At 41.7% G+C, this 72,089-nt stretch overlaps 2 protein-coding genes across 7 annotated transcripts; one reads left to right on the top strand and one right to left on the bottom strand.

The window, feature by feature from the left end:
• Nucleotides 1–29,479: 29,479 nt before the first annotated feature.
• Nucleotides 29,480–53,169, bottom strand: slc25a25.S (solute carrier family 25 (mitochondrial carrier; phosphate carrier), member 25 S homeolog). 6 transcript variants are annotated; one of them, XM_041575233.1, is made up of 12 exons: nt 52,553–52,691; nt 42,303–42,936; nt 36,122–36,248; nt 35,287–35,374; nt 34,900–34,932; nt 34,652–34,763; nt 34,027–34,185; nt 32,991–33,143; nt 32,596–32,703; nt 32,345–32,512; nt 32,084–32,234; nt 29,480–31,021 (listed from the first exon to the last, which is right to left on the bottom strand). In XM_041575233.1, the coding sequence occupies exons 2-12, from the start codon at nt 42,498–42,500 to the stop codon at nt 30,837–30,839; spliced, it is 1,482 nt and encodes a 493-aa protein (XP_041431167.1). In that variant the 5' UTR covers nt 42,501–42,936; nt 52,553–52,691; the 3' UTR covers nt 29,480–30,836. The 6 variants fall into 6 exon arrangements, with proteins under 6 accessions (XP_041431167.1, XP_041431169.1, XP_018088234.1 ...); XM_041575235.1 differs by lacking the exons at nt 42,303–42,936; nt 52,553–52,691 and adding exons at nt 37,613–37,701; nt 38,318–38,927; XM_018232745.2 differs by lacking the exon at nt 42,303–42,936 and having other exon boundaries at nt 52,553–53,169.
• A 346-nt stretch (nt 53,170–53,515) lies between these two features.
• Nucleotides 53,516–58,001, top strand: naif1.S (nuclear apoptosis inducing factor 1 S homeolog). Its single transcript, NM_001096902.1, has 2 exons — nt 53,516–54,015; nt 57,085–58,001. The coding sequence occupies exons 1-2, from the start codon at nt 53,589–53,591 to the stop codon at nt 57,558–57,560; spliced, it is 903 nt and encodes a 300-aa protein (NP_001090371.1). The 5' UTR covers nt 53,516–53,588; the 3' UTR covers nt 57,561–58,001.
• The last annotated feature ends 14,088 nt before the right edge of the window (nt 58,002–72,089 follow it).

The following is a 72,089-nucleotide window of genomic DNA, read 5'->3' as shown; positions in this document are numbered from 1 at the left end:
GCCACAACACCAGAGCCCCTGCCTCCAGCTCCACAACACTAGGGCCCCTGGCTCCTGGCCCTCAACAGCAGGACCACCTGCCTCCGGCCCCACAACATCAGGACCACCCCAACACCGGGGCCTCTGGAACCTCCCCACCATCCCCCTGCCTCCTGTGCACCACATTGGCCCTCTGCTTTTGGCCCACCAGCATGCCCCTCCCCATCCTACTTTACTCCCGCCTTTAGCCACACCATTGATCTCCTCCTTCTGGCCCACACTATCCACCTCCTGTATGTATGTATGTGTATGTGTATGTGTATGTGTGTATATATATATATATATATATATATATATATATATATATATATATATATATATATATATATATATATATATATATATATATATATATATATATTCCAAGGGATGCCAGCACTCACGAAAAAACGTGCCTGGGTGCACGATCAAAAAATAAACTATACAAAACAAAAAAGGGGGATCAGCACTCACAGGTCTTAGAAAAATAATAGATAAAATAGAGCTATGGACTAATGTTTCGGCTCTTCCAGAGCCTTTCTCAAAGTAGCTAAACAGACAGTGAACATTGTTTAAATACACTTACTGGCGGGAAACACACAGCACTGATTGCGTATATGTATCGTCATATGTTCAGCGACTATCATTAACCCATCACACTGATGTTGCAATCTATAATCCATAAAGAATTAAAACTTACCCATATCTACATAAATTGTATCATAATAACAAGTAAGAATAAAAACAACCATATGTAACATTCTTATCTCTAGTAATTAGTAACTTTGTATCAATCTCGTAAAAGATCCTACTTTACAGATAAACTCAGTGACCTGTGTTACAATATGTTATAATGAGAAAAAAAAAATCTAATACATGGCCCATGGGTATTCGTATTCTCTGCTCACCAAAACATCTTCTTGTTGCCCAACTAAACTTCACTTATAAATGCCCTGTCCATATAAATACTGTATATCTATGTTTTTTATTATTTATTGTTTAATGCCCTTACCCTACTGCACTGATGGTCTACTACAGTCTTTTTTCTCATTATAACATATTGTAACACAGGTCACTGAGTTTATCTGTAAAGTAGGATCGTTTACGAGATTGATACAAAGTTACTAATTACTAGAGATAAGAATGTTACATATGGTTGTTTTTATTCTTACTTGTTATTATGATACAATTTATGTAGATATGGGTAAGTTTTAATTCTTTATGGATTATAGATTGCAACATCAGTGTGATGGGTTAATGATAGTCGCTGAACATATGACGATACATATACGCAATCAGTGCTGTGTGTTTCCTGCCAGTAAGTGTATTTAAACAATGTTCACTGTCTGTTTAGCTACTTTGAGAAAGGCTCTGGAAGAGCCGAAACGTTAGTCCATAGCTCTTTAATAAATTATTTTTATTTTTCTAAGACCTGTGAGTGCTGATCCCCCCTTTTTTTTTGTTTGTTTTGTGTATATATATATATATATATATATATATATATATATATATATATATATATATATATATATATATATATATATATATATATATATATATATATATATATATATATACATATATACATATAGTATACCACTGTACTCTGCTTCTGATTTACACCATCATCTTCCTTCATTTACCACCACCCACATCTAGCTCATATCATAGCCCCTTGCTTTACTCCTATATAACTGTTCCCCCTGCTTCCCAACTACACTACTGACCTCCCTCAACCTTCATCCGCACATCTCACAACATCGGCATATTGATCCTGGGAGTAATCCTGATCAACGTTAAGGGGTCAAGAAGGATTTTTTCCCTCTAGTGAAGCAGATCTTCTTAGAGGTTGTTCGCCTTCCTCTGAATCAAAGAGCCAAGTGAGTGTTCATAGGAAGGGATTCCTATCTGTCTGTGGCTTCCGACAAGGGAAGTAAAACAGACTTTTCCTTAAACTTTGTGTTTAGGCTAGGGCCAGATGGACCGAAACTCAGGACCTACTGCTAGCAGTATCCTCCTTTTTCATTCACATCTGGAACCCTTGTTTGGCTCCAGCCGAACACATAGGGGAGCTTTCCACCAAGAAACGCAAGACTTTGCATTTTGTGCTGAAATCTGCCCAGTGTGTTTGCGTCAGAGTAGACACAAGGGTTCTGGATGCAAATTAAGTAGGAGTATACTACTAGCTGTAGGTCTGAAATCAGTCAATGGATTTTGGCCCAATCTGGCCCTAGCCTTAGGCTGGCATTGCCATGAGGGGTCACTTTTGGAGCCAAAGATGGTAGGGAACCACAATTATTTACCTATCTTTTTTTATGAATAAAGTTGTGGTTTCCACACATTAACCCTAAAGATGTTGTATGTGTCATTATTCTGGGGTTTTAGGGGACTTGAGGTAGTAGTAGAGTAAGCTTAATATATATATAAAGAGACCCTTTACTAAATCCTTCCTCCTTAAAGGGAACCAAAGAACCAGAGCCAGATTTGTTCATAGATTTTGTTTCATGAAACAAAGTGTATGAAGTGTATAGCTTCCAAGATAACCAGTCTCATGTAAAATACAACTGCCAACTCTCTTTGGAATTCAGAGGTTACTGTCTTTGCTTTTGTGTCACTGTTTTTCATAACCGACTTGACAGAAAAGTGTCAATTTTATGACCAGAAATCAGATCTCAGTCTCTGGTTACAACCTGTATTTATTGGGGAAAAAAGGTTCTTAACTGCAATGGAATAGTTATTACTATAACCTTTACAATGTATAATACAGGTATGGGATCTCTTATTAGAAGACCCAATATCCAGAAAGCTCAGGATTATGGGAAGGCTATCTCTCATAGAGTCCATTTTACTAACAATTCTAATTTTATTTCTATTTTATTTTATTTTAATACAGTACCTTAAACAGGAATGAGATCTATTATCCACAATGATTGGGCATTTTCAGTAATTTCAGTTATTTCACCATACCTTAAGTCTATTTCAAACATTCAAACTTTAGGTAGGATTTTTTTTCCAGGTACTGTTTTTATTATAAAAAAAAAAATAGGGTAAGCCGAAGGCAGAACATTGTGATTTGGGCCCAGTTCTGTTACATTGGACCTCTGTTATGTAGTTTATTTGCAATTAGTATATGTATTGGTCAAAACTGGTCTACTGAGTGTTTGTCATGGCTCTTGCAGTTAGTCATGGCTGAAAAATCTGGTGAGCAAGTCTTTCAACAAATTGTGAAAAAACACAAGTTAAAAAAAAACACAAGTTACTGACACATGAGCTCTCTGTGCAAACAGTTTTGAATAAAGGATTGTTTTTGTTTACATGGCCAAAAATAATTAATCGGGTGCTGGGTCTGCACTGGGGTGGGGGGGCTTTTTATATAATACTGAATGCCATGCTAATTTATTAGACATATGTGTGTTTAGTTATGAATAATGAGTATATAAATACAGTATGAATGATACATTGATAAGGATCAGGTGGTCAGTTGTATATAAAGGTGACAAGATTTCAGCAGGAAGTTTTAGGTAATTTCCCAGCGATCCATCAGAAAGGGTTCCCTATTAGCCATTTCCAGCTGTTTGGAAAAGGAAAGCAAGAAACAGAAGAGCTGTAGACATCTCATAAATAATACCGGATTGTGGGACCCATTTCAGCGTAAGTTTGTATTCTCATAGTGTAGTAATGACCCACCCAGTCGCGTGGGCATACACGTAAACAAGCATGCACGTGTGCGATAAGGCTCACATAGGAGCACTTGTAATATGTTAGGAAATGCACCAAAACCTACATATGGATATTTGAAATAGACGGAGGCCTAGACCTACATGTTCATCTCTGTTATGCTTTCAATAATATCTTATCTTAGAAATTGTATTGGGATTTTTATTTTAGTACCCCATGGGGCACTAAAACATGCTCCTGATACCGCAACCATCCCAATGTGTTGGCGCTTCCACCAGTGTAAATATCTGGCTCCTTTACTATAGCTGTATTTGTGTAGGAGAATCTTTCATCTTTCAAACAGGGTTCCTCTAACAGCCACAGGCTGACCCACTAAATTGGAATAAAGCACAGTCTGCATTGCCATTAACAGAAGGGAGTAGCAAAATCAGAATTAAAGCAGCTCCCTGGGGACTGGTCCAGCTTACACAAACGATCACAGGCAAAAGGCAAGAAATAACACATGCCTAAATTTACAGTATATATTTGGCTTAAATTGAGGCATGGGGGTGAAAATGTAATTTTTTTTACTTGGACTACTACAAGATGGTATATATATATATATATATATATATATATATATATATATATATATATACAATTCCAACGTTTATGATGCACTAATCCCAATGTATATCAAAGTCAAGGGTGCTGATCCCAATAGCAGTGAGTAATTCCGCTTCTTAGTTATATTGGTCCAACCAGATCGCACTCCATATTTAAAACATAGCTTTTATTAGCTTGTTAAAATGTATCACAAAATGGCATTCTTCACAACATAGTAGCAGCGTCATTTGTATCAAGACACTTATCTGTTAAAAGTCCAGCATAAACGCTATATTCATCCACACTCACGCGACGTTTCGGGACACATCCGTTCCCTTTCTCAAGCGTATGTATCGTGTAGTAGCGTGTAGGACTCCATTGCACACACTTTCTGCTTCCTCGTTAGGCGGGGCATACGTGGTAAGTAACTGTGATGATGCTTCCTCACCTGGAGGCCAGATCTGCACGTCAGTCACCACATATCTCCACCCTCCCGTTACTATGCAAAGTCCATAGTTACCAAAGAAAAGAAATATATCAGTAACAGCAAATTACATGGGCATTTTTCACTATATCTGATGATTGTAGTTGTTTGAGCAGATTATGCCAAAATGAAAAGCAAAAGTTAACAGATGAATGGCAAAAAAGAAAAACATTTTTTTTTAAAAAAATACAAAAATACTTATAAAGAAAATATTCAAAAAATATACACAAAATAATATTAGTTGCCCGAAATATTACTACTCACCCTAAATGAGTACTTTACAGAAATAAATGCAAGTCAAAATCACGATTTAGACCTATTGGACTGAGAGTCCCTAGCCTGTCAATCCATTTAACTTCTGCTCTTTTTAGTGCTAGAACACGATCTCCTCCTCTTTTTAGAGGTGAGACGTGTTGGATAACTCTGAATTTCAGCTCCTCTGATGTATGTCCTTGTTCTAAACAATGTCTAGAGACTGGCAATGATCTATTGCCCACGTGTATAGTTGATCTATGTTGAGAGAACCTATCCTTCACCTTCTGGGTGGTTTCTCCAACACAGAACCAACCCACATGGGCACACCAGCATATATACAACAAAATTGGTATCACACGTATTATAACCCCTAATTTGATACTTCTGATCCCTATGTGGAGGGTCAAAATCAGGACCTACCAATACAAATCGACACTGGGCACAACCCTTACATCTATACATGCCCTCTTTCTTGGGACCCCAAAACATTGCCTTATTAGGTGGTTTCCGTATGTCTGCATTCACTAATCTACTCCCTATGGTTGCTCCTCTGCGATAGGACATCATAGGGCCTTGTTGAAACTCTGGAATTGAAGGATATGCATCTTTTAATAAGTGCCAATGTTTATCTAATATGCATTTAAATTTGGAACTGGCAGAATTATACTGGGATACATAAACTAATCTGTTACCTGTAGTATGCCGATCTCTTGATGTACATCCAAGAATCCCTTCCTTAGCAGCCTGTTGGTTTTTTTTTATATATATATATAAAATTTGCAAATAAACTGCACAACCAGGTCTTGCATAAAGTGTAAAAATCAAAAACTTATTTTATTATCGACGTTTCAGCTCCAAACTTAAGCCGTCTTCATATATATATATATATATATATATATATATATATATATATATATATATATATATAGTGAATAAAGTACCCCCTCTTGTAAAATATAAGGATATTATTAGTTACCGAGGAGTTTCATGACCATATAAAAACACGAGGCCGAAGGCCGAGTGTTTTTATACAGGTCATGGAACTCCGAGGTAACTTCTAATATCCTCATATTTTACAACTGGGGGTACTTTATTTATTATAATACACAAATTTTAGTGAGTCATGTGACAGAAATGACATCACTACTCACCGTTTATAACTGATGACATCACTACTCACCGTTTATAAGGATATAATTTACAGGCTATTCATGGCTTTTGTGTATTATATATATATACACACACACATAGTATGTTAAAGGGGTTGTTCACCTTCCAATACTTTTTTCGGTTCAGTTGGTTTCAGACAGTACACCAGAAATAAAGACTTTTTCAAAATACTTTCTATGTTCTATGTGTGACCATTCTTCTAATATTGAAGTGTAAAGTTTCATTTTTTAACCTTCTAAAGCAGCTCTGGGAAGGGGGGGTCACTGACCCTCTAAACTGTTCTAAATTTATTCATTTCGTTGGTCCATTTCTTATCTTTATCCCTGCTGAGCAGAATCCCTGAGTTTCATTAAAGGCAGCTGTTAGAACTGATACAATAGTTGCTAATACTCCAGAGATGCTGCTGAAAAATGTATCAACTAAACGTTGCAAAATTATAACAGTTTAGAGTCTGCGCCTGAATTACTGAGTTGCCAGACTCAAACACCAGAGACAGGAACATTAAACTAAAAAAGTGAAAAAAAAGTATTTATTTCTGGTGAACAATTTAAAAACAACTCTTTAATATTTAAAAACACATGTTTAACCTTAAGGAGGTTGCAAAGTAGATTGCCAACAGTGAGAAATACTGCACAAGCTTTCCGCACGCTACAAATAGTATGTTTTCATGAACAAACGCCCCAGAACACCAAATACCTGTTAGATAAATGATGTTTATGTAACAGAGACATTTAGGTTCCCATATATTCTGCCCAAGTAAAATAATGCTCCTTTCTCCCAATATACACTAAAGGGCTTATCAGTGCTCATAATTACCAATCAACACCCATCCCTCTACTTGGCATGATACAGATGAATGTACCTGCCGGTGTATTTCAATATCATGGTCAATAAGTAGAGAGGATCAGCTGAACGGCAGCACAGTATAAATGGCATACCTGCACAAATAAAGAGAACTTTCTTTTTAAAACCTATTCACAAGCTTGTATAACCCTCGTGGCTATTATAAAAGCAAGTGGCATTTAAAAAAATACAGGAAAAGTTTTAGGTTAAAGACTGGTGGAATCCAAGTATTGTATATTCCCTATTTATATCCAGTGTCGGACTGGCCCACTGGGATACCAGGAACAGGCCCGGTGGGCCCAAGTGGCCCTCTTGCTTCTAACCATTTAGCATATTTCATGGTCATTCCCTATTTCTTTATTATGGGAAAAAATGCTTAATATTAGAAGGACATACTAAATATATATATAAAAGACTAGGAGAATAAAGAGGTTGAGTGAGGAGAGGAGGAATAATATGGGCCCACGGTCTAAGGATTTCTGTCTAATGTTTTCTAGAGGGCCCCTGGCATCCCAGTCGAACACTGTTTACTGTATATCTAAGTATGTTCGGTGGCACAAAGTGTATTTATTTTCATGGAGGGGTGCAATAACCCCATATAGACTGGACAGCTACTGTTTGATAATCAGCTATACAGTCTGTGGTGCTACAGAATCATGGTGCTCTAAGAATTATTTAAGGATTCTGCAACCTTTCCGCCTATCACACATTAAGTAAAATCCCTTTGATTTCTTTAGCCATGACCCCTGTCAGTCGTATAGGATACACAATGCAAATAGCCAAGTATTCACTCAAAGACAAAGGAGGGGAAAAAAAGCTGAGGGAGAGGAAATCTGATACATTTCAGGATATGTTTTGACGTCTGGAATATTTCTAGGGTCCCGCTTGCAAACCGTCTCTATTCCACTGATGTCACAGGGCTCAAGTTATTACTTGAGGGGCTTTCCTTAAATACATGCTTGGGACGGTCAGGAGGCCAGCTGTGGGCCAACCAGGCAGATCAAGTTCTCAGTGAGAAAAGTCACGTAACAGAATGCTCAGGGCTATGGGGAAGGGAATACATAGGTCACACTAAATAAAAATAGCCCAAATGTGAAGAACAAAAGACACCATTCCTAGAAGAACACCAAATGTTTTTTGTTTAAGTGGAGGTATTATCATCAAAGCGCGTTAGAACAAGAATAGCTTGGATAGTAACCATTTTTCTTGCATTCCTATTGGAAGAGTGATAGTACACTAGTATACATCTGCCTTTCTACAAGATGATTCTTTTAAAATATTTTGCAGTGTAAGAGAGGGTCTATAGCTCTACCGAGCTATATGTTGGGAGGAAATCTTTTCCATAGGCCTCTTCATTCTATATTTCTGCAGAGAGCCAAGTTTAGCATTTGACCCTGTTTATTGTCATGTGGGAACCTCAACGTACACATATGATACAAAATGAAGTTTGGGATATATATGCTGGCCTGATGATCCTGACCTATTTACCTACCATAGATTGAAGTCAGTTCTTCGATAAGGCAGGTTTGAAAATTTAATTTCCTGATGCACCTTGTTGGTCGGTGTATAGTGCAGTGATCCCCAACCAGTAGCTCGCGAGTAACATGTTGCTCTCCAAACCCTTGGATGTTGCTCCCAGTGGCCTGAAAACAGGTGCGTATTTTTGAATTCCAGGCTTGGAGGCAAGTTTTTGTTGTATAAAAACCAGGTGCAATTCCAAACAGAGCCTTAATGTAGGTTTACAATCCACATAGGGGCTAACAAATGGCCAATCACAGCCCTTATTTGGCAGCCCAAGAACATTTTTCATGCATGTGTTGCTCCCCAACTCCTTTTACTTCTGAATGTTGCTCATGGGTTCAAATGGTTCGGGATCCCTGGTAAACTGCATGAGCAGATGAGGAACGAAGGCCAGATCATGAATGGTCCATCATAGCTAGCCCATGGCCAATCACAATTTTATAATATCATAGTGCAGAAAAATAACACGAGGAGTTGACTGTTTCAAGCTTATCAATAGAAAAAGAATGCATTTTAGTTGCAGGGGACTCTGAAAATATGTGCATAGTGGAAAAAGTCAGAGTTGAAGAACCCATACTGCAAATGTACACATTGCTCGGCCCAACCCAGTTGTCAGTGGCAGATCAAGGACACTGTACTTTAAGGTTTAAGCAGGTTAATGTGAATAAGAGCCCAGAGCCTTATGGAATAGACCCTCGAGTACTTACATTTGGGCCAGGTGACTTTTTCTGATTTTCTTAGAATCCCTTTCAAATGGAGAAAAGCTGGTTTAACTCCTTTATTTAAAAATGGATTGCAATGTCAACCTAGCAATTATAGGCCTATACGTTTGACATCTGCTTTGGGCAAGTTATTTAGGTTTGCTAAGGCATCACATTCAAGATTATGTTGTGAGGAATGACATTATAAGCAGTAATCACCATGGCTTTAACAAATATAATTGCTTTTTATGATGAAGTAAGTAGGAATTTGGACAGGAGAGTTGCAGCAGATGTGATCAACTTGCTTATTGCCAAAGCTTGCGAAACAGTGAAAACTTTGCTTTGTTGTTCTTGGTAACTTGTCTGTACCTTAATAGAAAACTGGGTTAAAGGGGCGGGTCACCTTCAGGTTAACTTTTAGTATGTCATAGAATGGCCTAGTCTAAGCAACTTTATAATTGGTCTTCATTATTTATGTTTTATAGTTTTTTTATTAATTGCCTTCTTCTTGTCAAGTCAAGTCAAGTCAAGTGGATTTTATTGTCATTTCAGCCATATACAGTAAATAAAGTACATAGTAGAAACGAAATGACATTCCTCCAGAACACTCTCCAGCTTTCAAATGGGGGTCACTGTCCCCATTTAAACAGCAAATGCTTTTTAAGACTACACATTTATTGTTCTGTTTCCATTCAGGAAACTCTTATTCATATTCCAGTCTCTTGTTCAAATCAGTGCATGGTTGCTATGGGGAATTTGGACCGTAGCAACTAAATTAAATTGTAAACTAAAGAGCTGCTGAATAAAAAGGTAAATAACTCAAAAGCCACAAATAATAAAAAATGAAAACCAAATTGCAAATTGTCTCTATCACACTCTACATCATACTAAAAGTTAAATTAAATGTGCACAACCGCTTTAAGGATCATGTTCAAAGAGTAGGTGACAATGATACCGTATATGGTCTGCTTGGAGTAAGGTTCTTAGAAGAGCGCCACTTCGGCCACTTTTATTTGTCAAGGATATTGGCACAGGAGTCAGTTTTACTATGAAATACAATATTAGTATTTTAGTAATTTAAACCTCAACATTCACTAAAACTATCATTCACAGAGGACACATTTTTGACGTAGAAATTAGTAAAAAGCACTTATTGACATGAATTATATAAATTGAGGGGACTGGAAAAAATGCTAAATGCTTGTAAGTTGTAAGTTGTAAATTAGTGGTGTGCTAATATAATAAGTGGGGACCACAAGTTCTGGATTTCCTGATACCCCTTCAGCATTTCCCATTAGGTCAAACAACGAACTCTTTTTAACCTGTTTAAATCCCACAACTGCCTCCCTGAACTGCATCATTGATTAATATATTCATAATGACCTAACCAGCAGCTCAATTTAACCAGATCAAGGGCCCATCCTCTTTGTTAACTGCAAACACATTAACAATACAGACATATATAAACAGAATTTTAAGAATCACAACAAACGAATCATCTGTTTTCATCCCACTTTTACCTGCCTAGAAAATGAACAGGCAGAACACAGAATCTGGCACTGAAGGGCCACAGCATGTTCATCAGAAATCCAAAAATAGAACTAATATTTGCACTTTGTACTTCCCTGGAACTGTTTCCTTCAAAACACATGGAGGCAGATGCAACAAACACAGGACTTAGTTCAATGTATGTGTAATACATGTTTTTAAAATGGCAAATACAAGAGGGGTTCAAAATAAAGATAAGCATTCCAAATTCTCACCAATCACTTGTGGCAGTGGCAGATTGGAATTGTTTGTAAACAAGTAAATAAATACTAATATTAACAGTCACGAAACAAGTAAGTATGAGAAATTCACACAAAGCATCCTCTTAAATCACTGCCCTGCCCCACGCTCCTCCTCTGCTTCCTCCCCCAACCCGCCCCCTTTTTTCCCGCCGTGGCTAGCCCCTTCCTTTGTTCTACCTAAGGGGCTAGCTGGGAAGGGTTGGGGGAGGCTAACAACACGCACCTTAGGGGGAAGGGGGGCCTGGCCTATCTTCATTCTTACCTATGCGGTCTTCATTCCCCCTTGTGGCAGTGGCAGATTGGAATTGTTTGTAAACAAGTAAATAAATACTAATATTAACAGTCACGAATGGAGTAAGTAATGCACTGCACAATCCTCCATATATTAGGATGAATTGTTTCAGCAATAGTTTGAATTTGATGGATACATCAAACAACAAAATGGAAAAAGGCAATATAAAGGTGTGAATTTTTTTCCTTTTAATAACTGCAGAGAAAAGCATTTATTTGTGTAAGGGCTGAACTCCACTGGTGTTTTTCGTTAGATTGGTGCATAGCGCCGAAACGCAGACGGCATGTTGGATGCAATTGCAGGCAGCAAAATATAATTGGACTCAACAAAAAGTCACAGGTAAAAGCTACATTACATATGACACGACATGACTGTCAGATGTGAACACAGATAGCAGCTTTTTCATCTGACAGTTGTACTGTTGTTTTACAGTAGATTTTTTGTTGAGTCCAATTATATTTTGCCGCCTATGATTGCATTTAACTTGTCGCCTGCGTTTCATCACTGCTTGCCGATCCGACGTAGAGTTCAGCCCTTAGGTTAGGACTCCACGAGCGTTTTCAGCCCAATCCGACACATGCGACAAAAATAAGGTAAGTAATAGAATTGTCGCATGGCATCGCAGCGTTGATCCAACGCGATACGACTGTCGGATGCAGACGCAGCGTGCAGTGTCTGCATCCAACAGTCGCATCGGATGCTGCGATGCCATGCGACAATTCAATTACTTACCTTATTTTTGTCACATGCGACAAGTCACAGCGCCTCGGATTGCGCCCGAAAACGCTTGTGGAATATGAACTAAACAGGAGGCCCGCATTAATGGTTGGAAAGTAAGGGGGGGTAAAGATAAATGGATTTTTTGGTCTGTATATTGCATGTCCTGTTAGGGCCTGCTCTCTCTACTCAAATATTTGAAAGCCAGGCCAGCTCCTTTTGTAACACTTAATTAACAGATAGTGTCTGCCCTGAGGACTTTCATGATGGAAGAGAAAAGGTCTGGCAAAGTACAGCCTGCTGCATAAATACCCTAGCCATTTCCAAGATATGGGATCCTATTTTGATGGCAAGTGTGCTCTAATGAGAACCATTAATCTCCATCATCCAATGAACACATTCGGTAGCAGTTGCACTGGGTATAGCATTAACTCCAAAAAAACAACAAAAGCCCTTGTTTATAACCAACATAGCAAGAAGTGATGCTAACCATAAACAGAAGTGCAGCAAAACAAGGTAAAAGAAAAAAAATAGATACCAATTGGCAAACCAGAATTTAGCAGAAATGTTGACACTTTCAATGGTTAATTTTACATAAAACAACATCTGCTGTAAGAAATCAATATCAATACAACCATGGTCTCTTGTGTCAGTAAGTAAAAATACCTTAATTGTTTAACTAAAGTCTTTAGATCCCTTATAAATTCAGCATTTCAGCCTCCTTGTTAGATAATAAAAATCTATGTTGACTCATACGCGGAACTGATGCCCAAAGCAATGATTTCTCTTCCCAATAGGTTTTGTTGTGAATTTTGGATGCCGGAATTTAGAGTTTCTTTGGGGCAATCTACGAAGTGATTTTTTTTTCATCATGAACATTGAGCAGCATTCCAAAAATATTTATAAAAAGCTTGCACTACTGACAAAGTCAGTTATAGAAAAACTATAGGAGAAAAGCAACAAATTCCTTTGTACTGCACAATGTATGTTGACAGATAGGGATGTATCTCCGGATTTGGAAGCTATAGCTCCCTGTAGTACAGCCAAAAGTATGCTTACTTACTATAGCTATCTCTAGTAGAGCCACAAGCAGGGCCAGAACTAGGGGTAGGCAGCAGAGGCATGTGTCTTGGGCGCAACTCTGGCGGCATTTTTAGTAGGTAAGTGCATCGGCCTTGATTGCAGCAGGAGCATGGGGTTACCTTAGGCTTCTGTGGGGACCAGGAGGGAAGGAAGTAAGGGGGTAGTATTTGAGTGAGCTTGGCTCCTGAGCTTAAGGGTCTGGCCACACAGGCAGATTCGGGGAGATTAGTCGCCAGGCGACAAATCTCCTCTTCTTCGCGGTGACTAATCTCCCCAATCTGCCTTCCCCTGCCTTCCGCAGACTTAAATGTAAATTGCCTGGGGGCAGGTACACGGAACGCTTTGTTTTTCAAAGCGCCTGTAATTGCCTCACAAGGAAACTCCGGGCGACTTCGGAAAACAAAGCGATTGGAAGAAGAGGAGATTTGTCGCCTGGCGACTAATCTGCCCTAATCTGTCCCTGTGGCCAGACCCTAAAGGAGAAGTAGGCTAGAAATATTGTACATTATGTTTTGGGCTCCTATACCAGCTCAAGGCAACCACAGCCCTTTAGCAGTAAAGATCTGTGTCTCCAAAGATGCCCCAGTAGCTCCCCATCTTCTTTTCTGCTGATTCACTGCACATGCTCTGTGGTGCTGTCACTTACTGAGTTTAGGGACCCACTCACAATATACAGTACACATAGAATAGAAATGTTACAATATAAGGCTGATTAGTAATTAATACAGATAATTACTACATGGCAGCACAGAAATCAGTGCAACTAGAATCAGAATTTAATAATCAGTCCTGTAACATCATCTTATATTACAGACAAACCTCATTTTCTGCTTGATGATTTGCAATGGCCCTTAAACTTAGCTTCTCAACAGCTGCTCAGAGCCCACTGAGCATGTGAGTGTCGCAGATACTTTCCAAGATGGTGACCCCCTGTGACAAATTTGAATTCCTGGATCATTTGAGAAGCTGAAACTTTAGGCTGGTGCAATAAATACCGTATATAACATATGGCATTTTTAGCCATATTCATTTTAGCGTTTAGTTCTCCTTTAAACTCCTGTCTTAAGGAAAGCCACAAAAATGCTGATTTACTAGAGCTCTCTAGAACAGCAATCTTTTACTATAGCTCCCTCCAGTATGTTGCTTTACTTACTACAACTCTATGTACGCTCTAGTACAGCCATAATTATTTTGCTTTACTATAGCAACCTCAAGCACATTCCTAAATATGTTGCTGCTCTCTTACAAGCATAAACGCAGTATTCTTCTGCTATCATATACTTACCGCTGCACACAAATAGTCAAAGGTGAATGGGAGGGTGCAGTTCCCTCATACTGTGCACCTGACCATTTTATCACAAGAGGCCAGAGTGTGTTGGTGGGTTATTTTCTATATATGGGATAGTTACCATTACAGATCCTTTAAATCTAGTATAAAAAGCTACATACATGGCTTACCATTTTTTTAGATTGTAAGCTCATTTTGGCAGGACCCTCTTTACCTATTGTATTGGTTATTGGTTGCTTCTGTATCTTAATCTGCATATTCAGGGTATAGACCTGTTATCCAAAATGCTCGGGGCCTGGTTTTTTTCAGATCTTTCTGTAAATTGGATCTTCATACCTTAAAGGTGGCCATAGAGGTAACAATTACGATCGTTCTTGGAAAAGATCTTTCCAAGAAAGATCGTTTGTTTCAGTACACACGTGTAGAGCTGAATCGTCAGATATACAGGTAGATATACGGGAAGAAACAATAGAATTCTACCTGTATCTGATGATTCAGCACTAACAATGGCTGATATCTGGGTTCCTTCAAAGGCACCCGTTCAAAATTTTCCGTCCAGCCCGATCGACGAGCCGGACGATATCCAAGTCTTCTGCCGATATCGGTCGGCTCTTTTTCCACCATACACGCACCGAATATCGGACGAAAATTTGTTTAGTACGATATTATCTGTGCGTCTATGGCCACCTTTAGTCTACTAGAAAATCATGTAAACATTAAAGAAATCCTAAAGGCTGTTTTTGTATCTGAAGGATTAATCATATCTTAGTTTGGATCAAGTACAAGGTACTGTTTTATTAGTACAGAGAAAAAGGAAATCATTTGAACAATTTGGATAAAATGGAGTCTATGTGCCTTCCTGTAATTCTAGTGATGTGGAACAGATTAGTGCTTTATAAATACAGGTATAGGATTTGTTATCCAGAAACCCGTTATCCAAAAATCTAGGAATTACCGAAAGGCTGTCCTCCATAGCCTCCTTTATAATCAAATAATTTTAAAAAATTGAAATGACTTCCTTTTTCTCTGTAGTAATGAAACAGTACCTTGTACTTGATCCCAGCTAAGGTCTGATTTATCTTTACTGGAGGCAAAACAATGCTATTCGGTTTAAATGCTTTTTATGGTATGGAGATCCACATTACAGGAAGATCCCTTATCTGGAACACCCCAGGTCCCGAGCACTCTGCATAACAAGTCTCATACCTGTATATAATAACTAATAATAGTGCTAGGTTTAATAAGCACACGGGCATCCCAGAGAATATTCTCACTGGCATCAGCTCAGAAAGCTGCTTATGAATCCAGCCAGAACAAGTTCTCAGCGACATTCACTAGGAGCCAGAAAGCTGAACAGACAGGATAGGCTTTCCAGTCAAAGGCCAAGGCAATGACCTGTCACAAGAGTAATTGGTTGCACTCCAGTATATGTACATGACTCCTATCACATAAAGGCCATCCAAAAATGTCAGCACTCACATGTGATTTAAATGTGGGTTCTCCACTCCACACATTTCCCAACACGAATGCATTGCTAACTAATACCCAATGTTTTTCGGCAGAACTTAAATAATCTGATGTAATACCGGCAGAGAATCGTGTGACACTAGTCCAAGGGGTCCATGTCATTGATAAATGTCATGTTATAGTGCTCGTCTGCACCACTGAATCTTTCATAGATACAGAAGTAGCAACTTCATGGAAAAGTAAATGTGATTAATATCATTAAAAAAAAAAACTCACCATGAATAGTACATAGTAATACAATCCAGACCACCAATATATTCCTTAAAGGGGTTCACCTTTATATTAGCTTTTAGTCTGTTAAATAATGGCTAATTCTAAGAAACTTTTCAATTGGGTTTCATTTTTCTTTTTTTATAGTTTTTTAATGATTTGCCTTCTTCCTTTGGCTCTTTCCAGCTTTCAAATGGAGGACCCTGGCCCCATTCTAAAAAACAAATGTAAGGCTATCGCCACTTTTTATTGCATGTCTTTCTTATCCGGCCTCTCCTATTCATATTCCAGTCCCTGATTCCAATCAATGCATGGTTGCTGTGGTAACTTGGACCCTAGCAACCAGATTGCTGAAATTACAAACTGGAGAGCTGAATAGAAAGCTCAATAACTCAAAAAACATAAACAATAAAAAAATGAAACCCTAAGGCAAATTGTCTCAGAATATCCCTCTCTACAGCATACTGAAAGGTAGTTTAAAGGTGAGCAACCCATTTAAGTATTTCTTGATTGTTACAGAACGGTTTGCAGAATCCGGGTCCCAATTTAATCTTGACTATTGCTGCACCTCCAACCTGTGATGCTTGCCCTTTCTGTTGCTCCTTGTTTTAGTCTGATACACATGAGCAACTTTCCCAAATTCTGCTACAGTGCATGTACAGCTTCCCAGACTTCCTTATTGTGCATGAACTCATCTCCAAAAACAAAGAGGAGGAGTCAGCCATGGTGTCATCCAAGGACTGCACAAGACTACCAATACGCAAGCGGGGGAAAAAAGACTGCTAGTAGAACAGTAAAAGTGTGCCTACTCCACTTGTTACTACTTGGTAACTCTAAGTCAGTTGCAAAATAGGGCCACATTTATAAGGATTTTTGTAAAAAGTATGTCAAAATGTTATTCAGTTTTAAGATAAGATATACAGGTATAGGACCTATTATCAAGAATGCTCGGGACCTGGGGTTTTCTGGATAACGGATCTTTCCATAATTTGGCTCTTTATACCTTAAGTCTACTATAAAATAATTTAAACAATAAATAAACACAATAGGCTTGTCTTTCCTTCAATAAAGATGAATTATATCTAAATCTGGATCAAGTACAAGGTACTGTTTCATTCACGGTCAGACTGGGGGGCCTGGGGCCCCCCCTGCCGCACCGGCAATGCCAGTCGAGCCTGTGCGCACGCATTTGTGTGCACAAATATTTTCTTTACACAATCTCCTTCAAAGGGGGTCGCGGCATGAAGAAGAAGATGTGGGTGCGGACCTGGGCCAGAGGGGCCCACAAGAGTCGGGGACCCACCGGGTTTTTTCCTGGTGCCCCGCCGGCCCAGTCTGGCCCTGGGACAATGGAGTCTATGGGAGCCAACCTACCCGTAATTTGTAGCTTTCTGGATAACGGGTTTCCAGGTAACAGATCCCATACCTACAGCATATAGTGAACAATGTACCCCATATTGTCAATTATGAGAATATAATAAGTCACTAAGGAGTTCCACAGCCATTTTAAAGCACAAGACCGCAGGGTGTTCTTATATAGGTCATATTTTACAAGCAGGAGGATATTAGTCATTAAAATACTTCATTCATGTGACAGAAATTACACCACTAAGCACTCTTATTAATCATGGGATTACTATGCACCGTTTATAAGCATTTCATTTACAGGCTATTATAGTTGTTCTTTATTGTTTCGTTTTTACCCTGTATAATTTTTTTTTCAACCATTTTTAAAAAATAATTTTGAAAGAAGAACTGCATTTCCTCCTCCGATAACCTGGGGTTTCATCCTAGGCTTCTTCTTTTTTTCTTTTTAACAACTGTTTTCAATTATAATTCTTTCAATCCGGGAATACCTGAACGACAATAATGCATTAAAATAAATGAGCATTGAGTTAGTGTTAAACTGTACTGTATACATTTCTGTACATCCAAGAATGAGCAAGTGTGTGTCTCTGCAGTGACATGGGTACAGGTGTGGATATTAATATTCCAACTGCAGGTCCGTGTACTGTATCGTACTTGTCAGTATAATTATAGCAACTGACAAATAACCAAATTCAAAATCATACACATAAAACTGAATAGAAAATAACCAGAAAACCAGATAATAATGTGTCTGTCCGAGAGTGCAGTCGTATTCTAGAAGGAGCAGGGCAGCCATCAGGGGGGGGACAGGGGGGAGAGTTGTAGGGGGCCCCGAGGGTAAGGGGGGCCCGGCCATGCCACACATACTTGATTAGCCGGGCCCCCCATCTTTGAGAGCTGCTGACTTCCGGAAGGCATGGACGTTTAAGGGGCCCTGGCCACCAATTTTCTTATAATGTGGGGGGGGGGCTGGCTCACTACAATTTCTACTCTTTATTAGGGATGAGCGAATTTTTTCGGCTTGTTTCACTGCGGAAATGACGCCCATAGACTTGTATGGCATTTGTGCGTCAAAAAAAAAAAAGCACGTCAAAAAATGGGCCTCGACGACATTTCGCTGGCAGCGAACTTTTAAAAACGCAAAAACCACAGATAATAAAAAATGAAAACCAATTGCAAATTGTCTCACAATGGCTGATTCTTTTCAGCTTTCAAATAGGGGTCACTGCCCTCGGTATCCCATAAAGAGTTGCTCTGTCAGGTGACAGGTCTACTCAGGTCCTCTAATATTCATATTCCACTTTCACATTCATCACTACCTGGTTGCTAGGATAATTTAAACCCTATCAACCAGACAGATGCTGAAATTCCAAGCTGAAGAGCAGCTGAACAAAGAGCAGGGTCGAACTGGGAGGCCCAAGGCCCACTGGGGCTGCTGTCTTAGGGCCCAACCAGTCCCCCAGCTTCACGTTGCCGGGCGCACTGTGTTCTTTGGGCCTTGGGCCGTACTTCAGGCAGGTGGCACCCGGAAGAGTAAGCGCAGGGAGCAGATCTGGGCCAGAGGGGCCCACCAGGTTTTTTCCCGGTGTCCCACGAGCCCAGTACGACCCTGACATAGAGCTAATAAACTATTGCTCCGAGTCTCCATTTTTACTGTTATTGTTGCTTTTTTCAAAACGCTGAATTCAAAGCCACAAAAAAAAATAAAAACCAATTGCTAACAGTCTCACATTATCACTCACAGCCAGGTTGATAGGGTTCATTAGCCTGTAGCATTCCATAACCTATGAGGGACATTTGCAAATGTACGGAAATCTGACCCGCGCCAGCCCACACCCGGCTTTCCCCCTCATTTCTAGACCCACAAAAGGGGTGGGGCAGGCGTGTGATATAAAACCGGAAGCTGGAAATATAAGGTCACAGGCAGGGAGAGCAGACAGAAGAGCTCAACCTGAATCTACCTGCCCCCCCCGCAAAAGGTGCAACCTGCCCCACCAGCGGTTATTGGCCCAGCCCAAACATCATTACTTTCCTCATAAATCCAGCTGAGGGGGTGAGGGGCATAGGGCCTTCTGTGCAGTGCGGTGGATGTGACGTATGCTGGAAGTGATGTCACAGGCAGTTGTATGCAGTTGAAGGCACTGCTAGTTCCAGTGTCTAGGGTGGCCCAGACCTAAATACATCACTGCTTCCAGCCCCGCATGTGCGGCAACATAGTCCGAAGAGTAATCCAGCCCGTGGCCCCCATATTGACGGAGAAGTCAATAACCAGACAAATCTGCAATCAACACAGGGCCCCCACACTGTTTTTTTTCCCAAGCACTGGGCTCAAGGCAGCTGCTCCACTTTTTCCCATCCCCAGGGCTGTATTTAGGTCAAGCTCTGTCCTAGGCACAAGATCTCAGGCCTAAGTACTGTGAATAAACAAATGACTGAGCCTCTAGACACCCCCTATCCCTCTGGGGTTGCCACCTGGCCAGTATTTTACCAGCCTGGCCGGTAAAAATGATGGCAGCAGCGAACTGGGGGGCAGGGGTGTAACTACAGAGGAAGCCGACCCTGTGACCCAGGAGGTACAGAGGGACCCATGAGGACCTAATTAATGAGCAATTTCAACATTGATTGGTAAAACAGCTCAACCACGGGATATGTTGGGGGCCCTAAAATTAATTTGCTGTGGGGCCCAGTAACATCAAGTTACACCACTGGGGGGGGTTCTTTTTCACCCCACAATTTATGTTTTCCAAAGGCCATCCTTCCAAACTTGCTGTCCTAGTCATGGGCCCTTAAGTGCTTTTATGGTAAATACAGTCTGACCACCCCAAAATGACAGCTTTATTGTGCTGGGAGTGGGAACTCTTTTAGGCTCAAGACTCTTTATTATACTACTACTATCCCCCATGTCTATAGTCAGGTCCAAGTACATCCTATTAAATTCCACTGCTACAGAGTCTGAGGCACCTTGCAATGGTTGCAATACACACATGCAACATAAACTGTCAGGTATCATTCAGTGAAACAGTCACGCTTTTTTTGAACCTGCCGCTAGGGCTGGAAGTCACGTCGCCTCCAGACCCGACGCTACATAGCAGAGACCAGGTAACAGTGAGTCATGGGGATTGGCAAAATGTCACATAGATCGTGTCACGGAAGGGATATTTATTTTTCTCACGGCACTTTGCAAATTCCACCTGTGAATGAATTTGCCCATTGTCCAAGAGCTGACAATTAAAAAAGGGCCTCAGAGACCTTTGAAAGTGACACATAAAACTAGGGATGCATTGAATCCAAGATTCGGTTCGGGATTTGGCCTTTTTCAGCAGGATTCAGATTCGGCCAAAACCTTCTGAACGGCCGAGCCGAATCTGAATCCTAATTTGCATATGCAAATTAGGGACAGGAATGAAATTGTGGGACTTTTTGTCACAAAACAAGGAAGTAAAAAATGTTTCCCCTTCCCCCCTAATTTGCATATGCGAATTAGGATTCCGATTCAGTTCGGGGGTTCGACTGAATCCAAAATAGTGAATTCCGTGCATCCCTACATAAAAGCCTCACGTTGCATGGACCCTATGGCACATTATTTACATGTAGGGTTGCCACCTGGCCGGTAAAAATGATGGTTGATCCCGATGTTATTAATAGGGAAAAAGATAAATATATAGGAAGGCCAGTATTTTTTTTACAGAAAAGGTGGTAACCCTATTTACATGCAGTCTGTGCAGCAGATTAATTTACTGCAAACCAGCAATGCAGGAGCAGGAGCTTCTGCTGGCAGGTTTTAGGGGGTAAAAATGAAAGCTTTCATCAACCCTCTGTGAGGAACATACGGCAATAACTAATTGGTAACTACTGACCATTTATACAAAGGAAAGCTTTGCCCACCTGGCCATGCAGAAATTTAATGGCAAACATTTCAGCTGAGCAGTCTCGGTGCATGAATCCCAGCGCCAATAGCTTGCGGGGCGGAACTGTAGAAATAGGACGAGCAGTTCAAAGAAAAATCTATACGTGACAATTGATATTGTTCTCTTAAGAAAGTGAATGTGAAGGACACGAGAGCTACTGCCACCAATGATTTAATGTGCTGCCACTTTTGCAATGTTTCTTGCCCATTCTTCGTGCCTGTGTCTGGCGGAAGCAGCGCTGGGTGGCAATGCTGGGTAGAAGTACTGGAACTATGTTGAGGGGAGCCTATGAATACACACATTTCATGAACTATCCTGTAATTGCTTGACCCTCATTGTGCCAGCTTAATAGAAGGGCAAAAGGCCCGCTGATTTACCCAGGGTTCTCTGTGCCTGTGGATGACATTTAACATCTGCCAGTCTCTCACCCATAAGTCCACAATGTGACTCCTTCATTGTCAGCAGCCACCTGTGAGCTCCATTCCTTCTCCCCACTTTGCTCCACTTCATCTGCGCCACATAACGTTTACCAGAGCAGTCCTAAACTGATATTGCTGTGGGGCCCAGAGACTTCTAGTTATACCACTGGACATCAGCAAACTGATTAACCGCAGTGTCCAGTTCTGCAGGCTTCGGCCTTTTTGGCTAAACCAGTTAGCTGAGTTTTGTTTTGGCACATTTGGCACCCCCAATTGCACTTTCCTTCTCCTTTAAGACCCTTTGAGCAGAGTCAGACTGGGCTGTCCAGGGCCCACTGGGACTGCAACTGAAGGACCCTCTTCCCAGTATGGCACTTATCTTACCCTTAATTTGCTGGCTAGCAGGTGGAGCGGGTTGGGTTGCTGGGCCTGGCCCATGAAGGCATCCATGTTTTTTTCCTGTTGTCTCTGCAGCCCAGTCCAACACTGGCTTGGAGATCTTTGGTTAGGACCAGGGCCATATTTATATATAGGTCCCCGAGGGCCTGTGCCTAGGGCGGCCCGGTTTTAGGGTGGCCCTCGAGGTGCCTATTTTTTCATTTTTTTTTCCTTTAAAAAAACCCTGCCCACCCCATGCCAAAGATTTCCATAGGAAATCCAGTGACAAAGCTGAAGGTGTAAGGGGTAGGGGGTCCGAGGAAGAATATAGCCCTGTTAGGACCCCACTTAGCTCATAACAAAGTTAGTTCTTTAGGCATACATTGGGGTGTTAGTCATTCAGCCACATTTCTAAGAATATGTAGGAAAGTAAATAACTGTTCAGCACACCCTAAGTGACCTTCTAGCTGGGCTTTAATAAGTATCTAGGAAAGCAAATAGCTATTATACCCAAATCCCACTCACAGATTTTAGCTTCTTATCATACAAACAATCATATGGCCATATCTCACAACCTGCAACTAACCAGGTCAAATACAGTACAAAATCAGATGATGTTCGGGCCATGACATCAATCATAAGAAAGTTATATCTGACAAATACTAGTGACAGTCACTCCACGCAGAGAAATTATCATTAGCCGACAGAAATCTTCTAACCTATCCGTTCAACTAAATGACTGATCGCCATTGTACGGAAAATGACAATCCGGTCTGAAAATTGTGAAAAGTGATTTTTCATGCAACTTTATCTTTGGGTCTATGGCCAGCTTAACTGGCCTTCAGGTTGAGCTCTCTTGCTACTTCTCCAGGCCCAACAGTTTGGGAACTGGTGCCTGTCTGAAACTGCCTGTCTTTATATGCTCATGTGTGTCAAGATGTATTGAGTATGTATATAAGAAAAAATGGGCACAGGTTAGAGCAGTTATGTGCCAAAACAAATAATGCACATAAGTAACAAAGTCCTGGGGAGAGAAAAGAAAAAGACAAGAAAAAAAGTTCCAGGTACTCCAAAGATTAAATACAATTAGTTTGATACTCCAAGGGTAAAATGCAAATGGCCCACTAGCTCCAACAGGTGTTCCAGGTGGGGTGCTGCCTCCTTAATATGCTGGTCCCCAGCAGGCAAAGTCTACAAATAAAAGAAGGGGCACACTCCCAATCCCATTGTGTAAAATTGTATCAGCAACTTTATTCAAATAAAGCTATATTGCACAATTCCTTGGGGAATAACCGTTCCTCAGAAAAGTCCATCAAATATGCTCCCAACCGAGTGAAAATGACGCCCATAGTCTCTAATGGGTAAAAAAATTTTGTTGTGCATCTGAAAAAATGTCGCCCATAGACTTCAATGCTTTTCAGCAAATCTTTGCCATTTTGCAAATTCCTGGCATAGCAAAACAGGCCAGATTCGCTCATCACAATTCCCAACGCGTTTCGCCATGTCCCTACTTTCTTAAGGGTGGTGGAGTGCTGTATCCAGGTGCTGTAAAAGGTGCTGATACAATTTTAAACAATGGGAGTGCACCCCTTGTTTTATATTTATAAGATGTATTGAGCACCTTGGCTAGCTGTTTCATAAGCAGAACAGGCCAGATACATCAGCTAGTCATGAGGGAGATAGTGATCCACATTGGGCCTTTTTTAGACCTTATTTAGGCTAGGGCGACAAGACACAGAGAATCCTCTGCCCGTTGTTGTTCCTCTTCTGCTGCACTGCCTGCACCTGTAATCATTACCTGCACTCTTCACTCAAGTGCACGCAGAAGTGGTGGATTTCAGTGTGTGGAGAATGGCTGTCATTTGGCCCTAGCCTTAAAGGAGCAGGAAAGTTATTTTTACCCCAAGTAATCGCATTTACCAACCCAGGGCCGTAACTAGGGGTACACAGAAGAGGCAGCTGCCTAGGGCACAACAATTGGGGTGCGCTGGGCAGGTACCTCTTTAGCCTACTCCTAGTCCGAACTCGCCTGTAATTCAGCTTGCGCACTTTGCGAGTCACGTTATTGCATGTTTCCTTGGATGCAAGCATGAACAGTGTTACCATGCATGCTCGTGCGACTGCTTTTCCGTGCACTATGGGGAAAGGGACAAGGGCGAGCTGGCTGGGCTGCCTAGGACGCCCGGCCCACCTCTGTACCTACCTGACACCCTGGGCCGGTGCTCCAATCAGGAGAAAACTGCACAGGCCCAGGGTTATTCTAGCAAACAACATGGAGCTATCATTTTACGGGTCCTTCTTTCTTCAAATTTCCCGGGGGGCAACGCATGTCCTGTAGAAGGAAATAGCTATTTTTTTTCCTTAAAGTTCGGCTTTCCGCTCTATTGCGCATGCGCAGCTGCAAGAGAAAAGGAGAAACCAAAGACGATTGCTCTGTGGTGCTTGCTGGAATAACTTCAGGACGGTGCAGATTTCTGCTGATAGGAGCACTGACCAGGGGTGTCAAAACATTACAGGAATGCACCCTGTGCATTGTCCAACATGTTCTAGAATTTACACAGCAGCTTCCATTAGACCTGCACCCCAGAGAGCTTAGCCACACACACACACACACACTGCAGTGTATTATATAACACTAGTACTGCTTGTGCTGTGCATGGTCACCATGATCTTATCATTGCTGGAATATTAAGAAGGATTAGGAGCATGCATCCATGATTCCAATGTTAGGTATGCAGCGCCTGTATTTCAGGAAAACGGTGTAATTATTTAAGTTGGAATTCATGAGCACATAATTATATCAGTGTGAACTTTTTGATTTATGATGGAGCATACTGTTATCATGTAGGACTGAAGTTTCTTCCCAGTACTGTTATTGTTGCCCTGGCATGTGGCTCACAACTGGATGTAGAAGCCATTCTCTGCTGGTGCTTGCTAAGGCTAGCATGGGGTGGTTCTAGTTCTGCAATTGCCCGAGGACTAAAAAGGTTGTTCATGGACTGATATTTCTTGCTGTATGCAGTACAGTCAAATACCAGGAATAATTGTATAATGTTCTTGGCATAACTTTGCATGCACCCTAACATGGCTGAAAAGCTGTTCCTCCTGTCTTGCAGCACAATATCATCACCCCTTTTTATTTCACACCCATCATACCTTGGCACAAGCAAGTTAGTGCAAGTAAACACTTGTCCGTGGCTCACATAGTTGCACGCCTCTCCAACAGTAGACAGGTTGATGATACTTATCAACATACTGTCTGTCATTGTGTAGACCAGAGGTTTCCAAAACTGTGGGCTAGGCCCTCCTGTTGGGTTTGAAGCAGAGGCTGAGGGGGCTCAACCTGCAGGTCGATAAGGGTGAGATTTGAGGAGAATGTCTATTTGCTCTCCTAGATACACGAGAGTCCAGCTTTGAAGGCCAGTTAGGGTGAGAATTGACTGATACAACAACATTATCCTTAAGCCCAGCTTGGTCAATTTGGAAGAGAACTGGGGTGAACACATATTTGCAATCTTAGATGTTTGTAACTATGGCTAAATGACTGATACAACAACATTATCCTTAAGGTTGGACTTTCAAATAGGGCTTGAACTGAACTGTACTGGTCTAGACTGTGTTTATAAGAGTCAGGTGTCAGCATTTAAACTCACAGATAAAAGTGCCAAGGGCAGAGCTAGGTGATGCTTTAGCATTAATGTGAATATGGCTGAGAGACAGAAGGCAATCATTGTAATCACCCACAAATGATTCTATCCTAATGGCCAGCATACGGGTCTTGTTTTGTTCAGTGTTACGTATTAATGTTCTAGGAACTGCCTATTAAAGTGACCTCTTTCAAAATTCCATCCTTTTGACGTACAGATTACATCTAAAGATAAACACCAGTAGCTGGAACAGGCCCAGAGGTGGAGCAAGAAAACAACCTGTCACAAAGAAACAGGGATTTAGCACATTATTGAAATGTTTCCTGGAAACAGCTTGGTGTTCTCTGCATTCTTTTATCTGACCCTCATTCACATTCCTAACCCAACTCTTGTCATGATCAGAATGAGACCCAGCTTCTATCTAGGACTGATTATGTGTAGATTTACCCCATGTTAATAGGGTGTCGTATGCCTGGAAATGAAAGACAATCGCTCCGTGGTGCTCGCTGGAATAACCCCGGGTCGGTGCAGTTTTCTGTTGATAGGAGCTCCGGCCCAGGGTTTCAAGTAAGTAAATGTGATCACTTGGAGGTGCCTAACTTGTGGCACCCCAAGTAAAAGATTTTTCCTTCGCCTTTAATACCTCCCTGAAGGGTGATGCAATATTCTGCTGCTTAAGTTAACTCAGCAGAGAAAACTCTTACAAGGAAAGAATTGATGTTCTCCCCTTGCAAGGATAATATGGCATTGGATAGGGTAGTTTCTACTTCAGGATGAACAGAACCATTAAGCAAACTGAGCACCTGCCTAGCGCCCATTTATACAAGGCACCCAAGAAAGGCAAAGCCACAAAAGCGATGACATGGACCCAGTTCTGCTGAAAATACACTCTGAAAAAATTCTCCCTTTGCACAATATTGCTTTTGGATTGGACGAGAGGTTTAACTTCAATTCTTCTGTATCCTCCCAGACTAGAATGCAGTTTGTGCATGGAGATATTTTTGCCAAGTACATTGTAAAAAAAAAAAAAAAAAGTGGTATGGGACCCAATACACTACCATGCCTAGGGCCCCCATTCAGTGTTAACCCAACTTTGCACAACAGCATTGATACAAGCAGAACTGGGTCAATGTAACATGGTGAAATGTTATATTACAGTGGACTGGATTTTTTAACAGTACTATTTAAGGAACATAAAAAAATAAAAGCTGCCATATAGTGGTAGGGAGGGCCTAGGAGGAATACTAGTGGCACACCTCTCCTGCTGAGTTCATCTCCTCCGCTCTCATTATACACAGTGAGTGATGTGCTGATGTCATGGAGACAACACAGAGCAAATAAAAGGCACTGGAGTGTTAGCAGCAAGGAGAAAAGGCTCCAGTTAACACCACTGCGTGTCAGTACAGCAGCCCCTGCTCTAGGACATTTATACCTTCTATTTAATAGGCATTCACTTGCCAGCAAAGCAACTGTACCCAACTTTATCTATCAAGCGCTTAACTGATGGAAGTCTGGAGTGTTGGGGGTTAATTACCAAAAGTATGTCACCCATTGCTTTGCCCTTTAGTGGCACAAAGGAGCTTCCAAATGCAGTCCCCATCCTCCAACAAAAATGCCTTTGCCTAAAAAAAATACACAAAAAGGCAAAAGTTCAGTAAGTTAAATACGCTAAATATAAATGTATGGGCCAGACTAATCTTCATAGTTTCCAGGGGCATAAAGGCAGGGTTCCACTGTATTCAACTTAAATACACTGACATTTCTAAATGACTTTATAATGGAACGTTGCTTAGAAGACCAGAAATTTTTCTTTTAGGAGACCAAAAAAAACCTTCTTGAGTGGTTTCCCCCATTAATATCCACATACAGTGTGACCTCCCTTGCTCCTTATTCTATGCTCAAAGGTTAATATATAGAATGGACCCCAATACTTTATCACTCTAAGCTTGGGGTTGGCATGTTGACATATACAAGGGGCCTTACCTTGGCTACACAGACGTCAGTTGGACAACTTTGCTCCCTCTATTACAATTCCTTGTTCTCCTGTTAGACCTCAGCTCTCTTCTACTCTGTACTATAAAGCACGAAAAAAATTGTTAGGGATAATTTACCTTTAACATATAGTATGGTACAAAATGGCCTAATCTTGGAAACGTTTTAATTAGTCTTCATTTTTTTTTTTCCATCGTTTTTTTTGTTCAGCTTTCAAATGTGGGTCACGGACCTCAGCAGCCACAAATAATAACATGTACTTTTTGTTCCTTATCATTCTATTTAGGCCCTCTTCTATTCACATATCCAAACCAGGGCCTGGTTACTAGGCTAAATTGGACCCTGGTAAGCAGGCAGTTGCTGAAATTCCAAGCTGGAGAGCTGCTGAACAAAAAGCTAAACATTCAACTACAAAAGTGAAGGCCAACTGCAAAGTGTCAGTATATCACTGTCCACATCATAATAAACTACCACTGAAAATACGAGTGATTCAGTTTGCCAGCCTTAAAGCCCTCTGTAGATTCCTACCACTTCAAACACAGGGTCAATCCCACCCTAAGCAGTTTAGTTTTTGTTTTGACATGAGACAAATATGTTGTTGTGCAAAAGGGGAAAGAACTAGGCTAATCTAGTGTAGGCTGGAAAGAATATAGAGACACCTTAGGTTTTTGAGGCAGGAATTTTCACATGTAGTGCACTATAAATGATCAAGACGTGTTGTGTGCAGTGTCGGACTGGGACACCAGGGACCCACCCAATAAATATTTATTTACTAAACCAACTGATCGAAATCAGCTGCTAGCGTATTATAGTTTTCATCCCCCAAAGGTTCATAAATCTATACCTTCCAGTCAGTTCACCAGGGTTTGTTGAATTACAAATGAACCATCCATGCTGGAACAGGATTTTACAAAAATGAAAAATTTTTTCCTTTTTCTCTGTAATAATAAAACAGTACTAAGATATAATATATCCTTATCGGAAGCAAAATCAGCCTATTGGGTTTATTTAATGTTTACATGTTTTTCTAGTAGACTTAAGGTATGAAGATCCAAATTACAGAAAGATCCATTATCCGGAATGCCCCAGGTCCTGAGCATTCTGGATAACAGGTCCCATACCTGTACCAATAAAAAAAGAATGATAAACAATGTATGACCTTTGTTGGTCAATAGATATTGTTTTGTTGATATTCCTGCAACCAACAGGGATAACCCAAGCCTATTATCTTTGCTTACTAATTAATGTCTGGTATTCACATAAAATAAGGAAACAGATGCTACAAACAGCAATGTCATTGGCTGATCGTTGTCCTTTCTATGCTCTGATGTAACAGCGCCCTGCAGTTACTCATTTCCAGCATTCATTGTGGCAGACTAAGTGCAAAGAACAATTCTCAGGAAACCTCGAACTCCAAGTTACCCATTAACAGACATCTGCTTCCTTCTCCTTGTAAGGATTTAGGCAGTTTCTTGCCGTCAGCCCAGTCTATCCGGTTTCAAGCAGGACGTACTGGAGTGGGAAAGTCTTGAGGCATGTTCTCTGCTCCATAACCAACCGGGAACGCAGACACAATAAAAAAAAAAAAGTCACAAGAACCTTTAGTACAATATAGAGAACTTTTATTTGACTGATTCTACAACAAGCTCTCATGGCATGTGTTCCATAGATTCCGCATTATAACAGGCAAGCGATTTCTTTTTTTTTGCATTGAATCTTGCTAACTATTCCATGGACTCATTCTCAATAGTTTTGGGAGCAGCAGAACTGAATGAAACAGGCCAAACTAAGAAAGGGGAGATAAAAAAAAAAAAAAAAGAAAGAAAAGAAAGCTGCATCATGCAATGGCGCCCTACCGGCTGCATTAGTACAGCACCAAAACCATTCACTCTAACTGCAAAGATAAGTTCCCTACTGCATAAAGTGCAACATTTCCTAGTGAGGTCCGAACAGATCAATAATCTGTTTGTGAAACTAAAAAAGAACAGCCCAATGACGTGAAATGTGATCTCAGTGACCCACTGATTTTCTGTTCCCCTCCCACCGCCAACATTCAACAGAAAGGTTAAAGTTTGTTTCTGCCACATAGCGAGAACTTTAGATTTAGGGCAGCGGTCATGGTGTACGGACAGACAAAGCGCTCGCTGCTCCACAGTCTGTCCTGACACTTGTCCTCAGCAAAAAGCATTGAAGCCTAAAACAATTTAGTGAAATAATAAAAAAAAGGCCACAATACTCTAATAATAATTAAACATTCTGTAAAAATAGCTCAATGTTAGATAATTCTTCTTCTTCTTAAATAAATATGTAATAAATATACAGGGCTAGGCAGTAAAAACACTGACATAAAGGAGGAATGTGAGAAATGTGTCAGTCTTGGGCATACTTGCTGGGAAGAGTCGCCCAAGTGCCATGTCAAAAAGGCAACATTCCAAGCAGCAAATGGGCCGAGTTAGGTGGTACTGCGCATTCATATATAGACGGGCACACATGGGTCACATTGCAGCAAATCACAAGTCTACAGAAGAAGCAAATACGCTGCATTCTCAGCATCAGACTCTCATCGCATACATACACAGAGGGCAAACAAGGAGCCTTCAAAAAAAAGACTATATACAAATATATATGTATATTAAAAAAAAAAGTGGGAGGTTTGAACGAGGATTTGTTAAAGATGACAAACTTAAAATATGGACCAAAACAGTCAAAATGTAAACAAAGCTCCAGCGTGGAAGATGCTACAGCCCCCCCCAAGCAGGGGGTGGAATGAGAGCGTTGTGCCAGGAGCTACTAGTGCTCTGAAGCAGCCTCGCGTCCCTGTGTCTCTGGGGATTATCACAGCTTTACTCAGTCGCTTAGTGTTAAACGCATTCACAGAATGAAGACGAGACCTTTCACATCCAGGGAGTTACAGCCCAAGAAAGCAGTCTAATGTCCATTAACAGTTTTCCACGTTCGCACATCACCGTGACTGTACTCCCAGAGTGAGCTTCAGATTTTCGTAGACCACGTAACTGATGCTGACAGCAGGGATCACCTTCATGAAATTGGGTGCCAGTCCCCTGTATAGTCCAAATGCTCCCTCGGTTTTCACAATGTGCTTGAACAGTTTGCTCATGGTCATCTGGGGGCCACCTTCAACAGAAGCTGCAGTAAAGCAAAGATATGGTAAGAAATAGCACTCCATCTCCAAATGACAACTCCAAGCAAAACCCTGCCAAAGAATGGGACTTGTAGTTCTGGAACACCCTAACAAGAAACAAACCATCCCAAACACCATACAAATCATTCTAGGTGTGGCACAACACCAATTACTATTACACCACACTATACAGGAATAATGCAGCTCAGACAGGAGATACAGGGATGCACATAGTGCGTTGTCATCTTTTGTTAAAGGACAAAACAAAACAGTTTTTGTAAGGGGGGGGTTAAAGGGATTCTGTCGTGATTTTTATGATATAGTTTTTATTTCTAAATTACACTGTGAATAATTCACTCTACAATATAAAATTTAATTCCTGAACGAGCAAGTGTTTTCAATTTATAATATTGGTGTGTAGGCAGCCACCTAAGGTAATTTTGCCTGGTCATCTGCTTTCGGAAAGAGCCAGCACTTTAGGATGGAACTGCTTTCTTGCAGGCTGTTGTAACTGAATGTGTCTCAGTTGGACCTGGATTTTTACTATTGGGTGCTATTCTTAGATCTACCAGGGAGCTGTTATCTTGTGTTAGGGAGCCGTTGTCTGGTTACCTTCCCATTGTTCTGTTGTTAGGCTGCTGGTGGGGGAAAGGGAGGGGGTGATATCACTCCAACTTGCAAAGAGTGACCGAAGTTTATCAGAGCACAAGTCAAATGGCATGGGGCAGCTGGGAAACAGACAATATGTCTAACCCCATGTCAGATTTTAAAATTAAATATAAAAAAAAATCTGTTTGCTCTTTTGAGAAATGGTTTTCAGTGCAGAATTCTGCTGGAGCAGCACTATTAACTGATGTGTTTGGGGGGGGGAACATTTTTTCACATGAAAGTATCCCTTTAACATGTTTATATTTGTATTCAAGTTTAGAACCAGGCCAGTAGTGAAGCAACTGGTTCCACCATTGACCAAGACCCATCAGCTGTCACGTGGCTGGAAATTGTAGTTCAGATCTGTCTGAAAGGCTATAGGTTGCTTGACATTCTCTAGTAACAAAGCTGAAGCTCACCTTCTGCCTGCATGCGTGTCCTGACGAGAGCTAGCGGGTAGCTGGCAAGTTGGCCACATGTGCTAGATATGGTCCCGCAGGCTAGCAAGACAAACACTCCAGGATCAGCACTGCTTGTGGCATACCGCTGCAGCCATGCATTCTTTAAGGTCTGACAAAAAAAAGTGGGTTGACTATTTGGTGGGACCACAGATAATCTTCATTAAGCATTCCTAAAGCTTCCGAAGAACAATATGAAAAATAAAGCCACAACTGTCTTACCTCATATACTGCCAAGTCAATGCCAGCATAGGGGATGATCCCCAACATATTTGGGACATATCCCTTATAGAATGCCGACAACCCCTCTTTCAGTAGCATTTTTTTGCCGCAGTCAAGCATGCCTTGATACTGGCCTGTCTTGCGTAGGGCCATACGAGTTTTCAGTACCTGTTGCAGGACAGAGTCTGGGATCAGTATGGATCAATGGCAGTTTATGACCACTGTGAAACTCTCAGAGAATAAAAACTCACCTCCATAGGGTAGATGCTGCTTTGGGCAATTACACCAGCAAGAGACCCAGCTACCAATCTCTCATGAATCCCAAGAGTCTCCTGATCGCTGCCAATAATACGTTTCATCTGCAAAATAAAAAAAAAAGGAGGAGGAGGTTAGGGGGTTCAAAGTCACTTTTATTGAAAAGAATAAATATTTATGCAATTCTAACAGAATACTATTATTATGCCACAGTATGAAATGGTTATCAGATTCCAAACAGGCTAGTTTCCCATATGAAAGAAGCCTTAGGCAAAAAGAGGAAGCCTGATTTGCATAGAACTATGGACCTCGCCCTTAAATTAAAGCCTTATCTCAGTCCTTTGTACCTGCATCAAATCTGAAAAACAGAACCATTCTAAAAATCGCTCACCTGCTCATATGCCATGAATTTGATTGCGGACTCTGGTGCAATTTTGATCACATTGATGCCGTTTCCTCTCCAGAGGGAGCGAAAACCCCCTTCCCGAATCATTTGGGTGAAGCCCCCCAGGATGGACATGTTGTTGCTGCGGGAAGCATGGACCTGACAAGGAGAACACGAGACAGATCAGAAACTGGGACTAATCTGGGGACAATGACTGCATTTTGTTTAGGAAAACAAGACATAATCCTAACAGGAGTGCTCAGTGTAAGCTTTATTAAAAATAAGCAGTCCTGGCAGATACGGATGTCGCAGAGTAGTGCCTGCGTCACCATTCTAATGCGCCATCAAAACATTGCCTATAAATAGGTCTGACAGTGAGAAAATTGCAGCTAAGATTTCTCCAGACTAAAATGGGCAGAACAAGCAGATCACACAGCCACAAGCATATTAGACGCTCCTGACTAGATTCAGTGTATTTAAAAGGTAATTGCAGGGGCACAGTAAAGCTAATGCAGCCTCTGACCTGAGGGGAAGCATTTTAGTGATCTGCCAAGTACATTGCACTTGAGACAAGACTCAACAGTCATAGCACTGCTAAACACTGATGCTCGATGCTTTCTTTTTTCCTTCACAGCAGCTATCGTTGGCAATACCGACACATTATATTTGAGACTATTTCTAATACCACTTTTTCTTTCCATCCTGTAATAAAATCCAACCCAGTCTCTGGTTAAACGGTGCACCTAACAAGAATTATAGGTAAAATGTTTGCCATAAAGGAGACCTGATCTCTGAACTGGGATAAATTATAAAAGTAGATGCAATTTGTACTGTGCAAAGTCCCCATTTTCTGTTTTATCTGTCATTAAGGTTAAGCAATGTTCTCTGCCTTTAGGAATGCATATTGTGTAAAGGCTGGAGCTGTCACCGTTTACAGTTCTACCTTCAACTTTTACCTATAGAGCTCAAAGCGGGAACCATGTGATGCTATAAAATGGATAGTGCAAAAATAATTACATTGACTAACTTTTTGAAAACGTACCTGCATTAGTACTTTGAGTCTGTCTAGAGGAGCTGTACAAGTTCGCGAAACAGCCCCTGCCCCTCCTCCAGCGACTAAGTGTCTCCACCACATTCCAGTCTGTTTCTCTTCTACAGTAAACTCATCTGGGACTATCAAGTTTTCTCCCACATCAAATATCTGTATAGGGATAAGAATAACTGAATCAGGTTCTGTTATTTCGGCGCTCAGCCAATGGCTGCAATCCATAACTCAGCACAAAAGGAGAGAAGAAGCCGCTGCTTTCTTTTTCTGTTAGGTATTGTGACTCAACAGTGTTCATGCAAACAACTTCAAATGAATATGAAAGGCATGCGAAAGGTGCTGCTATATTAATGGTCACTGGTAGCTGTAGGGGGTGGACCAAACCAGAGTGGACTGACAAGAACCAGTCATTCTGCATCCTGATTTGTCCCAAGTCTCGAAGGCTTGGCACTCCATTACAAGCAACTGCCAAATAAATATAATGGATACCTGACACATTAAGTAAACAAATATAAGAAAACGCCTGGAGACATTTAGCAGTTGAACTATAGCTCCCACTACAACTGGGTTGGATTATGGTTGAGCAAGTAAAGCAAAAACATAGCTCTGCAAATGAACCTACCGTTGAGTGCTTCCAGTAAAGGATGATCTCTGGAATATTCTCTGCTGGGTGCAAAAGGTGATAGTCTCTCCACTCATTCCAGTCAATTGTCATTGTTCCATTTTTATCCATGCTGTAAAACATAGACATAGGGACAGTCAGAAAGGGTGATCATTACTTCAAAGCCAGGTTATCATGCAGATAAAAGGGGATGCATTGCATAGAATGAGACACGTGGGGTAGGAGAGACAAGAGGAGGGCATACTTACTGAGTGACAGGACCCCAACGGCCAGTCCTAATTCTGACAGTCACACAGACAGAAGCAAAGAGGGGGAAACAGTACAAACAAAACAATTACTACTTTCTAGTCCTATACAAATTCAGTATTTTCTGGCAGCTGAAAGGTTTGCAGTGGTGCTTGAAATAATTCTGCCAATAGCAGCAGCTGACTAAGCCAGCTGTGTAAGTAAAGCAAGCCAACATCACACAAGTCCTCGAGCTATTTGGAGCAGTGTCAGGGTTATTGCATTACTCCCCTGGAAGGCTTCCCATCAAACGCAATGAGGTAACATAAGAGAGGGCTCAGCACGATAAAGGCACAGAGTACAGAACTAGGCCAAGTAAGATTCATTCAAATCACACCCCCCACACATACCTCATCAGGATCTTCTCTGCTTGCTGCTCAGATATGTTCACCCCCAAGTCTCGGAGGGACTGCATGATCTCCTGGGCATCGATTCGACCTGAGGGTAGAAAAAGGCAAGGACAATAGTTATAATAATAGAAACAACTTTCAGAAACATCTTGTAAAATAATTACAGCCACACAAAACAATTACAGATCCACTTATGAATTACTATACAGGTATGGGATCCGTTATATGGAAACCCATTATCCAGAAAGCTCCAAATTACCGACGAGCTGTCTCTCAGACTCCATTTTATCCACATTTTTAAAAATGATTTCCTTTTTTCTCTGTAATAATGAAACAGTAGCTTGTACTTGATTCAAGCTAAGATATAATTAATCCTTATTGGAAGCAAAACCAGCCTATTGTGTTTTTTTCATGTTTACATGATTTTCTAGTAGACTTAAGGTATAAAGATCCAAATTACAGAAAGATCAGTTATCCGGAAAACTCCAGGTCCTGAGCATTCTGGATAACAGGTCCCATAGCTGTACCATGTGTTACCAGAAAACATATGCGGTGCAGCTGTTTTATTCAAAGCTTATGGCAGCTGCAAAAGCTGAATTCATATATTTGCCATTTGTAGTAATAAAAGGAGAATAGCTTCTATAAATGAAAGCACTTCCCCTTTAAAAATGAACTATAAATTATATTTGCTTAATCAGACGGGTTTGGGAACATGATCCGGATCTGGTTACAGATATTATGTAACTTCTGCCCTTGTTGAACAGTCGCTGGTTTGTGTCTGTCTAAACATGCATATTCTGAAAGATCAAGGGATGCCGCAGTACAGGTGACTAACCATCATTTTTCTTGTCCAAGCTCTTGAAAACCAGTCGGAGCTTCTTCTCGTGATCACGGAGGTAGTGCACAAACTCTTCAAAGTCCAGCTGTCCATCCTGGTCTTTGTCCCCAGCTTTTACTATTTTCTGTTGGGAAGGGGGGGGGGAGATAATAATTAGTATTTCCTTCACAAGTAACTAATAAAGTCAGTTAAATTGAGAGATTGAAAAGGCTGAGATAGCACTTTTCTTATAGAACGTTCTGTCCACATGGGGAAGCTGGGAGCAACTGATAAGAAACAAGAGACAGAATGACTCATGGATAAGTAGAAAAGGAACAAGGAAACATTGGGGAGTCGATATGAATCAAAAGTAGGCAAAAGAACATATAAAACTGCCTGGTAACTAATGGGTTAATGGCTGCTGAAGGGGCCTCTGCCAGCCAGAGAGGGGTCAGAAGGATGAATTACAGTGACCTTTGTAAACTGTCTGAGCTACAGTCAGACGGCTCCCTCAAGGGACAGAGAGTACTGAAATCTAAAGATATTTGGCATTTGTCAAGTGTAAAAGCCCTGAATTCCCGGGCAAACCCACAAGGCACAAAGCACTAATAGGTACAAATAAAATATACAATACTCGTAAATTAGAAAATATTTTTGACTTAAGTATTTGCCTTATATTTAGAATGCTGCTTGGAATGTTGGTTCAATAATCGTCTCTAAAGACCACCTGTGAGTGCAGTGTTATATGTTGTGTGTATGTGTGCGTGTGTATATATATATATATATATATATATATATATATATCAGCAAACGCTCGCACTCTGATCCAGTCTTGAAGTCACTGTGGGTGCTGGGCCAAAGCTTTAGCATACAATGTTTAGATAGGGACCCGCACTCCAATGTTTCCGTGAAAAAAGGTTTTTATTTTAACTTGTGCATCCAACGTTTCGGCCCATGTTTGGGCCTTTATCAAGGATATATATATATATATATATATATTCCCCAAGTTTTATTTTTGAAAACACGGTCTTTTAAAAATAAAACTTAAATTTTAATTAGCAAGACCTGTGAGTGCGGATTCTTCTTGATATATTTCATTTAATTTGCTGTCTCTGCACCCAGGCACATTTACCGCAGTTATCAAGAGTGCCGGTATCAGAGTGAAATGGATATCTGTGTGTGTGTGTGTGTGTGTGTGTGTGTGTGTGTGTGTGTGTGTGTGTGTGTGTGTGTGTGTGTGTGTGTGTGTGTGTGTGTGTGTGTGTGTGTGTGTGTGTGTGTGTGTGTGTGTGTGTGTGTGTGTGTGTGTGTGTGTGTGTGTGTGTGTGTGTGTGTGTGTGTGTAGGTGTATGTATATATATATATATATATACATACATACATACATATACATACACATACACACAATCTCTAGATACCCCTACTCTACACAAAGAGACACCAGGGAGCCCCACTGAGGTTCTGCACAGAATGCAGTAAGTGGCCAGCAAGTGCCCAACAGTAACCTACCTGCCTCCACTGCCGATAGGTGGAAAACTCCTGGGACGGAATTAAAAGGCTCAGGCTGAAAATTGACTTCAGCTCGGAAGGGAGCTCATCTGACTCAAAATACTGGAATTCTGCCTGAGACTGGTCAAAAACGGGCACGTAAAGACTATTTTTGAAAACACGGTCTTTTAAAAATAAAACTTAAATTTTAATTAGCAAGACCTGTGAGTGCGGATTCTTCTGGATATATTTCATTTAATTTGCTGTCTCGGCACCCAGGCACATTTACCGCAGTTATCAAGAGTGCCGGTATCAGAGTGAAATGGATATCTATATGTATGTATGTATGCATGTATGTATGTATGTATGCATGTATGTGTGTGTGTGTGTGTATGTATGTGTGTGTGTGTGTGTGTGTATGTATGTGTGTATGTGTATGTGTGTGTATGTATGTGTATATATATATATATATATATATATATATATACACACATACATACATACATACATACATACATACACACACACACACAATCTCTAGATACCCCTACTCTACACAAAGAGACACCAGGGAGCCCCACTGAGGTTCTGCACAGAATGCAGTTAAGTGGCCAGCAAGTGCCCAACAGTAACCTACCTGCCTCCACTGCCGATAGTTGGAAAACTCCTGGGACGGAATTAAAAGGCTCAAGCTGAAAATTGACTTCAGCTCGGAAGGGAGCTCATCTGACTCAAAATACTGGAATTCTGCCTGAGACTGGTCAAAAACGGGCACGTAAAGACTCAGGCAGAGCATGGCGGAATCCAGAGGGCACAGGCTTATGTTGCCCTTGCAGCACCACGTTAGTTCCTCACTAAGAGCAAAAGCCGGCAATCCTAAAGCCTTGGGTGTCCAGTATGAGCAGCTATTGGCTGGGCTAGACCTACCCCTTCTCTTACTGCACAGACGTAAGCAACCAAACCGGCCTCCAAAACTCAGCCAATCCCCTTAAAGGAGATTTGCATCACTGCTTATTCTCCAGCCCTGTAAATCACATACACAGTGTGGGCTGCCAGGAGGGAGACACTAAAACAGCAGCTGAGGAAGCTCCCGGGGTAAGGGATGCCGCTTCCATGTGACAGAGTAATTCTAGATGTACAGCACAAGGTAAAGCACTCACAGCACATTTATAATGATGCCCCTGTGTCACTTGGATAAAGGTGGTCACATCTGAAGTGATATAAAGTAACCGCTCCGACTCACCGCAGTTTCTGTAAATTCAAAAGCCGGCAAATTGCTGATCAAGTCCAGGTGCAGGAACTTCGGCATCCCACGCCATGTGCAAATAGAGATGAAAAGGAAAGTAGATTCCGCACACCGGCTTGTCAGTTAAAAAACATCATCTTTATTCGACCATGTTAAAACACACGCTGCAGCGTGTGTTTTAACATGGTCGAATAAAGATGATGTTTTTTAACTGACAAGCCGGTGTGCGGAATCTACTTTCCTTTTCATCTCTATTTGCACATCTGAAGTGAGCCATACTGATATAATGAGCCAAGGCTTTTACATGAAGTCTATGCTGTATTCTATCAAGGCAAATAGAGAAAAAGCTGCTGTCCTTGTGCATTTGCAGGGACACGGACATAAAGTCACTCAGCATAAAGCAAATGAATCCAGGCAAAGCAAAGCCATCAGGCCTGTGCCACACACAGCATGTCCCCCACTGGCGTTGATACTTTGGAAACTGCGTAGCAAAAGCCAGTAGATATATATAGAAAAAAATACAGGGCTGGCATCTGCTACAGTGTTTCCATGGACAGAACCAGCAGTGCAGAAAGACAGGAAAAAAAATACTGTTTCCCTTTACAAATACTGTATGTGGGGAAATTTGGTTAGAATGAATTCTTTAAAGGGGTTCAAACACTTTTTCCAGTTCAGTTGGTTTCAGATTGAATTAAATGACTTTTTCCAATTACTTTCTATTTTCTGTTTGTGACTGCTTTTCTAAAATTAAAGTGTAAAGTTTTGTTTTTCACCTTCTAAAGCAGTTCTGGGGGGTTCGCCGACTCTTTAATGGGGTGGTTCACCTTTAAGTTTACTTTTAGTATGTTACAGAATGTTACAGAATGATTTATTCTAAGCAATTTTTCAATTGGCCTTAATTTTTCATTTTTAATAGTTTTTGCATGATTTGCCTTCTTCTTCTGACGCTTTCCAACTTTCAAATGGGGGTCACTGATCCATCTAAAAACAAATGCTCTGTAAGGCTACAAATGTATTGTTATTGCTACTTTTTATTATTCATCTTTCTATTCAGGCCCTCTCCTATTCATAATCCAGTCTCTTTCTCATACCAATGCATGGGGAATTTGGACCCTAGCAACCAGATTTTGCTGAAATTGTAAACCGGAGAGCTTCTGAATAAAAAGTGAAATAACTTAAAACACACAAATAATAAAAAATGAAAACCAATTGCAAATTGTCTCAAAATATCACTCTCTACATCATACGAAACATTAACACAAAGGTGAACAACCCCTTTCTACTGTTCTAAATTGATACATTTAGTTGATACATTTGTTATCTTTGTCCCTGCCCAGCAGAATCCCCGAGTTTCATTACAGGCAGCAGTTAGAATCGATACAATAGTTGCTAATATTCCACAGATGCTGCCGAGAAATGCATCATCTAAATGAAGCAAATTTTAACAGTTGATTAATGGATCACTGAGCTGCCAAACCAAAACCACAAAACCAAAACAGCTGGATTGAAAAAAAGTGTTTGGAAGGTGAACAACCCCTTTAGTTACAAAAGATTGCATTTGGGGGGGGGGGTTACAACCCTGATTAACAGCTAATCACATAGGTTTTGAATGGAGGTTGGAAGACTGTCCCCCATATGCAAATAATAATTGAACTTACAGAACAGAGGGCATGTGCTCCTAATGCATGGTAAAACTATTGCTGAAATGAGGCAAGCACAGCAGAATATGAAGCAGAAGTTAAGTGCTGCAGTTCCAATGTGCACTTTGCCAGACTACAAATCCCATAATGCACTCTGTTCCCATCATTCACTCCTAGGTAGTGTCTAGCTAGGTAATAAAGAAGGAGGACAATGGTCTCTAAACAGCTCTCCCTGAAGTCAGTAGCAGTTTATGATTTATACACACACTTGATTTACAGCCTTGTGCCTTTATATCAGTGGTTGTTGGATGCTTCTGGCTCAAGACCAACCTTTGTTTAGGGTAGGGCTGCCACCTTTTCTGGAAAAAAATACCAGCCTTCCTAGATATTTATGTTTTTTCCCCCTATTAATAACATTGGGATCAACCATCATGTAAAATACCGGCCAGGTGGCAACCCTAGTTTAGGGCCCCCACCTTAACTCATGACAAGGTTACAGCTACTGAGCAAATAAGTGTTTACCTTAAATTAAATATTCAAATTGGCTTACTAACAGTGTTTTTAAGGGATCTACAAAACACACAGACCCCCCCCCCCCAAGGGTGGCCAGCCAAAAAGTATGGGAACCTCTGCTTTCTCAGTTCAACCACCAGAGAAAAGGGAGCAGAGAAGTCCAATAGGGTAACATTATATTAAACAACCTTTGTGAAATGCATGGAATACTCAAGGGATAATATACAAGAAAAAAAGGGGATGGCTTGGAAACTGGGGCCCAAACTTTGTCCAAACTGGAAGCAGCACAATTTGTCTATGGGTTCGCACACTCCCAAATATAAGGATTCAAAGACAAGAGTGGTATATATAAAAGAGAATGTTTTACTTTTATGCAAAATAGATAAAGGGAACAATTTAATGTTGAATTAACAAACGTTATGCATATAAATAAGCGGATACACCTAACAAAAAAAAATTAGAATAGCCTCAGGTCACAGGACAGAGGCCCAGTTAATGATTAAGAGATGGGACATCTTGTGATGTAAGCTCATCGAGATTAAGCAAGCAGATGACAGATAAAGGACATTATAGGATCTAGAATCCTCAAAGCCCACGTGAGGCCGGATGGACCAGCGCCTCTAACCTTCATTTTCCAATGGAAAAAACCTGCTCAATCCTTGGGTGACGCGACGGAAAGAAAAAGAAAACCCAATCTCCCAAGGATATTGACACAGATACCTGCTGGTGTCAAAGTGCTGAGAAACTAGTCGGAATGGAGAATGTTCTAGAGTTTGTCTGCATAATGAATGAGAAAACCATTAGATCTATGCGAGATTGGGACAAGAAGTGGACACTTTGGCTGCATGCTGTGCAACACAAGGCAGATCTTTATTGCGGTTGATATGCCCTTTGCAGTTGACAGTGCAAAAAGAGTAAATGAGCCGTGGATGTGCAGCAGAGGGTTAAATTCACAACCCTAAATGTCCCAGCTGCTTGTAAACTGCCAGCTAGCTATGCCTGGTGGGAATTCTGGAAGTAGTAGTTAAGCTGGAGGTTACCTTATGCTTGTCTTTGCATATAAAGCAGGTCTGCGTGGCTCCGGCTTGCCACATACATACATACATACATACATACACATACATAGATAGATAGATAGAGAGAGATAGAGAGAAGAGAAGAGAGAAGAGAAGAGAGAAGAGAAGAGAAGAGAGAAGAGAAGAGAAGAAAAGAGAAGAGAGAAGAGAAAGAGAGAGAGAGAGAGAGAGAGATATGAATCGGTGAAGAAGTTTGGGGATGTAATGCCAAGCATGGGTGTCTGATCAAGTATTACCTGCTGCAGCAGCAACTTTCTTGGTTCCACCACCATCAGGATAACTTGCTCCTGACCCTCCTTCCCAGGCTCACAAGGACACTGTAGGCCTGGCTTCTCTGTGCCCTGGCAACTATTTGGTGTCTCATTGGCATCCGAGTCTTTGCAGACTGCCCAGGGCAGATGCCATGTTATAAAGTCCCAGATTCCCTGCAGCATCTCAATGCCCTGGGCAGTTAAGGACCCAATCTACGGCAGTGTCACACACCCAAACTTCAGCCTTCACTTATAATAACAAACAATTGAAAAGGAGCTGGAGCACAGACCAGACGCCACACCTAAAGCCTCCCCTTCCCACACTCTGCAGATGAAAACGCAACTAAACCTGAAGCCGGCTGCTTCAAGTCTGCATACACACTGCAGCAGGGTCCCAGCCAATCACGGCCCTGGACATTAACATGTTCATTATTCAGACCATTGAGCATCCTGGTATCAGAGAGGAACTGCCTACACCCCTCATGGACCAACAGGAGAAATCACATCATTGAGCTGAATCTACAGATCTCGGCCAATTGCTGTGAATGCATGCCGGCACGGTTCCAGTCTGGAGGAGCTGCTCAGTAGTCTGTACAGCAGTACAGGGAAGGCAAAAATCCTGAAATGAAACAGTAGACAGGGATTGGCTCTGTGACTACACACAATTACAGGAGACTATGCTGTCCTTATTACATAGTTCCCTATCCAAATGGAATAACGGTCATCCCGAGGGATCTTCTTACAGAGCTGGAAATGAGCAGCACATTGGCCATCACACTGGCAGCCTGGTACTTGGCATTCAAGTCAGGCCCCTCTCGGTTACAGAAATCCATCACGTGCCCAAATGGATGCTTTTTATTTCAGGCACACTAAGAATAAAAAGGGCTATCACACCAGGCCAGGGCCTCTATAATAAAAAACCTAATTCTTTGACAAACAGACGGCCTTTTAGCAGCAAAAGAACTTACAGGAAAAAGGTTTTCAAAAAAAGGGGAAATATAGCCTATCTGGCCTTGAAAAGGTTAATTCAGAGCATTTAACCCCATCCCTTCATCTGAGCAGGCAAGACAAGAGGCAGGCACATATATTAGTACAGTTAGTACTGAGAGACATCTGGTTCTAAGAGATTAGAGCAAGCCTTGCTTTATGGCGTGAGAAGTGCATCATATACAGATTGGAAGCTCGACATTTAAAGGGAACTAGCATGAAAAAAGCTAGATCAAATGAAGAAGCAATGCGTTTATCAAGGATACCAATGCCCTAAACATAGTTGCGGTAGAATCAGTGGCGATGGTGTGGCTTAAGCCATGCCAAGTGTACCAAGTTCTAAGCGGGTGAGGATACATATCAGAGGGCATTAATAAGGGCTTAATGATTCCATGGAGGATAGGACCAAAGCACAAGCAGATTACATATTGATCTCTACATCTGGTCCCTGTTACTCCACCGAGTTGATGTGAACCCCATAAATCAGCAAGTCCCAAACTAGGGGGTTAACCCCCACAACCCAAGGAAGTGAATGACACGTAACCACTCAAAGAACTAACTTAAAGTGATACTGACACTAAAAATTTTATTTCCAAAATATTAATCTACATGAAAAGTTACCTATAGGTCATCATTTTATGCTTTTGTAAGTAATTGTCACTTGAAGTTCCTAAACCGGTCTGTTTTGCCAACCTGACTGCCCCTTCTCAACCTGTCAGTTAGAGTTTCTAAAACTAATGGAATATTGCTTCACAAATATGCCAGACCTCTCATAGAGGAACAGGGTAGTAAGAACGGTAATATAAAAGCATCAGACAAATACTGTTATGGCAAAATTATAAATATCATTCAAAGATAATGTTATGATAGGTATTAAAAAGGGTTATTTTCTGATGTCAGTATCTCTTTAATAGAGGAGACTGTGGGGGTGGGCCACTGCTTATTTACTCTCGAATAAATAGTTATAGGATCCATTATCCGGAAACCTCTTTAATAGAGGAGACTTGGGGGGGGGGATCACTGCTTATTTACTCTCGAATAAAGTTATAAGAGCCGTTATAAATTATTTCCTTTTTCTCTGTAATAATAAAACAGAAGCTTGTACTTGATGCCAACTAAAACATAGTTAATCCTTATTGGAACAAAACCAGCCTATTGGCTTTATTTAATGTTAACATGATTTTCTAGTAGACTTAGGGTATAAAAACCAAATTACGGAAATATATTTTATGTGGAAAGCCCCAGGTCAGGAGCATCGTGGATAAAAGGTCCAATACCTTTATATGAATACTGCTGTCAGAATATTCTGCCTGAGTCCTGCGCTACACAGTATCAAACAATGAGAAGTATTTTAATGTCTTCTCTAATGACAATCCTATTTGTTGGCTGCCGTCAGGGTCACACATCTGCCAGGTATGTACTTGGCAATCAATGCTGCTCCTATAGATGGAGCTTGATGCTCATTAAAGCAGAGAACAGCATATAGATAGAAATTTAATGGCATGATGTGTAGCACATATAAAATGCCTGGTAGACATGTAACATATGGTGTACGACATGTGACATTGCCTATCGAAGGCCAATATACTGTATGCATTGTGTTCTACCAGAGGCTGCACATGTATCCCACAATCTAAACGCTCTTCACTGGCAGCTGATGCTTCCTATATATATATCTGTATTGGAAAGATATAGATCTGTATTGGAAACATATAGATCTGTATTGGAAACATGGCCCACCCAGGGGAAAGCTCTTTCTTAAAATCACTTTCATTGGGAGGGGGGTTCCAATGTGTTAGGGGTTCTATCCCTTTAACACGGTCATCTCTTCCAATGTCCAAGCAATGTTCTGAATGTAACGTTACAGTTTGGACAATGAAGAGGATCACAAGCACATTGGCAGAGATGGCGACACAGATCTCAATCCAGTTCACAAGTCATACAACTTAAATCAAGCAAGTACCATGCCTACGCAGATTTTGTACAGGAACTGCCTAAAGTATTTACATATTGGACATTTTTTTTATTCGTATTACCTATAGGTGTGACCTTTATTCTTTCAACATGAAAATGCTTCCATAAGTCTGTTTATTCTGCGCTCCGTCTACATTTGCCTTAGCAGAGCAAGATGGCATGTTTGAGTACCTGAGTCAGTTGATGATTATTCAGACAAGTATGTGCTTAGGTTCCAAAGGTGGCCAAACACAGGCCGATAAAAGCCGCAAAAAGACCAAGTCAGTAGCTTATTGGCCAGTCTAAGGGGGGCTCCGACGGGCTTCCCCAATCGATATCTGGACAAAAATCAGTCAGATGTCAATCAGCCAGGTTTAAAATTTCCCGTTGGATCAAAGATTAGTTGGTTGATGTGGTCCTCGATCCAACCGGCTGTATTTTAGGGCCCACAATCAGATCAGCCAGATATCTCCCACCTGAAAGTAGGCATATCGGGGAGAGATCTCTGCATGCATGGCCACCTTTACTCTCCAGGCTTTTTGCACCGCCGCCATAACTTGGCGAGTTTGGATTTTCTTGGAAAGGCTTTCTACAACTGAGGTTGTACTGACCAGAGGAGACTTAACTTAGGTAGGGATCTTCTGGCTGTGCCTTCAGGCAGTAGATCCCTGGTGGTACTTGCTACTTACAAGTACACATACGCCATGGCAGCCAATCATCTGGAAGCCAGTGTAAACACCGGGATCAAACGACCACAGCCCTATTGGGTTTAACACGCTTGGTATCCGTAAAATTACCTTGATTTCATTTGTCCTTTAATCATGCGCTAATTATGGGGTAGAAGCATAGTAACCAAGGAGATTTTCATGTGCACTTTCTCTGTGTAAAACAGACCGCTGGTAGATCATCCTTGGGCAGATACAATAACTCACATCCAGGTCACGTTCCGAGAATGATGGTATCAAGTCACACTGTGCTCTACAAAAATTGTGACTCACTACACAATAACGCCACGGCTCAGAGGGTGTGTCCGAGTCAGAGAGATACCCACCCAGGAAATCTTACTCCCATCCATTTCACACCCCTTCATGAGACTGAGATGGGCCAATGCAGACAACTCGAATATAAAAAGGACACATTTTAATGAAGTATTAATATTCCTGTTCCACAAGGCATTAAGGCCTATCCAATTCATATTCCAGTCTCTTATTCAAATCAATGCAGGGTTGCTAGGGTCATTTGGACTCTAGCAACCAGAAATTGCAAACGGAACAGCTGCTGAATAACTCAAAAACCACAAATAATAATAATAATAATAAAAAAATGAAAATTGCAAATTGTCTCAGAATATCATTCTCCACATCATACTAAAAGTTAGTTTAAGCACAAGAGAGCAGGGTCATCTCAAGGAGTGAGGCCCTGCCAGTGCCCTTTTAGAAAAAAATGTCCTTTATAACTTTTCAAAATTAATACAATTTGCCATCAGTTTAACCCAGAAACCTGCATTTATTAGAAGTACAGGGATGGGATCCGTTATCCGGATCTCCCATAGACTCTATGTTATCCAATTAATACCAGATTTTTAAAAGTGATTTCCCTTTTCTCTGTTCTAAAACAGTAGCATGTACTAAGATATAATTCATCCTTATTGGAAGCAAAACCAGCCTATTGGGTTTATTTCATGTTTACATGATTTTCTAGTAGACTTAAGGTATGAAATTACAGAAAGATCCGTCATCCAGAAAACTCCAGGTCCCATGCATTCTGGCTAACAGGTCCCATACCTGTATATACTTTTCCAAATGATCCGATAATCTCAACAGCCTAACCCTACAGCACATTAGTTCATAGCAAAGCAGTGCACCATCTGTTCTCCTTCAGATACTGGAAATCCATTTCCCACAGGGAGTTTTAACACCCATGGGAGACTGTTTGCTCAGCTCAGTAACTAGCAAGGAGATGTCTATGAACACCTAACCCAACAACATGTAAACACAGACAGAGAAAAATGCCCAAAATCAGCATGTGCAATACAGTTATGGGACCGGTTAGCCAGAATGCTCAGGATCTGGGGTTTTCCAGGATAATGGATCTTTCTGTAATTTGGATCTTTATAGCCAAGTCTACTAGAAAATCATGTAAACATTAAATAATCCCACTAGGCTGGTTTTGCTTCCCATAAGGATTAATTATACCTTAGTTGGTATCAAGTACAAGCTTATGTTTTATTATTACAGACAGAAAGGAAATCACTGGAAAATGGAAATTCTGGATAATGGGTTTCCGGATAATGGATCCCATATCTTTACTAATGTACAGGTACAGTGCTACTGTGCCCTGTTCATAACCCATAGCAACCAGGACAGCACAAGTTCAACACCAAAATCCAGATGCAGATTGGTTGCTATGGGTGACTGTTGCTGTGTCACTTAACACATAAAATACATCCTGGTTTATGCCCCGAGGGGTAGTATTTTGGGCTCAAGGAGGGAGTGTATGACCTGTTTAACAAGTTAATACAGAAACCCATAGAGCCGATTCCCGGAACAGCAGGTCCATCCCCAGGCCCCGCTTATATACAATGAGCTGCTTGACTGGGCAATGAATGGAATGGCAGCAAAAGAAAAACTGTACTGTCGAATACTGGCTTATGAGAGGCCAATGTAGGGCATTAATGGCTTCCCTGCAATCTTCCAGTTGTCGCTAAATTGCAACTCTAAAAGCCCACTGAGAATAGAAGAAATGCAGTCTGCCCAGTCCCGTCCTGAGGGGCTTACAGGCCAACAATGGAATGCTGTACAGCTGTCTCACACTGCATTGAGATGCTGGTGAAATTAGGCCCCCTCTCCATTTCACTCTACAGCTCTACTCTACCTTAAGCTGCCCATAGATGTTGAGATTTTTAAAAGATCCGATCGTCATCATGAGACCACGATTATCTCGGAACAATCGTACGAATTGTCTGTCAACTAAAAAGACCAATTTGCCAGGAAAACAAAGGGGAGCTGCCTGCTTGGCCCTGCAAACATAGATAGATTGCACTGGGACCCACAAAGATTTTTTAACCTGGCCAATCCATTTCCTGACAGATGTCGGCCGAAAAATCGTAAAATGTTCGATTGTTCAAATCCCACTAACCGCACAATAATTTTGAAGGATTGGTCGGACCTCGCTAAAATCGGTTGTTCGCAAAGAGAAATCTTTGCGTCTATGGGGAGCTTAAGACTTAAGGTATGAAGATCCAAATTAAGGAAAGATCCATTATCTGGAAAGCCTTTGGTCCTGAGCATTCTGGATAACAGTACTTGATCCCAACTAAAATATAATTAATCCTAATTGGAAGCAAAACCAGCCTATTGGGTTTATTTAATGCGTACATGATTTAAGATATAAAGATCCAAATTAGTGAAAGATCCATAATCTGGAAAACCCCAGGTCCCAAGCATTCTGCATAACAGGCCCCATACCTATACCAGTATTTATAGGTCTGAAACCCAGCGAGCCACTTACTTATGCCACGTGAGACATGGGAGCACATACTCTGCCTTGTGGCTTTTGGGTCGGTAAAGTAAATAAGTCATGAGTGATAAACACGGCACTCTCACCCGCGATGAACCTCATAAAAATAACAGCTGGTGTCACACTGGGACAACACAGTCTAAAATGGGGTAACTAGTGTAAAGTAAGTGCAAAACACATCCCTACTTTAAGTGGATGCAAAATAAGCAATTGGCTTAGGGCTGATTAGGGGTTACCAGTGGTAACCAATTGGCTTTGAGAAGACTACTAAAATATGGAAAATGTGGTTGCTACAGACAGTTGCACTAGAGCAATTTCCCACCTATGTTATTAAATCAGCCCCACAGCGACCAGGGAGAGATGCTGCAGTGCCACAATCAATACATCGAAATAGAAATCCTGACACTGATAAACTGCTCTTCTTCATTAAATCAGCTGAGTCCAGAGGAAAGCAGCAGTCTCAGCAATGTCATGTGACAAAACAGTTGACTCAGCAGCAGGGTTCAGTTTCAGGTGTTTGGGCCTATTACGGACTGAATACCCGAAGCACCCAGAGAACTGCCTTGTTTGCGACTACTAGTAACACAAATTTAAAGGGGTGGTTAGTATGCTAGAGAATGGCTAATTCTAAACAACTTTTCAATTGGGCTTCATTTTTAGTTCCAGTTTTTGAACTATTTGCCTTTTCTTTTCTGAATGTTTCCAGCTTTCAAATGGGGGTTACTAATCTAAAAAAAAAAAAGCTTTGTAAGTCTACAGATTCACAGTTATTGCTACTTTTTATTACTTATCTTTCGATTCAGGCCTCTCCTATTTCTAATCCAGTATCTTATTCAAATCAATGCATGGTTGCTAGAGTAATTTGAACCCTAGCAACCAGATTGCTAAAATTGCGCACAGGAGAGCTGCTGAATAAAAAGATAAATAACTCAAAAACCACAAAAAATAAAGAATGAAAAACAATTGCAAATTGTCTCAGAATATCACTCTCTACATACTAAAAATTGATTTAAGGACGAACAACCCCTTTACGTGCCAACATGCTGAACAATAGAAAGGTGTATATATGAAAAATGCAATAAACGGACTATTGTTTCCTTTGTAAGGAGCAAAGTACCCCCGGGCTGCTCTGGAAACTCATTATCCAGAAAGCTACAAATTACGGAATGGCTGTCTCCCATGTTTTCCAAATAATCCAAATTTATTTTTTAAACAATTTCCTTTTTCTCTGTAATAATAAAGTAGCTTTTACTTGTTCCCAACTAAGATATAACTAATCCTTATTGGAAGCAAATCCAGCCTATTGGGTTTATTAAATGGTTACACGATTTTCTAGTAGACTGAATCCAAATTACCGAAAGTTCCATTATCCGGAAAGCCCCCGGTCCCATACCTGTAGTTATCTACAAGTCTTATGTAACACTGGCAGGTACATTTTGTACACTTGCCCTATAAAGGCGAGGTAAATTAATTTAAATTAAATTAACCCTCTGGCTGCCTGTGACTAGGAACAATTTAAGACTTTCAGTGATGTTATTCTGCAGATTGAGCTATTTGGTAAAATCTTGTATGCATAAACATTCTTTGAGCTTCATGACCCAGTGTCTAAGCCAGTGATCTCCAACCAGTAGCTCGTGAGCAACATGTTGCTCTTCAACCCCTTGGATGTTGCTCTCAGGGTCCTCAAAGCAGGTGCTTATTTTTGAATTCCAAGCTTAAAAGCAAGTTTCAATTGAATATAAACTAAGTATAGTGCCAAGTAGAGCCTCTTGTAGGCTGCCAGTCCACAAAGGGGCTACCAAATAGCCAATCACAGCCCCTATTTGACACCCCAAAGGGACTTTTTCATGCTTGTGTTGCTCCCCAACTCTTTTTACATTTGAATGTGGCTCACAGGTAAAAAAGGTTGGGGACTCCTGGTCTAAGCAATGTGTGAATAAAGAGAGGAAAGGTTTGTTTAGAGTGGCTGCAGGGTATAGCTGCCTCCTCTTGTGTTTGGGCTGGGGGGTGGGGGAACCTGGCGTCATTAGAATCTTCCTTTTAAATGAAGTGACTAATCACTGAGATGTTCTCGACATTCCAGAAATAGAAGCCTTGAGCCTCATCTGTCCATTTGGGAGACCTCACAGAAAGAAGTGGAAGCTCTGTGGCAAATGGCATCTTTGTTATTGTCATTGTGCACAGAGCAGAACGGCTACCTGCCATACTTTCCGCCCAGCTTGAGGCAATACGCTGCTGTCTACAAAAATCGTGTTTGCTGTTAAACATTAGAATGTATCCAAAGTCAGATGCTTTCCATGCATTTAAATAAACAAACAATCATCAGACAGTCAATACATTAACATGCGTCTAACTATCAATATCACAGGATATTGTAGCTAAAACATGATGAATTTCATTTTTAGCAGCTTAAAATAAAGTGCTGCTGGTCTACGTATCATGGTGCAGAGCAAAGCTATCCGATTATGCAACAAGAGATCCTGCTTCTGCACACATACAGGCTTAAAATGTGATTAAGTGGGCTAAAAGAGGAACCTTTGGTAATGCAACCAACAGAAAGGTTTCATTTTACATTTTAGTCTACTACTTCCATTATGTCATGTGTCTCAGCCACATGACACCTTACCAGGCCATCCTGAGCAGTAGGCCCGGACTGGCAGCCTGTGGGTTTGGCAAATGCCAGAGGGGCTGCTGTAAGATGCCACAGACACACGCTATTTATTGGTCCAGCGGGGCTGTTTTGAACCTGAAATTCCAGGGCCTATACTGAATCCCATTCCAGACCTGTTGAGCAGTGAGTAGGCTCTGAAGACCATAAGGCCTATGTAGGGTTGCCACCTTTTCTGGGAAAAAATACCAGCCTTCCTATATATTTATCTTTTTTCCCTATTAATAACATTGGGATCAACCATCATTTTTACCGGCCAGGCCAGTAGAATACTGGCCAGGTGGCAACCTTAGCGGCAGCCCTAGTGACAGGTAGGGTTGCCACCTGGCCGGCAAAAATGATGGCTGATCCCAATGTTATTAATAGGGAAAAAAGATAAATATATAGGAAGGCCAGTATTTTTTCCAGAAAAGGTGGCCTATGTCACACAGAAAGATTAGTAGCTGCTACTTGTAGCTGAATAGTAATAGGCTTTTTGGGTAAAATATATGTGTAACAGTTCTTCAGCCACATAGACCTATTCCTAACTACAAGCCTCCAATATCAATGACAGGACTAAACAGTAAACACTGCTGCTCTCTTCCTTGATACCCGTGCCTTGTGTATTGGCAGCTGCTACATCTATAGCTGCCTAGAAATAAGATTTGCACCTACAAGTCACAGTTGACCCCAGTTCTAGACAGCTGCAAGCAACAGCTACCGTGGCGTGTCAGAGGACAGAGACAGACTACAGAACAGGGAGGAAATGTACATTAAAGAAAAACAACCATTTTTAGAAATGAAATAGAATCTTTTGCCCAAAAACTGATTTTTTTTTTGCACAATTGAAAGCTATAGAATTCTAAGCACATTTCCAATAAACGTTACACTTATTAAGGTAATTGTAATGATTATTAAAATATTAACTTTTATTACAAGCAGTTTTTGGGTGGAGTTCCCCTTTAAGGTTATAAGGCCGGGAGTATATGGAGTGGCGTAACCCATAGCAACCAGTGATGTAAAATGAAATATAAATGCATGCTTAGGGCCTGCTCCCTTATGCACCACTTGGTATTTCCCAGCCCCCTTTGAGCACTTGGTATTTCCCAGCCCCCAGCAAAATGCTCACCCTTAGCTCCAGCTCAGTGCGATGCACCCCGAGGCGCTTGAGTCCCACTGCCAAGTCATTCATACAAATGGCTCCATCCTTGTTGACGTCCAACTCCTGGAATAGGATATGCAGGCGTCTCTCGTGCTCCGGTCCCCCACACAAAAGTCCACCGCACGGATCCGCCGCCAAAGCAGCAGCCAAGGAAGGAGAGGCCGGGGTCTCGTGGGTATGCGGCGCGCCACCCACAGTGTCACACTGGCAGAACACTCCGCTCAGCAGCGGCGACACCAGCGAACGAGGACGTGCCATAGACCAGAGCGGCAAACCAGTCGGAGAAGGGAGGATGCGACAACGGAACCGGGAATCTACTTCTTACACTCAGTCAGGCGCCGGCAAATGGCAGAAAGAATGACGCGTGCACGTGACGTAGCCATTCCCACCAACCCTGTCCAAATGCGCCCCCTCCCCAAACTTCCAATCAAATCACGCCCCAAGGAAAGAGGAGGAGCCGACGAGGGACGCGCGTAGTTCATTGGCTACTGACGCTGGCTATGAAGATTATTTTAGTCAAATAGACGCGCGAATTTAAGGAGGGAAATGCTACGCTGACATTTACCTCAGCAAAGTCGTGATTCTGACTTTAGCGTTGGAACGCCATTTATTATTTACAAGTTATTTCTAGAGTGTAAGCTGTCACAATCACATTCCTTTACTTGAAATTAGCGCAACGTTCTCGCAAGCTGCAAACCTATCAAATCGCCGTATTAATGATGGACAGCCCGGTAAACCAATCAGTGACCAGTCCTCTTTGAGTAGAACGAGGACCCGCTATAACAGAAGCTGAGGAGGTGTGTTTGAATGGCAGCCCTTTTGTCCAATAGCCCGTTGTCTCGTTGAGGGCGGGCTTCTGTCTGCGGCTATGCAGACTACGCATTCACGCAATAAAGAGGCAGATTCTGGAAACCGTTACGCTGCGTAGGTTTCGTTTCTCCCGTCCTTCCCAGATTACGCAATTTACGTATAAAGGCCTATTCCACATCGCTGGCTAAGGGCCATGGCTACGCCAGCCAAGAAGCGTAAAATGAACTTTTCTGAGCAAGAAGTGGAGATCATCCTGGAAGAGATGGAGAAGCAGAAGCACATCCTCATTAACCACTTCAATGCTGGGGTGCCTCTGGTGACCAAAAGCAACGCCTGGCACGACATCCTGAAGCGCGTCAATGCCATCAGCACGTGCCACCGTGAGCTGGCCGAGGTCAAGAAGAAGTGGTCTGATCTGAAGACTGAGGTGCGAAGAAAGATGTCGCAGGCACGGTTGGCGGTGGAAGGTGAAGGCGATGTGGGCACGGCCCCGGTCATGCTCACCCCCATGCAGCAGCGCATATGTAACTTGCTGGGCGAGAGCGCAATACTAACCCTTCCGTCCGACATACCTGGCCAAGTGGGGATCAACTCGCCTGGCAGCATGGCCTTGTCCCAAAGTGAGTGCAACCACATGATTCTGTATGAGGAATAAGGCATCCGTGCCATGCCAAAGATTCGCGACTGGCAATCTGTAGGTTCTGGCAAATGCCAGAGGGGTTGATCTAAGATGCCGTAGACTGGGATCGGGATCTACCAGTAGACCTTTAGCTGGTGATCAGTAGATCTCAAGACACTGTCAACAAAAAGCTTGTCTAAATCACTGTCCTATTTCATGCCTTTCATTCAAATATTTATGATGTTATGGTTACATAGAAATAGTTTTTCGTTAAATATAGCAATATCAATTCTCTCAAATCAATATAATAATTATGTAATATTTTCCATGGAACAGAATGCTGACAATGCTTTTATGGATGTAGATCATAATGGGACATCATCACTAAAAGTAGACCTTGCAATAGTAAAGTACGGACACTAATGCTGTAGACAGTCACTATTTATTGGGCATCACAGCTGTTTGGGCCTCTGTGTACTTGAAATTCCAGGGCCTATTTTAAATCCTGGTCTCGATCAGAGTCCCAGAACCAGGGGTATGCAAGGAAAGCACCCTGGCAGTGCACAGTTTGCCTCCTCTATAATAATTACCCTGGAGATTCTTTCTCAGAGAGGTGATACATTCCACACTCTCATTATCCCCTTTCCAGGAAGGAATATCCTCTGAAGCTTTGTATATTGATCAGTCTCACCCAAGCATTTATCCGGTTTGGACCTCAAGGGTGCAGGAAATTACATAGTGGCTGAATATATTTAGTATGGATTTCAAATATTGACTTGTTTTAATAGGTGAAGTAGAATACTTATAGCATTCTATTCTCAGCAGCTGATGAGATGCTGGGGGATATCTATGCTTGCAATATCTGGGTTGCAGAAGGTTGCCTATTCTATAGGTTTGCTTTAAAAGGCACTTGACATAGTAAATTGTTTCCCCCACCAGAGGTGCAGGCTAAAACTCCTCATACATAAATTGTCAACTATTTTTGCTGTATGGGGCCCTCCCACAGGCTTCCCCTGATATCCCCGGATATGTGGCTGAAAACCTGGCAGATGTTGATGGGCCAGGTTTCAACGATTGGATTAGCCCATTATCACCCACCTTGAGGTGGGTATAACGGGGAGACCTTGCAAAAAGGAGTGGATCTCTGTATGTATGGTCAGCATTATAGATCCTGCACTTTGTTTGGGAGAAACAATACTGTATAGGCTAGAGAATTCTCCTTGAGAGTGTCTATGTCAGGGGTGTCCAAAAGATAGATGGGGTCTACCAGAAGACCTTTAGTTGGTGATCAGTAGATCTGAAGACACTGTCAGCGAACAGCTTGTCTAAATCACTCTTCTGTTGTATTCTTTTCATTCACATATTTATTCTGTAAAGGTTAGATAAGAAATTGTTGTTTTTTAAATATAGTAATATAAATTATATTATAAATCAATATAATATTAAAGGAAAACTATACCCCCCAAACAATGTAGGTCTCTATTAAAAGATACTGAGTAAAACAGCTCATGTGTAAAACCCTGCTTCATGTAAATGAACCATTATCATAATAATATACTTTTTTAGTAGTATGTGCCATTGGGTAATCATAAATAGAAAATTGCCATTTTAAAAAATAAGGGCCGCCCCCTGAGATTGTAAGATTCACTGTGCACACAAACAAACCACATGTAAGGTCACATGAGCCAATTAACAGACAGAGTTCTGCCTTTTGCTTCCTCACTTCTTCCTGTTACAGTTATTGTTGTAGTATTTCTGGTCAGGTGATCTCTGAGGCAGCACAGATAGAGTCACAAAATGGTGGTTCAAGGCAAGAGATGTAAAAGGGCAATATTTATGTAAATATATATTCCAGTTTGGTAAGATTCTTTAATATGTCATTCCATTTGATATAAACTATCTGTTGCTTAAGTATTCATTTTGGGGGTATAGTTTTCCTTTAAGTAATGTTTTCCATGGAACAGAATGCTATGGATGTAGATCATAATGGGACAACATTACTAAAAGTAGACCTTGCAGTAGTAAAGTATGGGCAATCCTGGTCTATGTTTTTTGCACTGGGTGGAGCTCCCAGTGTGGGTGGCCATGCTGGGACTCAAAGCATTCAAAATAATGAGGAATGTCCCATTATGCATGCTTGCTCCCTCCCGATGCCCTAGCTAGGAGCATTTTCTGGCCCATCCAGTATTGTTTCACCCAACTGGAGTGCAGCCTCTTTTAGCCAGAACCTCTATTGAGGAAAAGATTTTACTATAATAGGTGCCCTTTAAAGCTGGTGTTTATGGGATGTACCAACTAAAGCACAGCCCTTTGTTTCTGTTATCATGTGCTTAAATAATCTCATGCAAACGATCAAAGGAATAATTTAAGCCGTTTATGTATCCAGTGCCAACCATATTGGGATACATATCTATTTAATATTTAGACACATCTAATCTCAAATTAATTACGTCCCATTTAATAGGTTACAGCCTGATAACAGGAGAGGAGCTTTTTCTTATTATCTTGTATTTGCAAAGCACTGGGTGGCTAATCAGGGCTGTATAAATGAGGGACCCAGTAAAAGTAAAAAAAGGCAGCACTATCAGGCAAGAAAGGAGATAAAGTCATGCCAGCATGTGCCTATAATCTAATTAGATCGCTGCGTATGTAAGGGGAAAAATTGGATTATACAAGGACAGGAAAGGCAGAAGTAGTTTAGATATGTCAGAGTGGATTAGGTTAGACTATTAATGACATTTGAGAGGATTATAAAGTGACAGTATCTAGAAATAGAGTTTAAAGCATTTAGAATGGACGTGTGGTATTAGTAAACTGGGTGAAGAAGGAGTGCAGTGGGCAGAAGTGAGAGCAGCTCTGAACTGCGTGTGTGGCCATAGGCCTTAATGGTAACTGCCAGTCCGTGTGCACAGTGACAGGCAGTCGCCATTAAAGTCAATGGCTGTTTGCATGCGCTCCTCAGAGTGGAGGATTTGTGTTTTCTCTCTTTAGGCAGCCATAAATTCTGTAATTTTATTGTATAGCCGACAGTTGTAAGTTTGATCAGTTTTGTTTCCTTCCTCTCTTTAAGTTGCACCAGAGACAACGTTTCACGCCCTAGAAGAGAATGTGGTGGAGTACTGCACCACAGAGACAGCTACAACGGTAACCACAGATGCCCCCGTAGGAATCATATCTCCTTCTCATGAAGTCTCTGTAAAACCCCAAGAGCTGAAGAATCGAATTGCTCTGAACTCTGCCCGGCTCCTGCAGGAACAGCGCGTGACCAACCTCCATGTAAAGGAGATAGCTCAGCACCTCGAACAACAGAACGACATCCTGCACATGATTCGCCGTTCCCAGGAAGTGCAAGCCAGTGCTCAGGAACGACAAGCGCAGGCCATGGAGGGAACTCAAGCAGCAATCAGTGCCCTCATCCAAGTTCTAAGACCAATGATCAAGGATGTTCGCAGGTTTCTGCAGAGTAGGGTCCCTAACTCGACTGGGGCCAATGACTGTGACGGTTCTGCAGCTCAAAATGGACAATCAGATAGTATAAATCAGTAAAAGGCGATGGACACCCTGGAGAATTCATAAGTGTATTGTAACCGCAAGCAAGGTGCAAACAGATCTTCTCAAGCATGTGGCAGAAGGTGCTACATACACCACATTATTAGTCTTATTTCAGAGGTTCGTCCTGGAAAGGGAATATTTTTTTAAATAGAATACAAACTTTATGTTTTTCTTAAGGTTTCTAAAGGCAGAACTTTCTGCAATTCAGTAACCATTGCATGGAATATGGCTTGCATTGAGAATATTACTGCTGTGCTTTAATACCAAGAAGAAAGAGAACTACAGATTAAAAGGAGACTAAACACCTTTTAATGTTTGGAATGTTCACCGTGTCCCAATGTTATAGGACATTTGTGACTCCGAATCAACATCTTCCAGACTGTTTGGAGTACTGTTAATGATTTTGTTTTTTAAATAAAGCCACTCTTCTCTTTGTTTCATGTTTGCTTCCTCGTTGCTTTATAATGTTCTTGTAGTTCACAGCAATATCCTTGTTTATCCCACCCTGATTTTGACTCTTGAAACAATATATCAGAAGTAAGTTTTCTTCCAGTTCTTTTAATCAGCTGCTTCTAAACCATTAAATATGTTTAAGGGTAATGCCGTACAGGACTGATGTGCAAGGTTGTAACTATAGAGGAAACAGGCTGTGCAGATGCTGGGGGGGCACATGGAACTGATAACCGACTGCAATATACAGTATGTTTATGGAAAATGTCTTGTTCCCAAAGTTATGGGGCCCAATTATTTAGTTTTGGGGCCAGTTGTTCCAATTCTTAGAAGACACTCATATTATTAAGTGTATAGATCCCAATAATTGTTACTCTATAGTAAGTAATAGTTTAATTTATTCATGAGCTAATAAATCAGTCAGTTCATTGGAATTTCCGCTTAATTTAATCCCTACGTTGCTTCCTACCCGTGAAGGCTGGTGCTGTTTTATGCTAACAGGTGCACCGCCCAGTGGTATCAAGTAAGTGATTACTATCCTTGGGGAGTGCCCTAACATTTGCCCCAGTTAAATTCTCAATATTCGATTTGACCTTTCCTTCCTTTAACACAGTGCTGTCCAACTTCTGTGGTACCGATAATGAAGTTAAGCCACACCCATGTTACCACAAACCATGTCCACATTAATGGTGGCGCATATGTATAGAAAATGGATCCGTACACTCTCTAGTTAATGCAGTCGGGAAGTATCCCCTTTTATTTAGCCACCAAACATTCAACGTTTCATGTTTCGGGGGGAACACCCTCCCTTCTGATGAATCCATTCCCCTGTATCCATTATCTTCTCCTCTATGGGTTACAGCAATAGACGACAGGCCACTAACGTCCAAGATAAATTCCATGACAACAGGGGAATTGCCAGTTACATAAAGAGAAATTGTCGTTCCTGATTATTTCCTGCCCCTCTGTTCCTGTTGTCTTGGGACTACTTTGACTTTGTCTGCATAACCCCTCCATTGATTGGTCTTCTGGGCAGATCTCTCGTTGGAGCCCATTCTGTCAAGAACATTGTCTTCCCGCTACTCCCCTCCGCCAGGTGACTATCTCTTCGACAGATCTGAAAGCCATACCATCCTTTTACAAGGAATTCTCTTATGTTTTCTGTAAAAAGTCTGCGGAATTCCTCCCTCCTCATCGTCATTAGGACTGCCCCATCAATTTCCTTCCTGGGACCATGCCTCCTAGAGGTTGCACCTACCCCCCTATCTCCTGCAGAAACCTCTGCCATGAACTATATCCAGGATAATCTCCAGCGGGGATTTATTCGTCCTTCTACCTCTCCGGCAGGTGCTGGATTCTTCTTTGTGGAGAAGAAGGACGGTGGTCTGCGTCCCTGCATTGATTACCGTGGACTCAATAAGATTACGGTTAAAAACCGATACCCCTTGCCTCTGATCGCTGAACTTTTTGACCAACTGAAAGGGCCTAAGATCTTCACTAAATTGGATCTACACCGGCATACAATCTAATCCGTATTCGTGAAGAGGATGAATGGAAGACAGCATTCAACACTCGGGATGGGCATTCCAAATACCTTGTGATGCCCTTTGGCCTCTGCAATGCCCCTGCCATCTTACAGGAGTTTGTGAACGACATCTTCCGGGATCTCTAAGAGAGATCCGTGGTAGTGTACCATGATGACATCTTAATCTTCTCCAAGGACTTGGAAAGTGATCACTCCCAGGTGAAGGAGGTGCTTGCCAAGCTTGAGAAGTGTGTCTTTCGAAGTGGTAAAGTTTCCTTTCCTCGGCTATATCATCTCCCCAGAGGGTTTTGAAATGGATTCTGACAAAATCTCTGCGATCCAGGAGTGGCCCCTTCCTTTGAGCACCAAGGCAATACAAAGATTTATCGGGTTTGCAAACTACTACCGGCAGTTCATCAAGGGATTCTCCTCCCGCATTGCACCCATCCTTGCCCTCATCCAAAAGGGAGGTAAACCTAACTCATGGCCTCCTTCAGCTATTGAAGCATTCCAATCCCTGAAAGATACTTTCACCTCTGCCTCTGTCCTCTGACACCCTGATCCTGTGTTACCCTTCTTCATTGAGGTAGATGTATCCGAGGTTGGTGCCGGTGCTATCCTATCCCAAAGACATTCTGTTGATGGGAAATTACATCCATGTGCTTACTTTTCCAGCAGAATTACGACATTGGAAATCATGAACTTTTGGCAGTAAAGCTTGCTTTTGAAGAGTGGTGTCACCTTCTAGAAGGATCTTCGATCCTGATCACTGTCTATACTGACCATAAAAATTAAGAATTCATACAATCTCTCAAGAGACTGAATCCCCGTCAGGTTATGTGGGCTCTCTTCTTTTCCCGCTTTAATTTTGTCTTGACTTATCGCCCTGGCTCCAAGGATCGGAAAGCGGACGCATTATCCCGAAGTTTTACTGCATTGGATCTTCTCCCTGAAAGGTAAGAACCAATTATTCCTCCTGCCAAGATTATTGCTTCTCTTTTTCCTCAGTTTGTCGAGCAGGTCCTGCTGCACATCCATTGGGATGGCGTTTATACCCTCTGAGCTTCGCTTGCCCATCCTACAACAGACTCATTGTTCCAAGCAAGCTGGACATCCTGGTCCAGAAAAGACTCTTGAGCTATTACGACGCCTAGTCTGGCGGCCTATCTGTAAAGACGTCAAAGACTTTGTTGCTGTCTGTATTGTTTGTGCCACCTCCAAGGCTAGCCATACTCACACTAGCGGGTTATTACAACCTATACCCATCCCCTCTCATCCATGGACTCACTTAGCAATGGACTTTATTGTAGAACTTCCACCCTCAAGAGGGAACACCATGTTCTGGGTAGTCATTGACCGCTTCAGCAAAATGGCACATTTCATCCCTTTACAAAAACTTCCCTCATCGGTGGAACTATCCCAGCTCTTCATCCAATTTATTTTCAAGTTGCATGGCTACCCGGCTGAGATAGTCTCTGACAGGGGATTTCACTTTACAGCTAAGTTCTGGCGTTCCCTATGTAAAGATTTAGGTATTACTCTTCAATTCTCCTTGGCCTATCATCAATGGGGCAGTGGAATGTGTGAATCAAGCTTTGGAGCAATTCTTGAGGAATCATCTTTCCCTCTGTCAGGATGATTGGTCTGATCTCCTCCCGTGGGCGGAATTCGCTCATAATAATGCATGCCACATTTCCACTGGAAGGTCTCCGTTTATGACTGTGGACGGACAGCATCCTCGAGCCTTCCCTCAAGACTTCGTTTTGTCTGACGTTCCTGCTGCAGACGATCATGCAGCCCATATGTCTGCTATTTGGGTTGCAACCAAATCAAGTTTGGAAAAGAGTGCTCTTGTGCACAAGACTTTTGCTGTTCGGAGACTCAGGCCTTCTCCTCCATACAAAGTTAGGGACAAGGTGTGGTTATCCACTAGAAACATTAGTTTAAGAGTGCCTTCTCCCAAGTCGGGTCCGAAATTTGTTAGTCCATTTTCCATTGTAGAGATTGTCAATCCTGTGGCCGTTAGACTTCAGCTTCCCCCTGCGATGCGAATTCCCAATGTGTTTCATGTCTCCCTGGTGAAACCAGCCATTTCCAATCGCTTCTCTTCTGATAATACTCCCCCTTCAATTATATCGGTGGATGGCCAACAATAGTACGAGGTGGAAAAGATCTTAGACTCCAGAATCTCCAGGATTTCTCTCCAATTCCTCATTAAATGGAAGGGCTTTGGTCGTGGGAGAAACACTATGATGTACATGCCCCTCGCTTGGTAAGGGAGTTTCCCCAGAAGCCAAGGCTTGGTGGTCCTGAGGCCCCCCGTGGGGGGGTACTGTCAGGTCTGTGAAGAGCGCCGGCCGGCGCGTCAGTCTTCAGCAGCGTCGCATCCAAGATGGCGGCGCCCATGGCTCACACGTGGGTATTTGCGGCTCCGGAGCGATGACGTCACACGCATGGAGTGACATTTTAACTGAAAAGGCCTTCCGGGTCACGGGTTCAATGCCCGATTATAGGTTTTGTCTTGTACACTCCTGGGTGTTCTACTTTTCGTGCTGATCTATTTCCTGGACTTTGACCTTGCCTGCATTTGATTCTGCCTGCCTTTTTGAACTTTGCCTGGACTTTTGACTACGATTCAGCCTGATCCCCGGACTTTAACCCCTTGGGCTTCCTCCTTGGTCCAGACTACTCCCGCTGGGAGACGATAGGCCCCCGTGACAAGGGGATTACAGTTTGAGGTTTAAACAATGCAGGGGCCAGTTAATCTCTGTAGTGACATTCTTTAAATCTTACACAAGGTAAGCAGACACAGCAGGCAGTCTTTCATGTGGGGGCCACACAAGGGGGGGCGCCGGTTGGACAGCCCTGCTTTAACATTCAACCTCGGGTTGTAAGAAAATGTTATTGGTATACAAAGAAATATGTGAAGCCCTTGGTCAGGCTGGAGCCTAATCTGCTTTATCATCTTCCAGTTTTATGGTCTTCTTCTCATATTGGAGCTCCACCACTACTAAAAGTTACCCCTAGAGTTTGAATTTCAGATTCTAATTAAAGACAGAATGAATAACTGTTTTAACCACATTCCATCCTAACCAAGGACTGTCTGAAATAACAGATGGACCCTGAACTGTGCCTGTGCCAATCTTCATAGATGATAATCTCTTTTTATCTTGTTGTTAACCACTGGGAGAGACCCTGTGTATTGTATGGAACTGCGTATAGACTGTGGGATAAACATTGCCATAGAGGAAAACAGAAAATAAGAGTAAAGTACAGTGGATGAACCTTGATACACTTACTCTTTTCCTCACAACCTGATGGAACCTTTGCCCTGGGCTGGAACACCCTGGTTATTGTTATCATGACAACTTCTCTACAAAACACTTATTGCATAGACTAGGATCAAATGATGATGATGGGGGGTTTGCTTATCTGAGTTGCACCTTGTATATTTTATTCTCTCTCCTATTTGGGGGGGGACACAGGCATTAACAGGCTTAGGGGACAAAGAAAATGAAATTGACAGTGGGGGCTGTCTAGCTTTATCACTTCCAAAATGGTTGAAACTCAACAGTTTTCTAGCAGTTTTTCGGGCCTCTATCTTTTATCCTGAGGCCACAGGTGTAGCTAAAGCAGAAGCAGATCCAGTAGTTGCAGGGGTGAGAGAGGAAACCCTGACCACAGGGTTTTGCTTCTCTATAGTTGTATAGATATCCTCCCTCCACAGCTGCAATCCTACATGAAAGTGAGTGGGCATCAGAAGCTCAGAACACAGGGGGGCAGGAAGTGGAGGGCCAGGTAGGGGATGCTGGGAGGGAGATACTGAACCGACCAGCAAAATAATTTTAGGCCCTCTTTGAACTGGGAATAAGACTTCTGTCATGAAGCTGATCAGTCAATGCCCCACTGGGCCCCTTACACCTCCTGGGCCTTTATAAGTCACAGGGTCTGTTCCGTCTATAGTTTCGTACCTGGCAGTGGTCATGGCACAGCCCTCAAAGAGAAAGAGGGAGCGTTGAGTCTGCCTGGCTAAAAAGCACCTATGGTTGCTCCTAGGATAAGTGACAGGTTAGGTCTCTAGTGTTATTAGGCTGCACTTCCAACTGGTTAGAGCAGGACTTTCCCCAAAGGTCCATTAGGAGGTAAAAGTAAAATAAAAAAAGGCACCCTTGCATGCACAGCTACACCTTGATCAGCCCCAGCTACTCTTCTCTTATGCCAAAAGCCTGTCCATGATCCCAACCCACACCTGCTGCCATATAAGCTCCACCCTTTTTTTGCAGCCCACATATTAAGCTTTTACATTTCTGGGCCCCAGTTACGAACTGGGATTTAAAATAGGCCCTTGGCATTTCAAGTGCACAGAGGCCCAAAAAGCCCACACAGGGCCAAATGGCCTATGTCTATGCCATTTTACAGCAGCCCCTCCACAGATTGACAGTCCAGGCCTGCTGGGCCACTTCTGCCACGTTGGGACCCTTGACTGCAGATCACTTTGTGCACCCCTGATGGTGTCCCTGTTGTGCTGACGTCCTTGCTGGACCCACTGACCCACTGAACCCAAACTACAACTTTGTAGCCCATCTAGTAAGGAATGCTATAGGGAAGGCACTAGGATTTGGCCTGATATCCAACACAGAAGGGCTTCATAGCTCAGGACCCAACATGCTCTTCATCTATTACTGATGTTAGACGTTGATTACCTTATAGCAATGTCCAAAGGCCACTGGTATGGCTGTGAGCCAGAAAAATGCCTGAGGACCATCTATCGCTTGCAAGGCTCTAGCTGAATAGCCTTAAACTGTGGCATCAGCAGCCTATTAGCCAGAGTATCTATCCATGCAGGCAACAGAATTGTTACAACACAGTCAGAAGTATGATATAGGTGGGCACCCTGTGAATCAGGACAGCCAATCAGAGGCACAGAATGAAACACACCACTTCATGAAAAGCATCACAGATGCAGATTGTTTTTTTTCCCTTTGCTTTCTGAGAATGTTACAAAGTGGCTTATTTACAAGGGCAAGTTGTATTTTCACAAGGAGGAGACCTAGTGACTCTTGCTCTTGGAACAAGGGCTGTTTGTGGCATGATCCCTGTTTGTCACATTCTGTTTTGCACTGATAGTTTAGGAAGGAACGTGAACACGAAAAACTAGCCCTTCCTCCCCCACACCTCCCATTGGTGACAAATGAGTACAGATTCCAGTTGGGCAGTGGGATAACTGTAGAGAAAAAAGACACTGCAGTCGCAGGGGGGTCCGGGGAAAAGGGGGGGCCCGGACGGCAGGGTCTGCTTCCTCTGTAGTCAACAAGGACCCCCCATTCCCCAGCCGCTCTCTTACCTGAGGCGGGGAAGCACAGCGGGCGGAGGTGGGAGGATGGGGATCGAGTGTGCTGGGCCCCTCTGAAGCTTTATTTGCAGGGGTTACGCCACTGCAGTTGGGCTTTTTTTTAAATCAGTATTATGTTATTTTGCAACATGAAGTCTCTTAAAGGGTACAAATGTAAACAGTACCCGACAGGAGCAGTGTGCTACCATACAGCCCACCAGGATGATGTGATAATTCTGTTACAATTCTTAGGATTCACAGGAACTTGTTGCTATTATTTTGAATATCCAATAGCCCCAAAACACCCACAGACACAGTTGCAAAAAAAACAAATGGAAAGGTTGATGCATTTCCCACGAATACAGCAGCTCTACTAAAGGCAGGTAGTACCCCACTCCTAGTAACTCACAAGTTACGGTATTCTCTCCCTCAAGTGGTTGTACTGGCAGATACGTTAGGTCTGGGTTTTAAAAGTGACCAACTACATTTATACAATCAGTGACGTAACTAGAGGGGGGCGGGACGCACTGCCGGGCCCCCGCCCCCTCCGTACACCCGGAACCGCCCGGGAATCGTGGCGCGTGAGCTGCGGGGGGGCCCTGAGGGGGTGCGGGTCCTGGCCCAATCGCACCCCCTGCTCCCCCGGTAGTTACGCCACTGTATACAATCTTAAATATCAGATAGCATCTGCTGTCTCACTGTTTTTAGAATTATGGAGAACTGCAGTTAGACTCATGACCATTACACATGAAGCACTGACAATGGTAGAGTTACCCAGATTTAGTGGCACATGGCAACCTTTATGATCTCTTGGGGTATAAGCCTGGGAATGGTAGTTGGTGCCCCATAACACCTTATTTTCAGGTTCCAAGATTCAGTTTAATGTAGAGGAAACAAGAGGTAAAATGCAGTAAATTTGTCTTTCTATTAAAAAATAAATTGCAAAGTTTTCTTGAATTTTGTATTTTGGTAAAAAAAACGAACACATTTAGCGCATTTTATATGGGGTAAAGCAAAAACAAAAAAGTTCACCCTAGAAAACCATATATTTGCGAAATACACATTTGGAAGAACCAAAAATGGCCAAATATGTCATTCTGCTCCAAGCTACTGAGTTGCAAACTTTCCCAAAATTAGAAATAGTGATGATTGCCTCAAAGCTTGCTTTTAACAGAATTCTATCTCCCATATATGTTTAAAATATATGGCCTTCAGGCCCGGACTGACCATGTAACTGTTCGGGCAAATGCCCGAGGGGCCGTGTTATATTTTGTTTAATTGGGCCGCTCCTTTGCGATAATACTAATTAGAACTCACCTTTCACTACATCCGGCTGGCTCTAGGACCCCGCTCCTCCGTACTAGCTCCCACTATGGCTAAGCCCCTCCCACTCCTCTCTGCTCTCTGCTGCTGCTGCCGTGCAGTGTGTGCACGAGTGTAAACTGGACGAACAGGGCCTCTCAGTCTGCATCAGCTCAGTAAGTACAGACAGGATTCAGCACACATTACTGTAGAGCAGCAGCCAGCAGGTCCACTTCTTCCCAGTAGTTACTGAGGCTGTGGACAAGTGTAGATTATATTGTTTATGCTGACTGCTGGTCTGCCTGTGCTGAGCCTGAAGCCCTGAACGTAATGCTCCCTGCCACAGAAAGATTCAATTATAAATTTTTTTGTTTTGCAATGTGCAAACAAAACAATTGAAAAAAAAAATAGGAGTAAAAGGAGGAGAGGTTGATGGAATAAAAAATAAAGGGGCAAAATAAATAGGAGTGAAGATGGGGAAGCAGAATAAAGAATGAAAGGAGAGAAAGCTGGAATAAAGAAAAGCTAATGCTGAAGGGTTATGAGAGAGAATTTGAAAACAAAAAATAAAGCAGAAAGGATCCATCCTCTTTCCTTTTCTTTCTGTAATTCTTGTGACAGTGGGCTGTCATAGTATGTAATAGTTGGTGGCCACTATGTTCCATGAAATGTTGGGGGCTAATGGAACAAGGAAGACAGAGATACAGTACAAATGCAGGGTTACAACAACAGTTAGCAGGAGAGAAGCAGAGACAGGCACTGGAGTCCCTGTGGTATGCCAGGTGGCAACTCTAGAACTGCTGCAGGCTGAGTTATACAGGGAACTCTGAGTATCACTCATGTATTATAACGGATAATATACCCCTGCTGTAAATGATAGGGATATTAGAAGTCACTGAGGGGTTGTTCTGTGACCATATAAAGGCACAAGGCTGCAGGCTGAGTTATACAGGGAACTCTGAGTATCACTCATGTATTATAAGGGATAATGTACCCCCTACTGTAAATGATAAGAATATTAGAAGTCACTGTGGGGTTGTTCTGTGACCATATAAAGGCACAAGGCTGCAGGCTAAGTTATACAGGGAACTCTGAGTATCATTCATGTATTATAAGGGATAATGTACCCCCTACTGTAAATGATAAGCAAACATAAATTTAAATGCCCATTGGTATGTATCTTATAGGATGCATTATTAGTTCTCCTTTAGTGCAAGCCCAAAAACGAAAATGTACTCCTTTTGTATTTGTTTATGACTTATAATATATATATATATATATATATATATATATATATATATATATATATATATATATATATATATATAAATAAAATATGCCCGTGTGTAAATAAAAGACCAGCATGCATTTCTGTGTGGGCTGCTTTGATTTTTTTTGCCAGGGCTGCTTTTTACTCCCAGTCCGGCCCTGATGGCCTTCACGTTATTTGGAGATTTCTGGATCAGAGACCCTACACCTTTACCAGGATAATGCATCCTAAATATGAATGCCAGGGGTTACCAATATTGTTTCCACTATGCATATTATTTCCAATCTGGCCTGTAAAGCTTCTAAAATCAGAACAGAGCTACCGCCTGAAAACTGTGTATAAAAGCACTTAGAATTCCATGTATAATACTACAGAAATGCATAATTACTGAACCAGTTTCATGTACAAATACGGGGCCTGTTATCCAGAATGCTCAGGACCTGGTGTTTTCCGGATAATGGATCTTTCCGTAATTTGGAGTCTACTAGAAAATCATGTAAACATTAAATAAACCCAATAAGCTGTTTTGCTTCCAATAAGGATTAATTATATCTTAGTTGGGATCAAGTAGAATCTATTGTTTTAGTATTACAGAGAAAAAGGAAATAATTTTTAAAAATGTGGATTATTTGGATAAAATGGAGTCTATGGGAGATGGCTTTTCTGTAATTTTTCTGTCACTTTCTGGATAACGGGCTTCCAAATAATGGATTCCATACCTGTTACACCATTAACATAAACCCCCACAGACTTACACAAAAGTTTGTTTTTCACACCCTGAGATACATCCCAATACCAGGCTGATGTCGGAAAACAAAAGGTAAAATGCAGTTTTAAGTGTGAGCTAAAGTGCACGCAACAACAAAAAAACAAGTTTACCCCAGAAAACCATATATTTTTGGAAAATACATACTCATGTTCAACAATATGCCTTTTTACTTCAAACTACGCAAAGGCTTTTGTAATTTTAAAATTTTGGTAAAATATCTCAAATCTTGCACTTCAGCAACATATCTCCCATATATCATTAGGTACCAGAATAAAATAGCCTCACATGTTTTGCTAGACCAATTACCTTTTACAGGTACAAACAAGAAATCTACAGCTATGCAGAACTGACATGCAATAAATGGGGAAATGCTAATTTGATAAAACTACCATAAAAAATACAAAATATTTTGCACAGTGTGAATATCACTAACATAATTTACATTAGGAATAAATCTTTTTTTAGTGGTAAAAAAAACACTTTACAGTTGAAAACATAAATGGGTTATATTATTTCAGTATTAGAGTTTATATCATATTTTTGGAGCTTCCCTTTCTCGTCTTTTTCCTTTTTATACATGAGTGAGAAGTACTCCATTGTTATTCAGGGCCGCCATCAGATATTTTCTGGGGCCCCCTGGGCTTCCCCCCACACCAGGTCAGCCCCAGGCTCCACCTAAAATTCATTGGTGGCCAGGCCCCCCCTACAAGTTATAAAAAAAATCATAGGTAGCCAGGGCCCCCTATACAAGTTTTGAAAAATACATTGGTGGCCAGGGTTCCCCCATACTTTACTTGCTTGAATTACAGCCCCCCAGTGCTGTCAGGGAAATGCAGACTTCAGAAAGGACGGCGAGAGCTTAGGAGCCTGCATATTATTTCTGTACTACCACTAAAGTCTAAGTCCCATGCAGCTTTTCTGGGACTTAGACTTCAGTGACTAATCGCCAGTAAAGAAAAGCTGCTAGGGTGAAGATGAAGGCGTCATGTGATGCCTTCCTAAAGCTGCAGCTCTCTAACAACAGGGGGGCCCGGGTGAACAAGTAAGTGCAACACAGAGCCCCCCTAAGACAAAAAAACAACTGTTCCCCCCCAGGGGTGCTTCGCCAATGAGGCAAGTTGAGGCTGTCGCCTCAGGCGGCAGCACCCCACTAGGTACAAGGGGCAGCAAAAATGCTGCTCCTGGTACTTTAAGAGCGAATTTCCGGGGGAGGGGGGCAGCAGCAACTGCTGCTGCCTCAGGCGGCGGAGGGGCCAGGATCACCCCTGTTCCCCCCTTATGGCGGCCCTGTTATTCACTGTCAATTTGTTTTTCATTTTTATTGTGTAGATTCATTGTATGAAGGTGACATCTTGCTACATGGCCTATAGATGGCGTTGTGACCATACATTTAGAAACTTGCACTGATGTCATCAAATCTGTAAAACAAAAAAGAGCAAATGGATGGAACTCTGGTAAAAAATTTATTACAGCGAACTGCAGATAGGAATCACCTAAAGCATTTCGGGAGTAACTCCCTTAATCATAGGCGTGCAGTAAATTAGATGCAGGCAAAACGACAATTGAATGACCTTTGAATTTATGCGAAACTTCCATCCAATCCACAGAGTGAGTTTTTAATACACATTGAGAAATTGATTTCTTATGGTGTCTCTTTGGGGGTGATGGACTCTCGGGATGGGGATTATCTGGTCAGGCCAACGCTGACTATCCCGATTTTCCACCACCATTTTCCACCACCTTCTGAAGCTACACAAATCTGTGACCTCTCAGAAGGATAGACCTGTCGTGGCCAGTATTGGGTCTATTATTGAAGGGCTTTTGAATTGGCTGGATTTAGGGGTGAAGACCTTGGTCCCACAATTGGAGTCATAAATTAGAGATTCGGGACATTTGATTCACACGTTATCTACACTTAGGTGGATAAACACGTATCATTGGATTTCAATGGATGTTAAATCTTTGTACTCTATCACACCACACAGGTTGGGTGTACAAGCTATTGCAGAACTATTGAAAGATTCACGACAGTTCATGAATAATTTCACTTTATTAGTATTGTATTTTTTATTAACACACAATTTCTTTTTTTTATGGGGATTTTTACCTCCAGAGATGCCGGACTGCTATGGGAGCATCCTTTACCCCCTTCTATGCCAACCTGTATATGGGTTGGTGGGAGCAGTCCCGCATCTATGGATGTGATAATCCCTTTCATGAGCACATTATAGGTATGGTCGCTATATTGATAACCTCTTATTTATATGGGGTGGTGCACAGGAATCAATAGGAGACTTTCACACATATTTCAATAGTAATGAGCACAATCTTGAATTTTCATTGGAACACCACAACAAGGAGATGAATTGTTAAGACCTTAAATGAATGGGGAACAGTTATACAGGGAAGATACAGACAGTAATTTTTAGGAAACCAACAGTGGGCAATACCATACTTAGAGCCAACAGCTGCCATCCAAACCATATTATACAAAGTATCCCATATGGCCAGTTTGTAAGATATCGGAGGAATTCTAATCTGGATGTGACATACAAAGAACAGTCCAAACGACTGGGATGTAGACTACAGAGTAGGGGCTATTCGAAGGATCTGGTTAGGGTATCATATGAGAAAGCTAATAGATATTCTATACCGAACAGAAATAGGGGTCTAATTTATTATGAGAAATCAGGCAATACTGTGAAGGACAAAGTTTATTTTGTGACTGAATTGAGTGAAGAATACAATAAAGTTTGTGGGATAATAAGGAAAATATCTCCCGGTTTTGAGTAATGACCATAAATTGGCAGATGCCTTGTCCCACATTGACATCAAGTATGTCCCTAAATGAGCATCCACTTTAGGTAATATACTGGCACGAGTTTGGTATCATCGGTCCCATTGAATCCTAATAGAAATCTGTGATAGGGACATATAGATGTGGAGCAACCTTATGTAAGACTTTTAGGATGATTTCAATTGGTACAGGTTTTAGATTCAACGACACTGGACGGTCCTATCAAAATAATGGTTTAAATAATTGTAACACAAAAAGTGTAGTGTACCTCCTAGAATGTGGACATTATAAAAAACAGTATGTGGGTGTACAACAAGATGTTTAAAAGAAAGGATAAGAGAGCATATAAGGGCCATTGCAAACAAATATGAAACGTCTCCTGTAGGAAAACATTTTGTATTATGCTCCTTGAATGGTCAAAGACCTAATGGTGAAGGTAATTGAGCAGGTCAAGGTTCCTATCAGAGGAGGGAATTTGGGCCTTAACTTGAATCTAAGAGAGGCGTTTTGGATTTTAAAGTTGAAAACCAGGGCACCTATGGAATTAAACTTGAGACATGATATCATTTACCTATATTGATGAAATAGATTTATGGGATGTTTTGATACAGTAACCATTAAATTAAATGTATTCTTAAAGGGCATGTAACGGCAAAAAAATAAAATCCCATTTTTACTTTCTTTAATGAAAAAGAAACCTATCTCCAATATACTTTAAAAATGCGTACCGTTTTTATAATAAACCTGACTGTATGCAGTGAGATTCTCCCTTCATTTACTGCTGTGGATAGAAATTGTCAGATGGTCCCTAACTGCTCTGCAGGGAAACAATCATACTTATGAACAGCAGGGGAAACCCCCACCTAACAGTATTTCCCAGCCATGCAGAACTCAAGCAGCTTTGTTTGTTTCCCTGTAAAGCAGTCGCCGACTGTGTAGTGATTTGTATTGGATTTTATTTTTGCCTTTACATCCCCTTTACTGTTTCCAGCTCCACCTGCAGGGACAAAGATCATGCAGCCAGATTGAAACAGATAAGATGGGATTCTATATGAAGGATTATTTTGCTGCAGCCACT

The sequence above is a fragment of the Xenopus laevis genome, chromosome 8S (assembly GCF_017654675.1).
Source record: "Xenopus laevis strain J_2021 chromosome 8S, Xenopus_laevis_v10.1, whole genome shotgun sequence".
In the NCBI taxonomy this organism is placed as follows: domain Eukaryota; kingdom Metazoa; phylum Chordata; class Amphibia; order Anura; family Pipidae; genus Xenopus; species Xenopus laevis.
This window is presented reverse-complemented; position numbering and strand designations above follow the sequence as displayed.

Coding starts and splice junctions, on each gene's coding strand:
- slc25a25.S (XM_018232745.2), bottom strand. CDS start 52,843: ATGGCACGTCCTCGTTCGCTGGTGTCGCCGCTGCTGAGCGGAGTGTTC. Junction 36,249..52,552: donor GCACTGAGCTGGAGCTAAGG/GTGAGCATTTTG, acceptor CCTTCCCAACAG/AAAATAGTAAAAGCTGGGGA. Junction 31,022..32,083: donor GACACGCATGCAGGCAGAAG/GTGAGCTTCAGC, acceptor GCTTTACTGCAG/CTTCTGTTGAAGGTGGCCCC.
- naif1.S (NM_001096902.1), top strand. CDS start 53,589: ATGGCTACGCCAGCCAAGAAGCGTAAAATGAACTTTTCTGAGCAAGAA. Junction 54,016..57,084: donor CAGCATGGCCTTGTCCCAAA/GTGAGTGCAACC, acceptor CCTCTCTTTAAG/TTGCACCAGAGACAACGTTT.